Here is a 72,089-nt window from a genome sequence, read left to right on the forward strand (position 1 = left end):
TATTGATTTCCCGTACAAATTTCCACGCCACTTTTCACACCTTCAAAATATGATTTTGGTTATAAGATCTATCCTATGTCCTGTTCCGGGACGCAAACTATTTCTATACCAAATTTCAACGAAATCGGTTCAGCGGTTAAGCGTCAAGAAGAGTTTCAAAAAAACCGGCCAAGTGCGAGTCGGACTCGCGTATTAAGGGTTCCGTACATTAAGTCCGACTCGCGCTTGACTGCACATTTCTAATAGGTTTTCCTGTCATCTATAGGTAAAGAACTATTTTGTGTATTCAGACGGACATACATACAGACGCACGAGTGATCCTATAAGGGTTCCGTTTTTTCCTTTTGAGGTACGGAACCCTAAAAAGATTTATTTTTATTTTGTGGAATGGTGTCAATGTGATATCTTAAATGGATTCAGCACCCCAGATTTATACGAAAACGATACCAAACACGGCCTAGCACCTTCACTGATATAGATATATCAAGATAAAATTGAGAGCCCTAAATAAACTTTCAAGAGCGGATATCTCAAAAACTATTCAACATATCGAAAAAAATGACTGAATAAACTTGTAACAAATTAAATTAATGAGATGTATGAACAAATGAAACACACACACGTCCGGTCACTTAGATATTTATTACGAGACTAAACTGCCTACAGAGGGCGCATCTGAATGCACCGCGATATGAGGATATGACAACTACCGTTAGGTTAAGTAGGTACATACATTACATCACTCTCTTCTTAAAACATTATTTAAACATTTAAAACTACTTAGGAACACCATACCTTCTCCTTTCCTAGTACTCGGTAAGTTTACAAACTAACACAAAAAAAAATGCAACAACAACATTGTTATTGTGCACGAGAACAGTAAGTAAACCAATCAATATCTTTAGGTGAATCTTAAATCTAAGGTATCTGTATACAAGGAAAACTTAACTACTATGAATATATACCTACTTATAGATAGTTTAAAGGTTCGATAACACCGTCATTCATAAATTTGTGTGTATGTATGTAATAGTATGTATGTGTCTACAATAATAATTCAGTTACTAAGTGATATTAACATACTAAATCTTGTTTATTTGAGATGGGGTCATTAGAAGCTGTAATAGACTATTGTTTAAACTATTATTGGAAATTCTTTTTTTTTTTATGAATAAGGGAGTTATCGGATGTTCAAGTAGGTATACATGTAAGTATATTACGATAATTTACAGTATTAAAGTCTAAATATAAATCGCAACTACGTAATTGTTTAGGCACTTGATTTACCTAGGTATTTCTGACAATACATACTTAGTATTTTCGTCATGAATGATAACACTTATGTGTAATTATAATCCATACAGTTATAGAAATACACATGAGAAAATTAGCTTAAACTAGGTATTTATTTAACAATACGATCACAACGGTAACATCTTATCACCTAATCTTTCACGTGCAATGCTTAAGTACATTTGTTTGTAAAAATTTAATTTGGCACTAGTGGTACTCAACCGTATACTAAACGTAACATGGCACAAAATATAGTGAATAGTAAAAAAAAATTAAAAAAAAGTAATACTAATTAAAATTTATATTTTGGTGGGTTTATTAGTCTACATTCTCTGACATGTCTAGGTAACTGGGGCGGTTTAGATGGTGGGGTGGAAGTTGCTGTAGGCGACAAAAAGAGATCTTCGCTACAGTCTGACCTTGGCGAGGCCTGCGGCGTTACGGAATGCGCGTCAGACGCTCGGCTCGGACCCGGACTCGCTCCGCTCGAAGCGGATGGCCGACCTTGATGACTGCGCTGCGGCGTACCTGTGGCTAACGGGGCATCGGCACGGTCAGGAATAGCGTCTTCAGTATATGCCACCGGTTCGGGCCGAGGTACCTGCAAAGCTGATGAGTCACCTGGGCAGGTTAATATACTTGATCGCCGCCTTAACTGATCAACGTGCCTATGTACCTCCCTATTTAAGTTATCGCACACTGTGTAGTCCGTAGTCCCGGTCCTCTGAGTAATACGACCAGGAAGCCATTTTGTATCACCCTGATATTGCCTTATCCATACTTTATCACCTGATTGGAGAAAACGATTGGGGCTTAATCGAATGTCCGCTTGTTTTCTCTGTGCCTTACGGACCCTATCTTCACAATCTGGACGCAGTACATCTAATTGTGTACGAACCTGCCTACCCATCATAAGCGTAGCTGGGCTTTCGCCTGTCGTGCAGTGTGGTGTATTGCGGTAATGTAATAAGAAATTACTGATAGCTAAATTAACATTGTGTTTCTGTCGCACGGCTTTCTTTATAACCCGTTTAATAATTCGAACCGCATTTTCTGCTGCCCCATTAGAAGCAGGATGATATGGAGCGGAGTGTACATGTTCAATACGGTTTTGTGTTAAAAAGTCGCGAATTGTGTACTCGTAAACGGAGGGCCGTTATCCGAAACTATTTGTCTAGGGAAACCCCATCGAGCGTTAACTTCACACAACTTTTCAATGGTGTTATTAGCCGAGGTACTATTTACTGGAAATACCTCGAGCCACTTTGTTCGAGCGTCAATCATAACCAAATAAGTTATTCCATAAAGAGGTCCTAAAAAGTCTAAATGAACGCGCGTCCACGGGCGCGAAGGCCAGGGCCACGGGCACGGCGCATGGCGCGCGGGCGCCTCCGCCTCGGCGGCGCACACGCCGCACTCGCGACACGTGCGCTCCATCGCCTCATCTATGCCCGGCCACCACACGTAGCTCCGGGCAAAAGCTTTCGTCTTTACGATTCCCATATGACTCTCATGTAACACGCTTAAAACCCTATCTCGGCAACCCTCTGGTATTACCACCCGATGGCCCCACATTACGCATCCTAACTCTTCGTACAATTCTAGCCTACGGTTAAAGTACGGTTGTAAATTTCGGATTTCTACGTCAGTCGGCCAACTGGATCGTATATACCCTAACACTCTGCTCAAAGTCGGGTCGCGTTGTGTTTCTTTTTTAACATCATGATAATCTAATAACAATTCGTTTTGAGCGAAATGTAAATACGTTTGCTCGGGCGGCGGGCCGTCTAGCGAGTCAGCATTTTTGATCGGCACGGGCAAGCGCGACAAGCCATCTGCGCCATTTGCATCGGTGCGTATGTACTCTATATCATAAGTATATGCGGAAAGTTTAATCGCCCACCGTTGCAATCGGCTAGCTACCATCGCGGGAATACCCTGCTTGGAACCAAAAATACTAACGAGCGGTTTGTGATCCGTTCGTAATGTAAAGTGTCTGCCATAAAGGAATTGATGTAATTTCTGTAAACTGAATACGATTGCTAACGCCTCTTTGTCTATTTGAGAGTAATTACGTTCCGCCTCATTTAAAGAACGCGAGACATAAGCGACTGGTCGTTCGCGCGCACCGCCCGCGTCCGCGCTGTCCCCGGGCTGTGTCAGCACGCCGGAGATGCCGCGGCTGCTCGCATCAGTGGTCAACGTCAGCTGTTTGTTAGGATCGTAATGACTTAACACTTCCGCGCTCACTAACAATTTCTTAATACTTTTAAATGATTTTTCGCAACGTTCATTCCAATTCCATACAGCTCCTTTTCTAAGTAAATCATACAAAGGGGATAAAATGGTACTCAAATGCGGTACAAATCGAGCATAAAAATTAACTACCCCTAGAAATGACCTTAAATCTGTCACATTGAGAGGTCGAGGTATCTTAAGGATACCTTCTATCTTGGTGGGATCTACTTTAATTCCGTCTTTTGAAATTACATATCCCAAGTACTGTACCTCTTCCAATAAGAAAGAACATTTACTTTTCTTTAATTTCATTCCATGATCGTGAAGCCGTTTCAAAACTTTTTCTAATGTCACTAAATGCGAATTTATGTCCGCGGAACCAATAATTATATCATCGAGAAATACTTCTACTTGAGGTAGATCTTTCAACAAATTGGACATTATTCGCTGGAATATACCAGGGCTGGAAGACAATCCGTAAACTAGTCTATTATATCTGAATAATCCCTTATGTGTGTTGATGACGGTATACTTTTTAGAGTCGTCCAACTCCACCTGATTATAAGCCTGTGTCAAGTCAATTTTTGAAAATACGCGGGCACCATTGAGTCTCATTAAAAAATCATCTATCTTAGGAAGCGGATACCTATCAATCAGTAAGGCGGGGTTCAAGGTCACTTTGTAATCTGCACAGATTCGCAAACCCCCATCAGCTTTACGTACCGGTACCAGCGGCGTGGCCCACTCCGACGTGTCGACCGGCTCAATGACGCCGCAGCGCAGCATCTCGTCCAGCTCCGCCTCGACCCGGTCTCGGAGCGCGTACGGCAGCGGCCGCGCGCGGCAAAACACCGGCGTAGCCCCTTCACGCACTCGGAGTGTCGCTTTTCCACCACTAAACCGCCCGAGTCCTCCGCTAAACAGCTCCTTATATCTGTCGAGTAAAGTACATAAATCATTGTTAAGGGGCTCGTTAAAGTTGAATAAACACTCTTTATAAATCCTAGGAACCCGAATCTGTAATTCTGCTAGCCATTGTCTGCCTAGTATTGGGTTAGCGCCACCCTCAACAACAAAAAGTTCTAAGTTTTTCAACCGGTTTTTAAATCTAACCACGGGTCTTATGACCCCTAAGGGTCTAACACGGCGTCCATCATAAACCTTTAACACTAAAGGAAACTGTTCCAATGGTCTGTATTTAAAATACTTATTATAAGTATCACTACTTATACACGACACAGGGCTCCCTGTGTCGATCTCCATAGACATGACTTCCTCATCTACACATAACGATAGGCTTACCGATTTATAATCGTTTAGGCAAAGATGATACAGGTCTGCTTCTTCGACGTCGGACCCCGACGTACCCTCCTCTTCATACTGAGTCTCGTCATCCTCTGCCAGCACATTAATTAACTTTCATTTTGTATAAGTGGCCATGTCGCTGAGATGCATAGTTTCCGAGATAAGGTAAGTACCCCTATTAACGAGGGGGTTAAGCAAGTTTTCCAAAAAGAGCCAAAAATTAAGCATAAACCGGCGGTGTATGGACAAAGACATATTTTTTTATGTTAGTTTGTTAGTTAAAGTTTATATTATTTTCGTTTTTGGCCTTGTTTTAGAAAATTATAAAGGAAAAAATAATTATCAAAACCAAAATGTCGAAATCGCGTATTACCGTGGTAATGGACCACTGTTACCCAAATAACGCGGATGTGGGTTCCTTTTTACGAGGGTGGATAACCCGTCGCATTTTTAGTTCCATAATTATGATAAATATTATTTAATTGACAATAATGGATAAAAAAATGGTATATTCAATACCTACGCTTTTCATATTATAAGACTTATTTAATTAATGAATTTAAAATAAAAATAGTTGGTTCCTTTAAGGCTAAAAACATCGGGGAGCAAGTGTGATGCTGTCGAAATTCTTGTTTAATTTATTACCTATCTACGTTAAATAAATAGGTACTTAGGCAAGTTGCGCCAAAACGTTCAAGCTATCACAATTATATTCTACACAATATACAAGATCTGTGTAAGTTAATGTTAATGTTGTATGTTTGTGTGTCTATTTTATTATTAAAATAACGTAAAATATATTTTTCTACTCCAGCACTTCTAATTGTCGATTAAATGACTGCCAGTGATATCTAAACTAAACCAACTAAATTTGAGGCGCGGTGCGTAGGGGGCCGTGTCCTTTGTCTATATGATCACAAATATCATAATAGCCAAGTGTTGTATTAAAAAAAAGTGCTACCTTCTAGGCAAAGATCTAAAAACCAATATTTACTTTGACTTTATATATCATTTTATGTTTGCTGCCATAGAAAAAAATATTAGGTAATTAGGTCTGAAAATTCTCGGGCCTGTCTTCGGCCCTTGAATTTTAAGAACCATTATTAGGGAGCGTTCAAGTATTACGTAACGCAATTTTTGTACTTTTTTGACCCCCCTCCCCCCCATGTAACGCGCCGTAACGTTTTTCTGTACACCCTCCCCCCCCCCCCCTCTAGTAAAACGTTACGTAACCACCAAGTGACCATTTTTTTTACCTAAAGGCCTCAATTATGTGGCGTAAAGTACCGGAAAGTCGCTAAAATACCTTTGTTATTGTTTTAATCGCGTTAATATTATTAATTAACATTTGAAATGTCTAAAATTTTGAGAAAAATCACGTTTTAAAAAATGCGTGAGAGAATCTCTCTACGCGACCGTTCTGAAGGGTTAAAAACAATGTTACGTAACGCGTAGTTCAAACCCCCCCCCCGCTCCCGCCCCTGTAACGCATCGTAATGTTTTACAAGATCCCCCTCCCCCCCAAATTCGTTACGTAATACTTGAACGCTCCCTTATTTACCTGGTATACAAAAGACTATCAAAAGTATTAGGTATTTTAAAAACTTTAATTTCGAAGCCATGAAAGTTTTGGGTGGGTCTGTATTAGGTTCTCATACAGCTTATTACCGAGTGATGTATTTTCTAACCATCGTTAAACGGTTCAATTCAAATAATTTTAAAACTCATTTACGACTAATCAAAATAAATAGTTATCTTGTATTTTTTTAATACGATCAATATGGATGATTTCAAATATTACAAAACAATGGTTAAAATAAACTTTATAACCATACTTCTGTTTTTATATCAATACTTGAACGAGTTTCTCATATAAGGGTTTCTAAGAAAACGTCTGAGATGGTGTCTAAAATTGTAATCAAAATTAAGAGTTTTTGCATAGTTTTCATAACACGTTAATAGCTCTTTAGCTTTGTAGGTGGTTAAATATTTCAATAACATCAAAAGTCAAGGAAATGTGCATTTATATATGAATACATAGATTTATAAGGCATAGATTCCTAGTTCGTACACCCCCAGTGAAGCCATTTCAAGTGCGACGTCACGTCACACTCGCATCATCGTATTCGAACGGCCCTCGCAGTACTCAAAGTCAAATCGGTGTGTGTACACCTCCCGTTTAAAAATCAAAAACTACAGGAAAGATGGTTGTTTGTACAGTGAATGGGTGTCACAACACATCATATAATAAATACAAACCGCTTAATATTACATTTCACGCGTAAGTATCGAGTTTAATGTGATATTTTTACATAATCGTAAATACAAAAATCCAAATTTTCGTCAGCCGCCATTTCTTCTAAATGTTGCCAGTGTAGTGAATATTTTTTCCTCCAAATGGGACATGACGTCTACATTCTAAAATAAATACGCTCCATTAAATTTCATTGTATAATTATAGAAAATTATAATTAAGTTAATTATTTAGGTAAGTATTTACTTTTTTCTTATTTTTATTTTGTGTCATGTTCGTTTCAGTTTTCTGACTGATCTACTTCTGTCTGCGAGATGGAAGGAAAAAAATAGACTAAATCGGAATGACGCAATATGGAAACATTGGAAACGGACTAAACACAGTCGAATATGCTCTGTCCTATTTAAATTTATTCTTATTATTTTATGCACATTTGTTAAATAAATAAAAATAGTAAAAACTTATCAGCTATTTATTTAATCCTTATTTCACAAAGTACAGAAATGCAACAAATCCCAAAATAAACAAAAAGCTTTTGCTACAAAATCGAATCTACACACTTCCAAATTATTAATAACCAAGTGTGATGTTGTTAAAATTCCCCTACTTTGAGAGAAGTAAATGAATACTGGCAACATATTTTGTATATATGTGTGTGTTTGCTGAGCGTAAAACACGAGCGTTCCACGCACACATCGATCGTGTTTCGGCTTCACTTTTGGCAGGTTAGCCGTATGGAGACTATCCGTCTATGCGTTATTAGTTTAAGTATGACTATAAAATCGCACGAATCTATAATACAGTTTCCGTTATTACCGAGGTATACCTCGAAATTAGGTGTCACACAAAGAAAATGGAACCTAACACCGAGGTTTTTAATTTCCTAGTTTTTTCCTATTGACGAGCAAATATCGCAAATAAAGTATTTGGGAAACATAAAGATAATAACTAAGAATCAATCTCAAGTCTTAGTCTGTCCATAATATTTACCATTATTACGCTAATCACTAAATAGAATACGCGTTTACTTACTTAAGGTGTTGCGTGTTAGTATGGAGCAACCAAATCTTGCGCTTCTGATGCGCTAGTTTCCGATTTTCGACTTTTTTGCGTGATATTTTCCTAGTAGTGTTATACTTATTCGACAGTCAAAAGATAAGGCTTTATCTCTGTGTTCTTAGATTCAAAGAAAGTTAATAAGCTTTCTTATTAAACGCTATTTTGTACATACCGCGGTAATGAATGCCAATTTTAATGGGGTCGTTAATAGGGGTACTTACCTTATAATCGAAAAACCGGAAAATGGGACCTTCAAAGCCCCCTCTCTCCCCCCGCTCAAGGGCTACGGCCGGGGACTTTTGATATGTTCACCTCCTAACTTGTCAAACCGAGTTACGGAGTCAAAAATTGTGTTCCGAGCATTTCCCTCTACAACTTTTGGAGCATTCGTTGCCTGACCTAAGTAGCTTATTGAATTTCTTTAAAAACTTTTCTGTAAAAGGTTGACGGGTGTTGGGTGTTTATATGGTTTCGGTCGATTATTATCATTTGCATTGCCCATGATGACTTACTAGAATTACGAGCACACGAGACACTAATAGTAGTTTGACAAACCTTGGTTTTCAAGAGGTATTTTATATTGACATTTGCTGTCACAAATTTGCTGTCAGATTTAGTCGCAAACCGCACGCAAAGTGCACACAAATGTGTCGACACCTTGTTACGGAAAAGTGTAGACACGGCGACGACACTTTGTTTCGAAACAATTCTAGACACATTGTGTGGACTCTGTTACGACACATCTGACATTTAGTTACCACTTTGTGATTCTGCGACTGGAATGGTTATATGGGATGGATGCCTGTGACGTCAGCAACAGTGATGTTTTACAATTGTCGCACCTGTCACCGTGGTGAAATTGGAGCCAGGAGACATTTTTACACAGATAAACTAAGCAAAGCTTGTATTATGGGTGCTAGGCGACGATATATATACTTATATACATAGAAAACACACATGTCTCTCGTGTGGCGACTCACGAAAATTGTGTTGAACAACAATTTACAACCAATATTATAATAGAAGCAGAAGGAGTTGAAAATAGAGTTCCGGTTTATCCAGTTATAATATTGGCTGAAAATTGTTGAGCATTAGACTTTTCGGTCGCCGCAACATCTATTGTCAAGTAGTAGTACTGATAATTCCGCTACTCGATGCAAGATGTTCACTACGAAAATAATAGTCGTTTTGGTACTACTACTAAAACTGATGTATTTTTTTCTCTATGGTACAGTCAACATCAATGGATGAATAAACGCTCCAAAAGTATCTGTCATTTTCGAATTATATTCCCAATTAAATAGAGATATCTCCACTTCTGTCACAGTCTAATTGTTCTACATACAAGGACTCATATATTTTGGTAAAGCTATTAGATAATACATTTGACGCGTAGGCCCCCTACGCGTCAAATGTATTATATTATCCAAGATTACAACCGTTGATAGAAAACGCCAATCAAAACTTATGTCAACCCCATATGAGGGTCGTATTAAAACAACCGGATCTCAAAATGAGACTTCTGCATGAGGACGGGATCGCAAAACGACCACAATTGCAGAAAGCCTATATCTCAAAATGACATGGTAGCAAAACGACTACCATGCAAAAGATCTTCGTCTCAGAATGGTTTAGTAGGTAGGTAGGTAGGTAGGTTAGGTAGCTTCAGATGCCCGAAGGGCAAACCGCCCTTCGTGCGCGAGTCCGCCTGGCCGGTTTTTAGGGTTCCGTACCCAAAGGGTAAAACGGGACCCTATTACTAAGACTCCGCTGTCCGTCCGTCCGTCCGTCCGTCCGTCCGTCCGTCCGTCCTTCCGTCTGTCACCAGGCTGTATCTCACGAACCGTGATTGCTAGACAGTTGAAATTTTCACAGATGATATATTTCTGTTGCCGCTATAACAACAAATACTAAAAACAGAATAAAATAAAGATTTAAGTGGGGCTCCCATACAACAAACGTGATTTTTGACCGAAGTTAAGTAACGTCGGGCGGGGTCAGTACTTGGATGGGTGACCGTTTTTTTGCCGTTTTTTTTTTTAAATTAAATAGAGGCACTCTTCAAATATTATCGATCTCAAGCTAACTGAAGTGGCATTCAAAAAGTAAGATGGGGGGAGGTAGACCTGTAAATGTAGACCAGACCATAACTCGTCAATTATATATAATATATTTAACATTTTTGCAATACAAATAAATAAGTACTTACATAGCTTTTCACTTAATGAATGCACGTGACGAAAATACCAATTTATAAATTATCGATATTATCTGATTTAATGAACGCGATATCGTTCTAGATTGTATTATTACGGTAATCCTCGATAGATGCAAAAGTAGACAGGGGGTCATCTGCCCTATCGTAAAAAGTCCGACTAAATTAACTCTGCAAGAAAAGAGTAACTCTTCTGGTTAATTTAGCACATGTGCGTCCACCGTCATACAAGTTTGTTCCTAGGCCACGCCCCCTGGCAGTGAATGCGTTAAATATTATAAAACGGGGGTTTTATTATGTGCAGACATCGTAAATTTTATTGCATTTTCGGTGCAGCGGAGTGGTGTTAACGGAATTGGTCTAGATAATTCCAACTGAAATTGTAAATTAAGGTTAATATTAACGTAATTAACGCTAATTAATCATTAGGATTGAAATTGTTTATACCAATTCCGTTAACACTCCGCTGCACCGAAAATGCTATAAAATTTACGATGTCTGGTTATGGGGGTCAGGAGATGGTAACCATGGCGACGAATGACAAGAAAAACTTGATTCACTCTCATACGGGCGACCGGTCTGGCCTAGTGGGTAGTGACCCTGCCTATGAAGCCGATGGTCCGAATCCTGGTTAGGGCATTTATTTGTATGATGATACAGACATTTGTTCCTGAGTCATGGTCGTTTTCTATGTATTTAAGTACTTATATACATATTATATATATCGTTGTCTAAGTACCCACAACACAAGCCTTGTTGAGCTTATCGTGGGGCTTAGTCAATTTGTGAAAAATGTCCTATAATATTTATATTTATTTTATACCGTATCTATAGATGAATTTAATCATTTAGCGAATCAATCAGCTTAATTAATTATTGTCACTGTGGCGACGTTTCTGACCGGCTAGAGTCATGTTTCGGGCTGTGGTATTGTTTCTATTTTTTAGTTTAGCTTACGCTAAACATGAAATTTACGATGGGTGAGTTTAGTTTAAGCGAATTTAAAGGGGCCCACAGATTACCAGTTCGCCGGACGATATCAGTTTGTCAGTAGTTCGGAATACCAGCATAGGTATATACGTCCCACAGCTGGGCGTCTCACTCTGATTATCTTTAAAGGTGTCATTCGGATAGCAACTGCAGCCGCATTACTGTCGCTGCATTACTGCTGGTACCTACTTGCGTTAACGCGGTTGCTGTCACTGTCAGTGGCGTTGACCGTCGAAGTATTTAGCAGATGGCGCCAGCATAGCTTGCCCTGTCAATCCCTAGAATTGTTTTTTTTAATGGAATTTTATGCCCTGGATGCCAGCCCTTTCAGAATAAGGGGCAAGCTATGATGGCGCCATCTATGCAAACCTTTGACAGTGGCCAACCCCTTTAATTACCGTAAAACGGGGTGAGTAGGTTTCGCGGGGAGAGGTGGGTTATGAATGGGGAGAGAAGGTTTGAGACGGGTGAGAAGGGATTTTAAAGCTACTGCTACAAAAATAATGTATTCCAATTCAAAATGGAGCTATAGTAATACGCATAATAAAAAAAAAATCGATCCAACAATCTTCCAAAATCACCTTTGCATGAAAACCCCTCTCACCCCAAATACGAGGCACTACGGGGTGAGGTGCGGTTTCCTCTTACCGTCAAAGTTATGAAATGGAACTGCCCAAAATAAAATAAAAACTAAAATACAAACGTCCGGAACACTTAGGGCCACTTGCACCACCCCACTAACCCGGAGTTAACCGGTTACACCGTTAACCCAGTGTCAAATTGTACTGGGAACCATGGTAACTCCAGGTTTAACCTGTTAACCCCGGGTTAGTGAATGGTGCAAGTGGTCCTTATTAATAAATTATTATATACACCATTCAGTTTTCATACGTAAAAATAAAATGTTATCGAGGTTTGAATTTCAGTTTTGACTCCATCAACACATCATAAATAACGTTGTCTTGCTTACAGCCATCAAATTTTCAAAGTCACCGTAAAAGATCATAACCATGTCCTGCTGCTTAAAGACCTGGAGGAGAACTTCGGGCTGGACATATGGTCGGAAGCCACCCTGGACCATCCAGGTGTGGTCATGGTGTCAGGAGCCAGGACCAAGATGTTCCAGGACCTGATGGCGGATGAGGGGATACAGGCTGAGCTGGAAGTGGAAAATGTGAAGGCGTACGTTTTTTCTTCCATACTTATATATATAATATTATAAAAGGAAGTCTGTCTGTCTGTTACCTCTTCACGCTTAAACCGCTGAACCGATTTAGATGAAATTTGGTATAGAGATTGTTTGAGTCCCGAGGAAGGACATAGGATAGTTTTTATCCCAGAAATCATCCCTTAAGGGGGTGGAATTTTGTATGGGGACTTAACAACAACAGCATAAAAAACTTTGTCAATAAGTAGGAACTGTCCCGCCCGCGCGGTGTAGCACCGGCGCTGGTGCACGATTTAGTTGAAATGGTAGGTATAGAGATAGTTTGAGTCCCGGGGAAGGACAAAGGGTAGTTTTCATTCAAGACATCACCCTTTAAGGGGGTGAAAAGGGGGTTGAAGTTGTGTTTATCCTTTTGAAACTATCCGTCTTCTTGTCTTAATATCCTTCTTAATAGCCTTCAAAATATCTCGTCTTGAGTCAAAGAGAGGTTTACTCGGGTAATTCCGAATGTCGAAAACTGTCGGATAATTCCGAAAGAGACTTTTATTATGATGGAATTAAGGGTGATTTTCATCTGAATTTCGGAATTATCCGACATTCGGTAATACCCGAATACACCTTACCTATTTTTTTTTAGTATAACCTCCTAGTCCCAGAAGCTTAAGTTTTGTTTTTGAATTTGGAACCTTGTCTTATTTAATAAGAGTTAAAATTAAATTTTTAATTAAAGCCTTTATAAGGGCCTCTGGGACTAAGGAGGATAGAGTATTCAAACCACACCGTAAAAATATTGTTTAATTTGCTCTGCTTTGTCTACTACTTACTGATATTAGGATAAATTACCTATAGATGCTCAAGCAAATCTTGTCAGTAAAAAAAGGCGCGAAATTCAAATTTTCTATGGGACGATATCCCTTCGCGCCTACATTTTACAAATTTGCCGCCTTTTTCTACTGACAAGACAAGTATAGTTAATATTTTAACAAAGATAATATCGACAGGTGACAACCAAAACTCACTAATTACTAAAAAATAATGAATCTAAAATCGACCTTATTTTGGTACTAATACGGTTCACTGGTACAAATGGCTATGAACTTTTGGTGGTACTTAATTAATGAGTTTTGGTTGTCACCTGACATTGAGCCTACATTGTTTGATAATATTTTTTGTATACACAGTTTGTTGGATTTGGAAGACAAATTATTCGGAAATGCGCCAATCAAGAACCGCACTTCTACTAAAGCATCGGCTTTGCCTTTGAATAACGTCTACAGATATGAAGAGGTAATACCGTCAACCGGGGTGAATAGGGATGGCTGGGGTGAATAGGGATTTTTTTTTATTAATAGTATTAATTATTAATACTCACAAATTGTATCATACAAAATCTACTATGATTTTCAATCGAATTATACAGTTTGTGTGGGTATTTTATTCACCCCAGCCATCCCTATTTACCCCGGTTGACGGTACCTATTAAAACAATTTCGTTAAAAAGATAGTCATAGACAAAACTGTATGAACAGCCAGTTAAAAATTGGAAAAATTGGAGCTTTTAATTTGAAACATGTTGTAGCGTAGGTACTAAAAAAAGAATTTTTGAAATTCAACCCAATTTGGAGTAAAATATGGCTTTTCTACGCAAAGTCACGGACGGAGACTAGTTATACTAGATTTTTTATGGCCTTAGTTAAATACCTAACAATAAGTATGTACCTTTAATTTTCAGATTGACGCCTATTTGGAAGAATTGGCAAGAGCATACCCAAACATTGTTACTTTGGTAAACGCTGGCAAAAGTTTCGAAGGCAGAGACATCAAGTATATAAAGATATCTACCACTAACTTCCAGGTTGGTAGGTCGGCTAGTACTACTTCTAAAATATCTTTTCTTAGGTGGATATACCTAGATAGATGCTGCTAGCGTAACGCGTATGCAGGTGGCTATGAAACAGTCGTATATAATACCTACATAAAGTATCAAATAAGTATAATTATATACAGAGGTATCGTTACCGGGATGTTTGATCAGCTATAATAAATAATCAATAAGCTGTCATGTAGGTAGCAAAAGACGCAAACAGATTTATTGTTTGAAAGAGTCATTACAATGGCATAGTCATGTACAAAGCACGGGTATAGTCTCAAACATTAGCATACAATTTAATTCTTACAATAAAGCCCAATTCAAGATTCCCCTTTGCCAGGCGTGGCTCATTTCGCAATTTCGTCGCGTCGCTACAAGTACATGCGGTCCACACCAATTTTGGTGTTTAGCCATAGTAGTTGTCGCGCACCGCTACGGAACGGCGCTTGCGCCACCTTACGGTCATATCTGTCGTAATAGATGCGTTTTGTTAGAGAGTGAACTTTCTGTACCTAGTACTATTATTTATTCTGTGCCTTTCCCTCCAAAGTGTTGGCGTTAACGTAAGGAGGCATTTGCACAATTCTAATTCTATTTAACTCCTTTTACCCAGGATACCAGCAAACCAGTAGTGTACATGGAGTCTTTACTACACGCCCGTGAATGGATCACGCAGTCAGCCACTCTGTACGCGATACAGAAGCTCGTCATTGACGTTACCGAGCAAGACTTGCTGCAGAATATCGACTGGATTATCCTGCCTATTGCCAACCCTGACGGGTTCGAGTTCACGCATACTGATGTAAAATATTTTTGATTATAGTTGAGACATGACTAATTTAGGTTTTAAGGTGTTTAAACTGTCTAAACAGAGCTCTAAGTTTTATCTCTTCGGTACCCGAAACTGCGCCGGGCCGGTTTTAGGTGATAAAAGTAACAGACAGAAATTAGGCTGCTCATTAGCTTTTGGAATGATCCGACTGCCATTAGCAGAATACAGAAAAGATGCCTTTATAATGGCTGCCCCCCGCTAGGGTGTTTCATTTTTCCGAATTTTCGATTTTCATCTGACTTTGCTCGAATTCTTGTTCTAACTGATAAAAAAATATTATACGTTAAAAAAAATTAAAATCGGTCAACATTTAGAGGTTGCACAACATCAACAAAGATTTTTCAAATAACCAACGACTCTACATCGGACGGTAGAAAATGGTTTAAGCGGCTACCATCAAAGCGGAGAGTAGTGTGATACTGAACCTTTTACATATAAATAAATTTTAAAATTAGTAGTAAACTTGGATTTTGGTTATTCGATAAATGTTCTAATTAAGATTTTTCAGTTTTTCCACCAGTTTCCAAAGGAAAAGTGCTTTTATCGTGTTTTAGACGCAAAATTCAGTTTTCTCATTCGATTTTAGTATCAGTTCATTATATTTTGTCATTTTAGAACATAGTTCATTTTCACGCAATGTATGGGGTTCTCACTCTACCTTTTCAACTTGTGCAACCTCTAAACGTTATTCGATTCTTTTGAAAATTGAAATAGATAGTTTTTAGTGTGGGGAGACTCCATTGGTGAGCAAAGTCAGGAAAAATATTACAACTTTTTTTTCTCCATACAAAAGTGAATCACCCTACCCCCCGCCCATCCAGTTTGATTGAAAAACAGTATTTATTTTAAATTTTATTTGTATTATTTATGATGTATTGAACTGTTAGCGTATAGCTAATTACCTTACGTTGATCTTATCCTCATAATACCTATATATTTAATTAAAATATAATTTTAGCAACGTTTATGGAGAAAGAACCGTGCCCTCGGCTACATGATCGGGGACTTGTGCGTCGGAGTCGATCTCAACCGCAACTTCGACGTTTTCTGGTCCGAAGCTTCCAGCAACATCGTCTGCATGGACACCTTCCACGGGAGAGCTCCTTTCTCAGAACCAGAAACAGCTATCATCAGGAACATCGTTGACGAGCATAAAGACCGATTGGAACTGTTTCTCGACATCCACAGTTTTGGCAGCATGATCTTGTATGGCTACGGAAATGGTGTTCTTCCAGCCAATGGTCTAAACCTTCATCTTGTCGCCGTCCGCATGGCCCAAGAGATAGACGCTGTCAAAATGAGTTGGAACAACAACTATATCGTCGGTAACGTCGCTTTGGTTTTGTACGAAGCATCAGGGTCTGCTATGGACTATGCGAAGGTTGTGGGAGTACCGTTAGCGTATACATTTGAACTGCCTGGTCACAGATTTGGCTTTGGAACTGGTGCGGGATTCTTTGTGGATCCTGATTTTATTGAGCAGGCTGGATTTGAGACCTGGGAAGGTATTAAGGCAGGAGCCAGAAGCGCAGTGGCGAGCTACAGAACGAAGCTTGATGCAAAATAAATTGTTTGTTGTTGAAGGCGTTTAATATGCAAACTGTTGTTTTATTTAATGTAACTATTCGTCCAGATTAAATTCTTTTATCTAATGCCCGGGCCACACTAACGGGAAACGCCGCTTATTATCGCGATAATCCCAGTGTGACCGTATGAAAAATTTCTATAACTATTATGGCGATAATCAACGGGGTTTCCCGGCGTTTCTCGTTAGTGTGGCCCCGGCATTGTAAAATGCTTACCGTCAAAAACAAAACTAAAGCTTAACCTATTTGAGAACAATATGATATTCGTTATTTTTATTACCAATTATATTATTATATATAACATCACCACCAATTGCTTTTAGAAAGGATATAATGATTTTAGTAAATACAAATAGATATAATATCAATTTTATTTTTATATCTCGCAATATACGAGTATAGGTACTGTACGTACGGGTCGCACCGAGATCGAAATTAAATTCTGAACTAATAGTTATGTTATAATTTTATTGACGTTTTTGATATCTTATCTTTACAGAGATATACCTAAATAAAAATTTACCCTTGCTAACTTTTATGTCATTACTGTCATTAGTGATCCATTTATTGGTGGTATTTGTTAGTAATGTTGTTGACAAATAATAACCATATTAATTAGAAATAAGTTTCCAAGACACTATCAATCACTACTATCATGTTTATCATAAATATTTGATTGTTTATCTGCAAATATTATAAAGTATTTAAACATTATCAATAATCTTGCCCCCCAGATAGCTACCTGTGTCAAGAAAATCAAACTTAATAGTTTCTTTCTTGGTTACCGTTATTGCGGCCGTGTTATCGTTTTTGTAAAATGTTATTTTTATCTTTGTTATGTTTGGTGCCTCTAGTAGTTGCTAAAAATGAATTGTACATGGGGTAAGTAAGACAGCTTAATTTTTTTGTGAATTGGTTGAATTGTCAAAATTTTACTTAATATGCATAATATGTGTGTCGTAATATGCATGAAACAATTTATAAGAAAAAACTATGTTGGTTCATAAGTATTCTCATATGAGGAAGGAAGACCAAGTTACCAAACTGCCTGTTATGAACACGTACTTGAGGACACACGTAAAATACGAGAAAAATATCATTAATATATAATATTATTACAAGTTGCAAAGTTATTTAACAACTAAGACCATTCTCTCATAATTTTGCTCAGATGGGTTTCACGCCATCGTGCGCTAGATATAGTTCGTTTTTAGCATTAGAAAGAACTTGTAAGAAGGTAAGCGATCATGACATGTCTTTTAATTGAAAAACGCTTTTTAAAAATCAATAACTATTACTTATGAAAGCAGAGGAATATAAAAGATCGTATTAGATTTATAATTGTTACATATTTGCAGTGACTTATTTTTAAAATGTGTTTTTCAATTAAAAGACACATCAAGATTGTTTACCTTATTTCTAATGTTAAATAAAAACTTTTACAAAAAAAAAGAAAACCGACTTCAAAAAGGATAAAATAAAATATAATCCGTTTTTAAGTATATGCGTTACTAACTGATATGTTTGAAGTCCTTGGAAGGACCTTGGAAGTACCTCCTTTCGAACAAAAAAATAATTACTCAAATCGGCCCACGGGTCTCGGAGTAATCGATGAACATACATAAAAAAAAAACATAGCCACAACCGAATACAGAACCTCCTCCTTCTATGAAATGGAAGTCGGTTAAAAAAACGAACTTTAGGTAGTAAAATGAAAAGGTTTGTAGGAAAGCCTGATTCTCTCATGCACAAACTCATTAATGAATAGGGTAGTTAATTTTGTTTGGAATTTATTTTAAATTTTAACAATAGATTGTAACTCACTATGTAACCAATGGATCTTAGTAATTTGAATAAAGAAATTACATTATTACTATCTATTTTGCAGGTACAAAGTTTACAATGTAAAACTCACGTCACAACAGCAGCAGGAAAATTTACACCTGTTAAAAGCAGATATAATAGACTACTGGATAAAGCCAAACTTCAAGTATGGCGTCACAGGTTTAGCCATGCTGCCTCCCTCACATTTCAGCTGGTTTGAAGAAAGGCTTGATGAGCTGCAAGTTGACAAGGCAATTGCTATTGAAGATGTATACGAGTAAGTTAATGAACTATTCGCCTTCTTATAAAATGTAAATGCTACTGAAAATTAGAATAGGTACATCGCCCAGTAGGTACATAATTCATTAATATCTTCTTTCTATACTAAAACAAGTTCAATATAAAAATAGCTAGAATAATTAAATATAAATTAATCACTGTATAGTAGAAGACGTTGTAATACATATCGACTCATGGTAAACATATATTTTTATATTTATAGATATTTATCGGCCAAGGAATCAAGTGTCACAAAGAAGGCACCAAGTAACGCCTATAATAACGAATACCGATCAGATGACGAGGGAGATGATAACGATAGAACTGAAGAAAATAACGTCACTGACGAAGACGGTAACAGTGGCAATGAAACTGAGGAAAGTAACGTCACTGACGAAGACGGTAATGGTAGTAATGAAACTGAGGAAATTAATGTCACTGATGAAGATGAAAATGGTGGCAATGAAACTGAGGAAACTAATGTGACAGATGAAGATGAAAATGGTGGCAATGAAACTGAGGAAACTAATGTGACAGATGAAGATGAAAATGGTGGCAATGAAACTGAGGAGAATAATGTTACTGATGAAGATGAAAATGGTGGCAATGAAACTGAGGAAACTAATGTCACCGATGAAGACGAGGACGGTAGCAATGACACCGAAGAAACTAATGTAACTGACGAAGATGATAGAACTGAAGAGATTGACGTAACCGAGGAAAGTGAAGAGGATGATATCACTTTTGGCTTTGACGATTATTATCGATACAACACAGTTAGTATCTTACCATACTTAATGAACTGCAGCCCTGTCCTGCCCAATGTTTGTTTATGAATCCGTTAGGTTTCAATTACGCGGTATTTGGATTAAATTATAGCCATTATAAGTATGAGCGTTATGTTTCACGTAAATTGCCACTAATGACAGTAGTTACGGTAACATTAACTCAATACTATTATTATGCCCTAATTGTTTTTGTTATTTGAACTTCTTTGTCCATTTGTTAGACTATACTAGGTTATATCAAGTTTATGACACTAAAATGGTGTTACAATTCTAACCCAGTTTCCTTGTTTTCAGATACTGAACTACATCTACAATATACGAGATGCCTATGAAGATTCTCAGACCACTTCTATTGAAGTTGTAGAATTTGGATCAACTGATCTTAACAGACCTTTGGTATATCTAAAATTAACTAGAACCGGTGGCGAAGAAAACAAGCCCATTATTGTTATCGAGGGAGGAATAAATCCAAGGGAATGGATCACTATACCCTCTGCTTTGAAGATTGTAGAAGAACTGTTAGAAAGTAACCAAGCGAGATATTTAGATAATTTTGACTGGATTGTTGTACCTGTAGTAAATCCTGATGGATATGAATACACACATACTGACGTAAGTAGTAGGTATATAGAAAATTTTCTCCAAGGTCAAGCTTCTTAGATACTGGCGGACTAGAACTAGTCTTTATTTGCTTTAGTCTGCTATCAAATTCTCATTGAATATATTTGTATATTGTGTAAATAAACTCTTAACACTTATGATTTTACAGCTTCGTCTTTGGGAGAAGAACCTCAGCACGAAAAGCAATTTGGGCTTCATCTGTCCTGGCGTCAATATCAACAGAAATTTCAATATCGACTGGTCCAGAGCCGATTCTAGTTCCAGTGCTTGCAGCCACCTTTATGCTGGTACTGAAGCAAACTCTGAAATCGAAACCCAATTAATTCAAAGTGTCGTAGATACTTACAGAGATCGGATCAGAATGTACATTTCTCTACAGAATGGTGGAGGATATATCTCTTATCCTTGGCAGTATGAATTCGCTGCAAGTGGTACATTCAGACAAAACCATTTGCTTGCCATGGAGATGGTTGCAGCAATGCAAGATGAATATCATCTGGATATAGCATCAGTAGCTTACGGAGATAGAGCGTCTGGTACGAGTTCAGATTATGCTAGAATTAATGATGTGCTGAATGCTTTTAATATTGATATTGTTAGACGAGGAACTGATGGAGTTATTGTGCCGGAAAATGAAATTGTTGACATTGTTGAAGATGTTTGGCGTGCTGTGGCTGTCGCAGCTGATAATTTGATAAACTAGAATTAAAAAATATAATCAAATAGTTTCATTCGTTTTTCTACGGATGGTCAAGATGGTATATTTAACTAATTATTTAGGTAAGGAGTGGTACGGAAAAAAAGTAGCAGCACATTATGTGGATTTTTCATTTTATTTTGTAATAATTTGTAAGCAGTTTATTTCTATAGTGATTTGGAGATACTATTCTTTACAATTAAATACACTCGTATTTAATACAAAAGGGTGAATTAGAGTTTTCGCGTTTTATATTACATCTCTCATGCCACTTTTCGAACAGTGTCTTTTGAAGGAAATTATAAGGTATTTCTCATACACATCGTTTTTTCTAAAAGTTTGATAAGCGAATTAATACATTATCAAATTTTTTTTCGTTCTATATAAAGCTTTTTTTATTTGACTTCACTTTGTGGTAGTTTCATGGATTTTCTACTTTTGCATATTTGCCATTTTTACAGAGATTTGTCTTCCATAGAAAAACCTCTGTCATAGGTTAGAATGGAGAGACTTCCTAACTACCCAAGATAAATTCCAGTTTATTGGAATAGCTTATTCGTTAGATGATGTTCTTAAAAGCATAAAAAAGTTATGAAAGTGGAACTTCATTTGTGGCGTTGTAGAAAACGGTCAACAAATATTATCAATTTGTACTGTTCAAAAAGTTACAACGTACATTGCAATAAAAATAAGAAAACACAAACAATTTCATATTTATCGATATTATTTTATGTTATATTTTTATTTTATAGTATAATTAACTAAATTACAAAAAAAACTGCCTTATAATTAGCAAAAAAAGTATACCATATAATTCACTGCTACTTTTTTACTGGACCACTCCTTATAGTACCTAGATAACAAAATATCTGTTAATACTCGTAGTTATTCGTCAATGCGCAGTCTCTTACCGGAATGACTGGTTTATTCTAGGTTAGACCAAAACCTTCAGGCCAAATCCGAAATAAATTATAATTTCTGCCTTTGACTGAAGTAGGTATTTTTAGTGAAACCTAGAAGCAGTCATCTTATGAGCCTACAAATGATAGACTTAATTGGCATCACTCTAATGAAGTTAATTTAGATATAGCTGTCAGTCATTTAGTTGACTAGTTAAATCAAATGTTATAAATATTATAATCTTCACAAGACACCAACATCCAGACTGAATATACACAGCAACATATATTGTGGAAACATTGTCTTGTATTTGTAGTTAACGTTTATTAATAACTTACTCACATAATTTAATAATAAAACTTGTAAATAGAATAAAAGTGTAGAGAGTGAGTGTAGAACTCCTAGGTAGTGAATAGAATCAGGCGTTACTTTGCGGAAATCCATATAAACAACAAATAAACAGGTGTAATGATCCCTCCGCAAAATTCCGTTATTCTAATATGGCCTGCCTGATTTCTAAGATCAAGTTCGCCATACATTTACTATAGCGTACCTAAGTACTTGATCTTAGCAAAACGGTCCAGACTATACCGTAAAATGGGGTGAGTAGGGTCAAAACTGAAATTCAAACCTCGATAACATTTTATTTTTACGTATGAAAACTGAATGGTGTATGTAATAAGTGTTCCCGACGTTTGTATTTTAGTTTTTATTTTATTTTGGGTAGTTCCATTTCATAACTTTGACGATAAAGAGGAAAACCCACCTCACCCCGTAGTGCCTCGTATTTCGGGTGAGAGGGGTTTTCATACAAAGGTGATTTTGGAAGATTGTTGGATCGATTTTTTTTATTATGCGTATTACTATAGCTCCATTTTAAATTGGAATACATTATTTTTGTAGCAGTAGCCTTAAAATCCCTTCTCACCCCCCTCTCAAACCTTCTCTCCCCATTCATAACCCACCTCACCCCGCGAAACCTACTCACCCCGTTTTACGGTACTTAGTCAAAATGCGCTCCAAAAACATTTCCGGTCACAATCACAACTCAGTGCTTATTGAAATAAAACTGATTTGAAGTAGAAATGTCTCACCAAATTGGAAACTGATCCCTCACGGAGAAGGGAAAATCTCATTTTAAACTCTGCAATAACGACCCTCTTTCAAAATTTAATACGTTTCGATAAGATTTGTTGCAGGGTCTCTTCGACTGCTTCAGATGGAAATTCTATTATTGAGAAATGGGAATATTAGATAGATACCATTAAGCTTTATTAAATTTAATTCTTTGCGAAGAATTGTATTGTGGTGTGGAATTCGATAATTTTTGTATTAACTATGTTCCATTTTTGTGTGACATTGAGGTTCGATGGATAACTGTAGGTGCCTCGAATTCTAGATAAAAGATATTCAATTTTTTTTTAAATCTTATCTTTGTTGTAGGCAGTTTTTGGGTACGACAAGAGATATTAATGTGAATAAGAAATAGTATACGAGTTAGATACTAGCTAGGCTGCTGTTGAAGAAACCTGTTGTGGACGTAAGTATATTTTGTTAAATTTGTACCTACAGGCTATTTTTTAGTTACAAACATTTTCTATTACTAAAATAGAGGCAAAATCCACAAATCAGACTTAGTCAAGCAAATAACAACTGCAACACGGTTCGTCTAAATTATCTAAATATGCGCAGTAGGTACTGTTCATGGTATAATAATATACTCCGCCTGGTACTCCATTCCCGTCTTTTCTAGGTCACCTAACTGACACGGGCCTACGTCATCATGCGACAGCGCTAAAGTCCATTCCAATAGAACTTGCAAAGTATGTAAACAAACCGCCATATTGAAATTGTCTCTGAATGATGAATTTGCTAGTGATGGGCAAGAGTCTTACTTAGTCCTTTACTTAAGGCCGTAACACACTATTGCACTGCATCACGAACTTGGTGCGTCGCATCCATAATCCACTCATTTTTTCGTTGCCGGCAATAATAAGCAATATCAGAATCCGTGTAAGGTAGCAATAAGTCGTCGTTCCAAGATAAATAAATAATATCCAGATCACATTAATGCAAAACAAAATCCGTAAATCAGGCCAAGTCGTTAGAAAATTCAATAACAAAGAAGTAAGATACGCGTACATGCCAAGAAAAACAGTGAACGAGTAAAATAATATTGAAACCGTCAATCATTCAACAGTCATTATTTTGTCAAATGTAGGGTAGATTTTTATTTATGAACAGTCCAAAACAACCAGTTATAATTTTCCGTAGTTTAAAAATGGTGCGAAAGAATGGAAAAGGTTATTTAAAAAAAAGGAATTAAAACGATTAATCTGAGTTTACATATTTATTGAAATTTAAAATTGTCAAACTACCGCGTAGTGTATATAACCGCGTTGGCAGGTACAGACCGTGAGTCGCGTAGTGTGTAGCGGCTTTACGAGTATATCACCAACTTTAGTCACAACACTACCCATCATAGACAATTGTAGAATATAAAAGAAACAAAAACGTCATTACATCAGGGCCTAATAACCTAACTTATGAAACCATTTTAAACTTTTAATGAAATATCCAAGATACAGTTATATATTGTTGTATTTTACGGTAACGACCGCTTTAATAGTGTATAGTGTATGTGTTTCAATGGTGTTTGATGAGATTATGTGAAAATTCAAGGAGAAACAGTGACAAAACAAAGTTACGTGCTTTGTTGACAAAGTTAGCAAGTTCTATTGGAATGGACTTTATATGATAATATGCGATAGCGCTATATATAGCGGCCATGTTGTTGTGACGTAGGCCCGTGTCACTCTGGGAATGGAAGACCATGTTTTATTAGACTATGGTACTGTTGTCGATATTGCCACTATTTTAGTAATAATTATTTAAATGTATTTAATAAATAGTAACTTATTCGAGAGATGATTCACGTGGAATTTAGCTTGGTTGGTTAACTTTACAGGTTTTCCTTTATAAAGTGAATTATATATCTATTTAAATTCGTTATATTAATAATAGCGGTAAGCACGTAAAACGAATAGAGTTAAGTAATAGAAACAACAAACATTGAACAGACATTCTGTACAGAATAGTTCTCTTTTAGAACAATGTTGGCACAGTTGCAGGACAAGGAGAAATTTCCGATTAACCTGGCGCTGTTCTCAACGCTGGACGAGCATGGGCCTCAAGCCAACTAGTTTTATACATAGTGGAAATTATACATATATTAGGTGGACTGACTACACTTTATTCATATTTTATTAAGGTTTTACTCCACCTAGGAGGTATAGGGTAATTGCGTCAGTTTACCGTCCAGTGTCAGTTTCCGTTCACTTGACGGTTTCATTTTTAATTTGCTTCTTCCAATTTTTTTTATGTAGATAGGTACATTGTTTACATATTAAGGATTGCAAGAAGTCCAAATTTGTGGAGCAATGAAGGTTTATAACTATTCAAATTTCGTCAAGTGGACGAAAACTAGAGCCGCACGAATACTAGCGCAATGACCCTACTACGGGATGACGACGAGAAACTCTTGTAGGAAATATAAACAGTTAGAGATACTTTAAGACAAGTCATTTAATCAAAATTCAATGATACCTAAGACTAAGAATAAACTTATGCATAGGTAAATAAAATTAACTTAAAAATACTTACTTACTTAAAGTGGAAGGACTTTCCTCACACGGTTCCTCTTTTCCCACCTGACCTTATGCATAGAATTTGATTGTAGATTATTATAACTACATTACTGATGTTACATATCGGGGGCTTAATGCCAACATCGAAGATCGTCTATCTCCTTCTCTATTGCTCTAGCCTTAACGAGGGACTGAGGTAAGGTGCAGGGGGTAATTTAAACTAATCGAAATATTTTCCATGTTTTACATTATTAACTATATAGAATTATAGACTCACACACAATACACACAAAACATCTTTATCGCTATCTGGACATACATTTTTTTTAAATCTACGTATTTTAAAAGGAACCTATCAAACGGGACATGTCGGCTCCGTTGGGCCTCTACATTATATGAGTTTCAATAAATGTTATACTACTTAAATGTTATACGTGCTTTGATCTGGACATACATATATGGCACTCTTGTTAATAATGTAAAACATGGAAGATATTTCGATTAGTTTAAATTACCCCGCAGCCTAAATTACACCTTACACAGTTTTTTTTGTTAATTCCAGTTTTCGAAAGTTGCGGTTAGCCTCCTGTACGGATATGATGTCTACGTGACAGCGTGATAAAACGGTGTCCGTCACTTTCTACCCCATGGTGTTAAAAAGTGACAGTTATTTTATCACGTGGATAAAGCCATCCATAACACGCCGGCTGGTGTACACAGACCAAAGCTCGGTAAACCTTAAGAATAGTATCCTTGACTTTCTGCGCACGTATTTTGACTTTGAAAAAAGAAACGCAACGGTCACGGCATTTGAAATAGGTTCGGTGTCGATAGAATCGATAGTTGCTTCTCTATTTGTAGTTTTAGAGGAAGAGAGAAAACGAATTTTGGTCGGTGATACGGTTTTTAAACTTTCAATGAGATCGTGTAGGCTACATACACGTACCTAGTGCTGGGATTTACCTAGACTATGGTTACATAAAAGTTCGAATCGGACCAATATCTTTATGTTGAATGAATCTTTTAAAGCTAGAATTCTACCTAGATAAAAAACGCGTCATAAAATATGTATCGGGCAGTATGCCAAATATCCTCGAAGGCTCAATCTTCATTTATTATCAATGTACAGTCGCCATCAGATATATCGGAGCGGCCGAGGTGCTCAAAATATCTGAACACGCACTCCAACACCTTGACAATAGACGCGTGTTCAGATATTTGTGAGCACCTTGTAGCGTTAGTAGCATTACTTTTATGGCGTTGCTTTTTCAAACAAATGAACCTGAATACCTTACAGATGTATAGGTAATGCATAATCGTTTTCTATCGTATTTTCTCGGAAATGTTCGTATTTGTCATGCTACTTCAGTCAACCTCAGTACTTTTTGTACCGAGACTGACTGAAATAGCAAGACACGTTCGTACGTTTTCGTGAAAATACGATGAAAAATAATTATGCGCTACATCTGTACTGCAAATTCTTCTTTCTTTTGTGTGAAGTTATAGTGCACTGCACGCACCGTATTTGTAGTTTCAACCAGGGCTCGGAACCAGTTTTTTTTTTCAATCCCGAAATAGCCCAATATTTTGAATTATTTTATGCTCTTTAATTAGGACTGAATCATGTTAGTTAACAACTTCTATGTCTTTCCCATCACGGAACAATGGTGTTCCGGACCTTTGGGAGGCGTGCGCGGAGCCGAAGCCAACACGTAGAGGCCCTTTTGACATTTTAATGAAATAGGTACACCGAGCGGATGCTGCCCTTACCCGTGTCATGGGACGCACGCAGAGGCAGCACCCGCCAGGGTGTAAGGGCTATTAAGAGTTGATGGAATCTAAAATGAACTAGGTTATTGGGTGAAAGCGATGGACTAAGTACTGAGCTATGGGGTAAAAAACCGGATGCCTGCCTAATAAAACGGTATGCAATTTTATTTCCGGCAGACGGTGACTCGCCCTCACAAGATGGGCCCCCACAAAAAGCGACATCTAGGATGGCTCAAGGGCAACACAACTTCTTATTATTAGATTATCCCAGTAAAAATTAAATAATAAACCAAAGAACGAAAAAGAACGTAATAATACCGGTAATTTTTGTATGAAGAAAAAACCGGTTCCGAGCCTTGGTTTCAACAGTACTTAGTGTCATTTTTACCGACTTTCCCCTTCCCTTTTGTCCAGCGTACACCGCACGTCCGGTTCTGGGCAATATGCACTTCTCCCCCTCCCCCCTTAAACGCGGAGGCATTTGCTGGATTCCCATTTATTATTACCTGGGAGAAAACAATTCTCTGTTTGTACCTACTTTCTGTCGATTTTGTAGTTGGGTTATTTTTCGAATGGACATTAATGGATTTTTTAAGTAGGCTAGAATTTTTAGTGTAGGAAGAATCAATCAATCTTTGGGTAATATGGCTCCATCGATACTGTCGATGATTTCGCCAACGTCAAAGTGGATCCCACGTGGGATCGAATTAATATTATTTGTAATAAATAAACTTCAGCTCAGTGTTGGCCGAAAGTTAATGCGAATTGAAAATGTTGGCCATTAACCATTATAAATTGAACCTTAAACCGTAACGGACGATTACAGTTTACGATTCAATTTATAATGGTTAATGGCCAGCGTTTTCAATTTGGATTAACTTTCGGCCAACACTGCTTCAGCCAGTGTACGGTTGATAAAATTATGGCCTCTGGGGCTCTAGCCAGCCACGGTTAGAGGTAGAAATACCAAATGCTCGTAGAGCACGACGTTGTTCGGTAGTTGGGTTTTGAGGTTCTTGTAAGGCGATAGCTGGACGTTACAAGGACCCGCGTGGGCTACCCGGCGGTGACGCCAGAATGGTGGTTAAACGCGTTTCATGATTAATTTTTCATTATCTGCACATTTCCACATTAATTTACTACATAATACGCTATCAATATTACACTTTAAACAACATTAATGAGCAAAAACAAAGAAATGAATCACGAGGCGATGTTACCAATATGGCGGTCGACGAATAACCCCTCAAACCTCAAAGTGTAGGAAGAAAACTTTTTCACTCGAAGGGCAGGCTGACACATGTCAAAAAGTAATTACAGGGTTGTGACAATGCAAATTAGAAACGATATTTTACGATTCTCGATTAAATCTGCAAAGGCCATATAATCCATTCTATTGGTGATGAATTATATTTTTAAATAAACACAATTGGTCGTGACTAAAACGATTTGATAATACGAGCAATCGCAAAATGTCACAAGATATTTCGTACACACTCGTTAGTTCGGGGTTCGAAATCGCCACATCTGGCTTTGAAGCTGAATATGCCTTACCGCTCGACAGTCAGCACTCGTTCCTCTATCTAGGGAACGTGCATAAACTGTAGGCGGCAGCACAGGAGTCTGTATATTGGCGCGAAGTGTAAATGTCAAGTTTATGCTTCCAATGTAGCCCACAAGATGGATGAATCTACTATGCTCAAGAAAACGTATTCAGGCCACAAGATGGCAGACCCTCCAACGCGCACGGATATCATAGCTCTCTAGAGGATTCAGGTAAGCTGTAGATCCAATTCGATCCCCAATTAAATACCGCCCCACGATGTTAACTACTACATAAACTTTATTCCAAAGGCATAAGATCCACCAATGGTCAGCAAGTTTGAACAACGGCATTAGCTGAACGAGCAATTAGCCGATCGGGGATTAAAGCGGCTAAAGGGGGCTAAAAGATTCCGATACCGGCTTGCTGCAACGATGCACCTAAATTCATCGGAAAGTTCTTCGGGATCCACATTAGCATTTGGGGCCAAGAAAACGGAACGTAGGGGTGGCGGGTGTCGATAACTTGCTATCGATAAATACTTTTTCACCACACCAGCTCGGAAAGGCTTACTTTGCACTTCAAAAACTGGTAGCAAAGTTGCATTTTATTCACATGTGAGGCAAAGTAATCAAATGCAAATTTTGAGTTGTTTTCTTATGTTTGCTGGTAGAATTGACTTTTAAATGATGATTTTGGATGATAAATATTTCATTGGGTAATCATTTGGATTTGATTTGGTTTGATTTTGTTTGATATTTTACATTTCATATTTGCTTGAAAAATTTTGTGTCTCACTCGGGGGCAAATATTGTTTAACCCTCGTGCTTTGAAACCCTCGCAACGCTCAAGAATCCATTTTTCGAACCACTCGCTACGCTCGTGGTTCAATTTTGGAATCTTTCGCTTGCTCGAGCGGTTAAACAACAACTTTGCCCCCGAGTGAAACAAATAACTATTAGGTACTAATAATTAAGAATAAATAAGTTCGCGATTGTACTACAACATTATATGTACAGTCGCCATCAGATATATCGGAGCGGCCAAGGTGTTCACAATATCTGAACACGCGCTCTAACGCCCTGACAATAGAGGCCTGTTCCGATATTTGTGAGCACCTTGGCCGCTCCGATATATCTGATGGCGACTGTACCTAATATCTGCTGTAACCAATATTATTTCAGATAATTAAGTGTTTATAACCTTCACCTTTAATTTAATATAGTACATATTACTCGTATGTTTGCATGATCATATAGAAATATAGAATCTTAACACTGGCGTTATTGTGATAGATTAGCTAGTCACATTAGTGTAGACTTGTAGAGCATTAGTTCATAGATAAATTTTATATTTCCTAATAGTGTTTATTACATACTTAGTTTTATTGCTTACTTTATGTTAATAATATAAAAATACTACGGTGAAAAGCAAGGGAGAGTACCTACAGACTGTGAAATACAGGCAATTTCTGGTTTACTTAAATCGAAAGAAAAGACGGTGCTTTTTGTAGTACTTGCAGAAATTAATTTTAAATTGAAAATCTCTTACACAAAGACACTGAACTATTGAAAAGGCTCGCAAGATTATGTATCAGTATTTTTAAATAATACAACTCGGAGGATTTCTAGACGAGGAAAATAAACCGACATAAATACAATACCTACAATCAAAATACTCTTAATTGCATATAGGGGAGTGTGCTCAGAGCATAAAAAGGTCAACCACGGCGTTGCATGAACAAGAGATTTTCTATGGCAGGAATGGTCCTTAGGACCCAAGGATGGGTTTAAGAAGTGGAGCCACCGAGATTTTTGATGCAGGTTTGCGGGGGTTTTTAAGCGTCTGCGACGTTTGAGGTTAATAATTCTTTAAGTTTAGGTTCAAGTCAAGTTTAGTATCATTTTCAACTAAATCAAAGATGTAGACATAGATTTCATCCAAATCGGTTCAGCGTTTATTGATTTCCCATAGGTCCTACCTAATACATAATCCTATACCTTACCTTTAATTTTTAAGGGATTTTCTTTGGAATAAAAACTATCCTATGTTCTTCCCCGGGACTCAAACTATCTCTATACCAAATTTTATCTAAATCGGTTCAGCGGTTATTGAATCCCCATACAAATTTCCACGTCCCTTTTTACACCCTTTAGGTATTATTTTTGAGATTAAAAGTATCCTATGTTCTTCCTTGGGGCTCAAACCATATCTATACCAAATTTCAACTAAATTGGTTCAGCAGTTTAAGCATGAAGAGGAATAAAGAAAAAGTACTTTTTTCATATTTTATGTGTTTTTACTTCGGAATAGTGCCGGAATGATATCATAAAACGCCGTCGTTTAGGGCTTCCACCCTCGACTAATATAAGAAAACAGAAACACAAGCAGAGGTAAAGGACAAGGTGACTTATCTATAGGTAACTCACCTTGTCTATAGATAAGTCACCTTGTCCTTTACCTCTAATACCTTTTAACGAGCAATTCTTGTTTATTTATATATTTCGGGGATCTCAGAAACGGCTCTAACGATTTCGATGAAATTTGCTATATGAGGGTTTTCGGGGGCGATAAATCGATCTACCTAGGTACCTATATTATCTCTGGGAAAACGCGCATTTTTCAGTTTTTATATGTTTCCCGAGAAAAGCTCGGTCTCCCAGATATTCATTTATTATCTCGGAAAAAACAAAATTTGAAGAATTTAATATCCTAATATTATAATTCGATAACAAAATGCACGTAAACAAATTTTTATCTGAAATTGATTCACCAGCTTATAATCAAAACCGCTTATCAAATAAAAATAGATGAGCCGAAATTAACAAATCAGTTCAAAACTGGTAGCCAATAGATGAAGGCCAAAATGAATAAAATCCTATTGGTGTTGTGTTTGGCCTTCTGTTCTGTTTTGGCCAAGAACGAAATTTATGATGGGTGAGTAAACAAAGATAGATATCAATTTTGAAAAAATAAACATTTAAGAGTCCTTCTAAAACCCAAGCTAAGTTTGCAAAGATTTTGTACATAACAACGGTCACTACTACGTAGAACATCTGGAATTTGATTGATGGTACACCCACACTCTGTCACTTGCGAATTTGGTGTAGACTTAACTTGGTCTGACTCTAAAGTATTTTTATCTGGCGTAATATTTAAGTATACATATATAAATATGATTGATGTATCCTTTTTTGCAGTAACGTATCTGTTCTATTTTAAAATATCACTAACAGAACCTTAAAATTAATATTTTGACCTTTATCTGACTTTTGTATAATCAATTAATCTTTTGTTAAAGTAGGTACCCAAAAGAAAGGACCCAAATGTTGTAAAGAAGCCTCCAATAAGTATGTGAGGACCATTTTGCTCACAGAGACAAACAAAAACTTTTGCCTCTCATTATTTGTATCAGAGCGACTATTTTGAATACTGAAGACGCTGGTTCGATTCCATGCTCCACCTTTGTCACTTCTACTTAAGTACCTATATGACATTTATATTAATTTATAACATGTGTTGACACCCTCGCGCCGTCCCACCTTCCGGGCACCAGCAGAGATCCTGTCATGCCGCGTCCATGGCAGAAGACCTCAAACGCCGCAAATATGCCACCCTTGGCAGTAGTTATATTTTTGAGGCGTTTGGGATCGAAACGCTGGGGCCGTGGGGGCCAAGCGCGCGCCGTATATACAGGGCCTTAGCGGAGCGCCTTATAGATGCCGCAGGGGACCAGAGGGCTGGCCTGTATTTTGCTCAACGCGTTAGTATTGCCATACAACGTGGCAATGCGGCCCGCCTTCTGGGCACACTGCCCATCGGCAGTGACTTGGGGGACGTTTTTTATTTATAGGCGTTTTATTTTAAGTTTATTTAGTTTAGAGATAGTTTGTATTATTTTTTTTAAGCTAATTTAATGTTTTATATTTATAGTGTTGTAATAAATCTTTCTCTCTCTATTGAAAAAAGTACATATATGAATATGACCATATTATGACCTCTGATGTCGACTGTTTTCACCAATTCAACATTTATAACATACATTTTCCAGCCATGCCCTCTACCAAATCGATCTTCAAACAGCAGAGCAAGGATCTTTCTTTGCCGAGTTGGAGCATCGTCTGAACCTGGACGTCTGGGCCCATGGTGGCCTGGGTGACCCTGCGACCGTCCTGGTACCGAAGGCAGCTCGGTCTCTGCTGCAGGATGGCTTGGGAGCTGCTGGAATTGGCTACAGACTTGCGGTAGAAAATGTCAAAGAGTAAGTAACTTGTCGCTTGTTATCTTCAAGAGATCGATCTCCAAACCGAAGAGCAAGGATCTTTCCTTGCCGAGTTGGAGCATCGTCTGAACCTGGACGTCTGGGCCCATGGTGGCCAGGGTATCTCTGCGACCGTCCTGGTACCGAAGGCAGCTCGGTCTCTGCTGCAGGATGCCTTGGAAGCTGCTGGAATTGGCTACAGACTTGCGGTAGAAAATGTTAAAGAGTAAGTAACTTTATAAGAGTAGTATGTATAAGAAATTGTATGAAGATGTGGTTATTGACTGTGTATTAAAACAGGTAAAAAACAAAGTAATTATATCTGTCATCTAAATATACCTAATGATGATTATGACGACCACGATTATAAAAAATAGGTATAATTAATCCGAGTAAATCGGTAATTTATCAGTTTAAATTTGACGATTCATTTTATGATAAGATAATAAAGGTCACATTCCCATAATATTTATCTGTTGTATGCATATTCTTGGTATGAAATAATATACCTACCTACTGCCATAAAAAATGGGTACAGAGACTTTACATAAGGCTACAAATATAATGACCACCAAAAAATACTTTGGTACCCTAAATAAAAAAATCATGCTTACCAAAAAAAAATACTGAACACCAAAAAAATAAGGCCTAAAAATACAAAAGTACCACCATTTTAATTACGACTGCACTTCAAATTGTATTCAAATACCAAATATATTGAATGATCACCAAAAATCATTAATGATCACCAAATCTTGAAGACCAAATTAATGCGATATTTTCACCTAAATAAACCACTATGATTACCAAAAAATGTATACATATTACCAAATAAAGTAAACTGATGCCAAAATTACTAGCCCCTCCCGCTCAACCCCCCGTACCCCGCACCGCATACCTACCTTACCTAATCTACTTTTCTAGTAGCATTTCGGTATGCTACTAGAAAAGTAAGTCAAACTGCTATCAGTTAAGTGGGTTAGGTTAGCACTGCGATGCCACCCTTACAGAAACGAAATGGTACTAGAAAAGTAGGTTAGGTTAGGTTTGAACTGCGACCTTTACAGAAACGAAATGCTACTATACAAGTGGGTTAGGTTAGGTTAGAACTGCGATCCTCACAGAACCGAAATGCTACTAAAAAATTGGGTTAGGTTAGGTTTGAACTGCGCCCCATACAGAACCAAACTGCTATCAGAAAAGTGGGTTAGGTTAGGTTTGAACTGCAACCCTTACAGAAACCAAATGCTACTAGAAAAATGGGTTAGGTTAGGTTTGAACTGCGACCCTTACAGAAAAGAAATGCTACTAGAAAAGTGGGTTAGATTAGGTTTGAACTGCGACCCTTACAGAAAAGAAATGCTACTAGAAAAGTGGGATAGGTTAGGTTTGAACTGAGACTCTAACAGAAAAGAAATGCTACTAGAAAAGTGGGGTAGGTTAGGTTTGAACTGCGACCCTTGCAGAAAAGAAATGCTACTAGAAAAGTGGGTTAGGTTAGGTTTGAACTGCGACCCATACAGAAACGAAATGCTACTAGAAAAGTGGGTTAGGTTAGGTTTGAACTGCGAACCTTGCAGAAAAGAACTGCTACTAGAAAAGTGGGTTAGGTTAGGTTTGAACTGCGACCCTTGCAGAAAAGAAATGCTACTAGAAAAGTGGGTTAGGTTAGGTTTGAACTGCGACTCTTACAGAAACGAAATGCTACTAGAAAAGTGGGTTAGGTTAGGTTAGAACTGCGACTGTTACAGAAATAAAATACTACTAGAATAAGGTGACGAAGCGGATTAATTAATTTAATAGGATAACGATAATTATATTAAATATTTGCATATTTTTAATTAAAATGTGGTTACAATTTTGGTGGTCATTTACTATTTTTGGGTTTACAATGATTATTTTGGAGTCATTTGCTTTAATATGATATCAAGATTTAAAAATTTGGTTATAATTTTACATTAAAATGGAGTTCTAATTTTGGTGGTCATTTACTATTTTTGGGTTTACAATGATTATTTTGGTGTCATTTTCTTTAATAGGATAGCAAGATGTAAAAATTTGGTTATCATTTCACATTAAAATGGGGTTTGAAATTTGGTAATCATTTAGTATTTTTGGGTTAATACTGATTAGTTTGGTGTCATTTCCTTTAAAAGGATAGTAAAGTGTAGTAAAATTGGTAATCATTTTACATTAAAATGGTGTTATAATTTTGGTGATCATTCATTATTTTAGGGTGGTAAAATATATTTTTTTGGTATTAAATTTTACTAAATCTGGTGATCAGTTAAATAGCAGCCTTTACATAAATGTATCTACACAAATGGCATCCCACACCAGCACCTGTCCCATTTTACATGGGATTAGTCGTGAGTTGAATTGGTAGTAGGTAGATATGTTACTCAAACACAAAAAAACTTTATTATTTACCTACTATTTAAATAACAATAAACTTAAATCTCGCACACACACACGCGCGCATTATGCGCGCACACAGACACACACATACGCACGCACGCACGCACGCACGCACCCTTTTTCATTCCTTTTTTCTTTCTTTGAATTTCATAATTTCCTTATTTCCTATTAGATAAGTTTTTCTTAACCTTTAGCCTACGAATTACGAATTCGGCTGCCACGTCACAGGCATAGCCTAGTGTGGGGCCACAGGATATTGATATTTGTTAACAAGGTTTTTTCTTTCAAATAAATATTATTCTTATTCGTATTCTAATTCACGATCATATCATTACATTCACATTTTAGTTAAATGATGAATTATAGAGTAAAATAACATTATTTCAAACCTTTAACACACTTACAGGGAATTGGACTTGGAAGAGAAACTATTGTCTGAAGCGGCAGCCAAAAGCAACAGGACTAGTAGATTTGGCCTACCCTTTGACACAATCCATAGATATGCTGCTGTAAGTATTAAACACTTTATTAAACGCAGTAGTGATAGTAACATAAATAAAGAGGAATTGTTGTGCAATTACAGTAATTTAACAAAGACAGTTAAAAAATAACAAAATCTTGCCATTATTAACCGAGAAATCAAGATGTGAAGCAGAAATGTCTTTTTAGCCAAATAACGACCTTTTAAGGTAGTAGGTACTTTCATTTATGTACTTAATATGTTTTTATTTTAGGTTGACGCTTACCTAGTCGAGCTTGCAAGTAGGTATCCTAATCTCGTAACAGTGGTGTCTGCAGGAAGAAGCTTTGAAGGTCGTGATATCAAATATTTGAAGATCTCCACCACAAACTTCCAGGTAAATTGTTTTTATTTTTCTTCTTCAGTCGGTCCCTCAATGCTGAGGATCGTGACATGTCCTTCTGTTGAAGACCCTCCATAGACTTCTATTTATCTAATAGGACAAAGGTATGGCGCCATCGCTCGAAAAGATGGCACCATAACTTTGGCCTATACTCGAGTAGATGGCGACACTTTTTGACATTTAACAAATTTAACACATATCAGTGAAAGAATAAGGATCAAAGTCAAATGGCGTTCTAAAAGTTTTAATCATCTGTGGAAAGATGGCAGTAAATGTACTGACTACATACTTTGACAATATTTCTCTAGTCTAAATTCTCTTTGAGTGTGAGTACAAAATTTAATTTAACAATACGCCTCTATTTAAATTTTCTTTGCTATTAATTACAGGACAGGAGCAAACCCATAGTCTATATGCAATCTCTGCTCCATGCTCGTGAATGGGTCACACTGCCTGCCACTCTATACGCCATAGAGAAACTGGTGATTGACGTTCAGGAGCAGGATCTTTTGCAAAACATTGACTGGATTATCCTGCCAATCGCCAATCCTGATGGATATGAGTTCACCCACACAAGCGTTAGTAATTGTCTTATTATTCCAAAAACATTTATTTTCGTGAAATATACATAGACACAAGAAGCGCTGGTGGCCTAGTAGCGGCAAGAGCGTGCTACTTGCAATCCGGAGGTCGTGGGTTCAAACCCCGGCTCGTTCCAATGAGTTTTTCGTGAAGGAAATATCTTGAGGAAACCGGACTAATCCCAATAAGGCCTAGTTTACCCTCTGGGTTGGAAGATCAGATGGCACTCGCTTTCGTAAAAACTAGTGCCTACGTCAATTCCTGGGATTAGTTGTCAAGCGGACCCCAGGATCCCATGGGCCGTGGCAAAATGCTGGGACAACGCGAGGAGGATGATGATACATGGAAGTCAAATCGGTAGCTCTTATTAGTTCTAGATGACCTGTACGCAAGATCACACTGATTAAATGAAAGTCTTCATTTACTGCCGATGATATTCAAGTACAATTTTGTGTTCTAGAGTCGTTATTGGCGCAAGAACCGTGCAACAGGCTACATGATCGGAAACTGGTGCTCCGGTGTCGATCTGAACCGGAACTTCGGCTTCCAATGGTCCGAAGCATCCAGTGCCTCCGTATGCTCGGAAACTTTCCACGGCAGCAGCGCCTTCTCCGAACCTGAGGCGGCCATCATCAGGGATATTACCTTGGCTTATGGCGACAGGATTGAGCTGTTCTTAGACATCCATAGTTTTGGAAGCTGGATGCTGTATGGCTACGGCGATGGTCAATTGCCCCCGAATGGACTAATCATTCATATGGTTGGCGTTAGGATGGCTCAAGCTATTGACGCCGTCAAATGGCCATCGAACAGAAACTACGTAGTTGGGAACAGTGCTTTACTCCTATATCCCGCTTCTGGGACTACTTCAGATTATGCCCAGTCTCTTGGCATTCCTCTAGCTTATACCTATGAGCTGCCAGCGTATAGGAATAATTACAGTACGCTGAACGGGTTTCTGGTTGACCCTGATTTTATAGAGCAGGCTGGATTTGAGACGTGGCAGGGTATCAAGGAAGGAGCCAGATACGCGGCCGACAGTTATAGGGCGAGGAATAAGAAATAATCTATGTTATAATAAATGATGAAATCATTATTTTATTTATTTATTCCTCTGCACATACAACAACAATGCAGTCCTATTTATTAACTAACCTTATTTACAACTTCGTGATACATTTACTACTATTTTACTATAAATCTCCAAAGAGAAAACAAAGAAAAAGATAATCCAGAGAGGTCTACATCAGGGAGAGACAGATAGATAGTTTTGAAACTGTTTTTAGGGTTCCGTACCCTGGTACAATGCCTCAGTGGCCTATTTTAGATTTAAGCTAGTTACTAATTTCGTTTAGTAGTACCACTTTATATATATTGTATGTAAATAAATGATTTCTAAAGTTATAAGATGACAAATGTAAAAGAGCTAGCTTAAGCCTATTTACAGAATAAACGTTTTGATTTTGATTTTTGATTTAAGGGTATTAAAAACGGGACCCTATTAGGTACTAAGACACCACTGTCCGTCATGAACCGTGATAGCTAGACAGTTGAAATTTTCATAGATGATGTATTTCTGTTGCCGCTATAACAACAAATACTAAAAAGTACGGAACCCTAGGTGGGCGAGTCCGACTCGCACTTGTCAGGTTTTATTTTAATACCTAACTAATCCGTTTGGCGTATAAATCATAAATCAAACTTCCAAGTTTGGATATATTTTGCAGCCGCGTTCTTGAAAAGATTTCCATAACAATAATTGGTTACATAGGTACCTAACTAAGTAGTAGTATTAAAATGACAGCCTTAGAACGGTTGTTTGTTTACCTTAAAATCTCACGGCCTGAATTCGAATCCTGTAAAACACAGGTAAGAAAAGACCATATTTTCCCATCTCGCCGAAATAAAATTTATACCAGCCTTAGTTTACTCAAAGAACGCGAGTGTTAAGGTAGGTACCTCACGATAAATTCTTGTAACTCGAACCCAAATTATCTGAAAAGCATTAAGAACGAAATTGGTGTATCGATCAGACATTTTTGTAGATAATAATTTGTTGTTACGGCTTTGAATGTGATATCGCAAATATTGTGGATTTAAGGTGATTTGGTGAAAAATACGAGGTTTGAACCGACTGCAAAGTAGGAACGCCTATTGGTTTAAGGAATATATAATTTTTATTCGGTATAACATCCGTCTATGGACAGTACAGGCACAAACTATGTTGTATTTTTCTATTTTTTTAAGACAAAATAATTTATTTACATACAAGATATATACAGTGTAGTTTATTTAGTAGTACACTAAACGAAATGAATAACTATTAGCTTAAATCTAAAATAGGCCCCTGCGGCATTGTACCAGGGATGCTGGCGGCATTTCCTCGCTGTATCGCAATGCTGATACTTTTTCTATTTTTGATTTCTAGGTCTGCAGCTATACAGTCCTGGCCTAGAATTTGCAGAGGTCTCCCTGCAATATACTAAGTTATTAAGTTTTATATATTAAGTTTATTATGTGTAATCAATTGTGTATTTGTTTACTAAAGTCATCTTAAGGTCGATGTGCAATAAAGACATTTTCATCTTTATCTTAAGCTACGTTATCAAATGTTATCTGCCAAATATCGCCGTCTTAATGTACCGTTCGGTTTAGGCCATACCAGCATTACTGCAGCAGTACTGCAGCGCGACATTACTCTGGACTGCGTCGCTGCAGGAAACGTCAAAAAAACATTTTATAGAGATGGAAACAATATAATTATATTCAGGTCAGCTACAGGTTTCGTTACAAAAAAATAAGTACAGCGGTAAAATCTGCAACAGGCTTGGAGATAGGTACCTGCATATATTACTTCTGGCCGAAGGGTGTCGTGTTTCGGAGCCCCGGCTTCGCACGGCTGAACCTAAACAATTTATACACGTAAACCTTCTTCAAGAATCACTTTATTGATAGGTGTAAACCGCATGAAAGTCCATTTAGTAGTTTTTGTGTTTATCGCGAACATACATACACACAAACAGATAGGCGCGGCGGGGGACTTTGTTTTATAAGGTGTAGTGATGATTTGATTTGACATTTAGTCGGCAGCATTAGGGTACAGTCACCAGCAATAGTATGTTACTCTTCAAAGGTCGCAAAAATATGTGACACGCTTTTATGGCTCTACAAATAAGATCGTGTCAGATATTTTTGCGGCCTTTGTTGTGTAACATATTATTGCAGGTGACTGTACTAAAGCACAATTGCAGCGCAACATTATAGCCAATGTCGGAAATGTCAAAATCGATGTTGCTGTCCGGATTTTTGACATTTGGGGCATCAATGCAGTCTGCTATACTAGACATACCTAATATAACACAGATATGCTCGGGTCGGCACGATAACGACCTAAGATTGTAAACTTATCTATATCTTTCGGGTTATTTCGGAAAATTTTAAAATATATAGGTACATTAGATGTTGATTCTGTTTTGTAGACATTAGGTACAAACCCTGAGGTTACTGCTAGCTGTAGTTCTCTTGTTTGTTTTGGTACTTATATACCAACTTGCCAAGCACGAGAAATATGAGGTATGTTAAACGTCAATTCTAAATCTCGAAAAATAATTGACGATTTTCTGTGATATTACTGATATTACTTCTTTTTAAAATAGTTAGTACCGATAGCCGCACTGAAAGCCGCAGAGTCCCTGTACCACCTAAGTGATTTCTGGTTCTCTTATCCACAAAATCTTCTATTGTGAACGGGGATAAACAGAGCATGGTCTGATATGCTTTTGGCCGGATTTATCTTAAATTAGCTGTCATTGATTGGAATGTTTAATGATCGATGGACTGATTAAATACAAATCAATATATTAGTCAATCCATATGTGTCATTAATTAAAAGATAGCGATGCAAAGATCATGACGAATAGCCAGTTATCAACTACTTACACTTGCGTATTTTCCTGATTATAATCTGTATAAAGATATCGGAATTGATTTAAGACGCTATGTCGTTGATTAGATAGATATAATCCTAGCAACGTCATTCAATAATATTTGGAAACATTGGTTACCTACGTATTTCCTGTGGGATTGCCATTTGCGCATTTTATGAAACTTTTGCTACTAGTAGAACTAATGGTACCTTGCGAGACACAGGGCCACACTCATAATAGTCCGCTTGCAGTCTCTGGTCCTGTCGGGCGGCCTGCCGTCCTAGGCATTGGCTAGGCATTAGTGTACAGTCGTTATTGAACGACTAATACGACTATACACTAAAGCGACTGTTGCCTGCCGGCAATGGCTTGCTGCCACCTCTGCGACTACACACCAGCAGTTGAGAGTCCGCCGTTTCCCACCGTAGCTCCCTCCCCTTCCGCCTTCGCAGACCTTAACATCTACCTGTCCGATCTCTACCTTATATTAAACTAGCGACCCGCGCCGGCTTCGCACGGATTTAACCAAAACCTTAACAAATTATACACCTAAACCTTCCTCAAAAATCACTCTATTGACAAGTAAAAACCGCATGAAAATCCGTTCAGTAGTTTTAGAGTTTATCGTGCATACACACAAACAGACAGACGCGGCGGGGGACTTTGTTTTATAAGGATGTACTGATAATTCAAAGGATGAAAAACAACAAGTAGCGAAACTCCCGCGAGCGAAGTCGCAGCCGCAATAACTAGTAAAATGTTATCAAATGAAAAAAGGATCCTACTCTACGTGCCTACGTGCAAAAGAGAGAGGAGTCGGTGAGGTGATCGCCGAATAGGTGGAGATTGGAAGATAACGACCTAAGATTGTAAACTTATCCATATCTTTCGACTTATCTTTCGAACTTTGCCAGTATATAGACCGCGATTCTCTTTTGTACACAGTCGACACAATGAGGTTACTGGCCGTGGTTCTGTTGTTCGCTTTGGCATATGCCAAGCACGAGAAATATGAGGGGTAAGTTAACTTCTGTATAGGTACTGATAAAAATATACCTATACCGTGTATAATTCTTTAGCTGACCCTGTCATATAATTAACACAAAACCGGGTCAATTATAAATTAAATTCTTTTTTTGTACCAGGCGGTATTTTTTTTAAATTTCTTTGTAGAGTCTGTGCGGACAGATAGCCGTCGTGGAATGTATTGGACCCTATACAAACTACGACCCTTCTCTTTCCGCACAGACTCTAAGCGTGTTTCAATGTCCAATGAGGAGGCATCCAAAAAGAAAAACCTCAAAGAAGAAATTCGAAAATTATTAAGTATATAAAATTATAATCTAACAAAAAAGCCAACTACATAGATCATTTCGGAATCCTAATACCTTTCCATCACAGATGGAAGTCCTACTACGTGGGACCAGCGTCCGCTGAACAGCTGAAGGCCCTCGGACCGTTCCTCGACCAGTACTCCGTCGATGTCCTGAGTCACCCCATCGTCCAACGCGAGGGCGTTGTTCTGGTGGCTCCGAAACATCAGGCCGGCTTCACCAAGGCTTTAGAAGACTTGGCTATCGACTACAAGGTGCATGCTGAGAATGTTAAAGCGTAAGTAGATTTAGGAATGTTTTCATATTTTTTTTAGTTAACCTAGTTTAGTGTCCCACTGCTGGGGTAAGGCCTCCCCTCCTTCCCTCCAGTCAACCCTGTCGTTTGTACTTTCCCGCCAATCCACATAAAATGCGTTCAAGTCGTCCCGCAATCTCCTTTTCGGTCTGCCTGAACCCGGCCTGCACCATCGATGGTGTTCCGTGGTAACCATTTTGGTCCACCTTTCAGGGTGCATGCGGCAGACAAGTCCCGCCCAGTCCCACATATAAAGCGTTTTAATAAAGTAGGGTGATACTGTTGATATGGTGGTAGGTGTCAAGAATTACCTTAGGTATCCAATGGCGCTTGGCCAAACCACTGCATCTTGAGTCGGGTCCGACCTACAATAAGAGAGTAATATTATCCTTCCTACAGTTTCAGGGGACGTAGCCACGACAATCGTTTTTCAACAAACGCCAATCGAAAAGTAAGAATGCTATCGCGATAATAGATGCGCCGAGAACCCACGTCATCATATCCATACGTTATTTAAGTTTCTATTGGCGTTATTTTTAAAGAATTTTCACTTGGCTATCCCCCAGTTTTTGTAACGAATACACGACAACACTTCGTTTGCGCGTGTAACTGGCGCGTACATAATTTTCACCTAAAATCGGGATAATCAAACTAGACAATGGCTTTTCCACCTTTACTGATATCACCGACCTTATCAATTATGAGGATGTCAATACGACAATCTCTTTAAATAAGTACCAACACCATTTAACTGAATGCACGTCTAAATACTTAGGAGGTGACAGATATCAATCTGCCGTCCTACTTATATGTACCTACCTCCTTAACCTTCTAGAGTCTGTGCCCAAAGAGAAGAGTCGTAGAATGTATTGGTTCCCTATATTCCATGACTCTTCTGTTTCCGCACAGACTCTACCTACTTGTAATATTATAAACATCAAAGTCTGTTGTTGTTGTCTGTTGTTGTTGTTGTTGTTGTTGTTGTTGTTGTTGTTGTTGTTGTTGTTGTTGTTGTTGTTGTTGTTGTTGTTGTTGTTGTTGTTGTTGTTGTTTATATATGTATAAATGGTTGTATGTTTGTTCTTTGCTTCTTCACGCTAAAATAGCTGAACTGGTTCAACTCATAGCTTATAACCCATATTTCGATATAGAATACTTTGTATCCCCAAAATCATCACTTAGGGCGAAATAGGGGCCAAAAAATACGTGATATTATTGATTGGTAATACGTGACATTTTCAATTCATCTATACAAGATAATACCGACGTCAAATGTTTACCTACTTGCACGTATGTTATCGATGTTTTTAATTATCTTTTCGCTTTTATTAATGACGTTGGTTAGATTATAATATAAAACTAATCAACTTACTGATTAATTTATTGTTTTGTTTTGCATACCTACTATATATAATTTACCTACAGTATGTTGAACTGAGTGTCTAGAATCTGCTTCTACCTTAGAGTGGTTAAAAGCTTACACCTAGATCAGTAATAGTGACTCTAAGCCTAAGCAAACATCACAGTAGTAAGTTTTCAAAGAATTAGGCGTACCTACTAAGTATCTACTGTATGTGTTTGCGATTGAAGCCACAACTTTTTAAATGCCTTGCAATCTAGTTTGCATCATTCAATTACATTTATTATTTTTGCAGTGCCTTGGACCACGACGATACACTGATTGCGGCTAAGAAGGCACGCGACTTCATGAGGAATGGCGGAAAAAATCTACCTTATGACAACTATCAGTCTTTAGAAGCGGTATGTTCAAAATATAAATAATAACCTATTTATAAGTACGTCTAAATAATAATGAAGATATAAAAAACAAACCGATATCAAGTAAATACGAGATGAACTTTAGGCACTCAACTTAGAAGACGGGGTTTACGTATTAAAAGTTAGATTATCTCAGGATAAATCTAGAATAACTATTTTATTTTTAATGGCATACCATGATGCAAATCAATCAGTCTTATATAAGTATAGTACCTATCCAATAAACCTTGTCGTTGTCAACCACACTTATAACTTCAAATATTCTGATTTTTAATCTATAACTGTTCAGTACCTAAGAGAAATTCTCGTTGAAGGTTTTTTCATCGGTATTTTTCCAACTTCAAGTTTTTAAACAATCATTTAATATATGTTAGCTTTGTAACGACGATGATGCCTGGTTTTCCTCATTAAAAGAAAAACGCATGAGACGCCACGAGCAGGCCTCCAACCCCCGCCCACCAGGGGGAGCATACACCTGCTGCGTGTGTGGCCGAGGGATCCTCTCTCGTATAGGGCTTTACAGCTACGAACGCAAGTGTCGTAACCAGGATGCTGCTTAAAACATCTGACACAGATGATAAAGGCCTATTATTATTGTTAAAATACCTACTTATTCAATTTTTTTCAGATCGACGCTTACGTCATCGACATTGCAGCTCGATTCCCTGATACCGTCACCTTGGTCCACCCCGCAAATTCCTTCGAAGGCCGCCCCATCTACTACCTGAAGATTTCCACCACAAACTTCCAAGATGAGAGAAAACCCGTGATCTTCATTGATGGCGGTATTCATGCGAGGGAGTGGGTCTCCCCACCTTCGGTTACCTGGATGATTCATAAGTTGACTGAAGACGTGACTGAGCCTGACCTTCTGGAGAACTTTGACTGGATCATCCTGCCTGTGGTCAATCCTGACGGATATGCTTACACCTTCTCATCGGTAAGTGTAACTTAAATTAGTTCTTCATTTCGTTTGCTTGATTTTTAGTGTTCTGTGCAAAACCTTGTTCACGGAACACTTATGGGATCACTTCGGTCTTGTTTACTTTGACCTTAGTACGCAGTCTTCGACGATCATCATGCATAAGCGTAGTTCTGGTCTGTAGTCAAATTATATTTACTTTCAAAAATGAGACCCTTAATGGTGATGACTGTCATTTACAGGACCGTTTCTGGCGCAAAACTCGCTCAACTGACAGCCACGCCTGGAGCTTCTTATGTCCTGGAGTAGACGGCAACCGCAACTATGACTTCTTCTGGGGCACCGTTGGCACCAGCGCTTCACCTTGCGGAGACACATACGGCGGGAGCCAAGCCTTCTCCGAGATCGAAACCAGAGTAGTCAGAGACCTGCTTCATGAATACCTTCACCGCATGGCTTTATACTTGACCATGCATAGTTATGGTAGCATGATCCTCTACGGATGGGGTCATGATGGATCTCTATCTCCTAACGCTTTAGCTCTTCATACTGTTGGTGTCAATATGGCTACCGCTATCGATGGCCGTAAACTGCCTAACTTCCCTAACTATATCGTCGGCAACGCAGTCTTGGTGCTGTGGTATGGCGCGTCTGGTGCCTCTGAGGACTATGCGCATCTGATCGGTGTCCCGTTGTCTTACACTTATGAGTTGCCAGGTCTCCAGGGTGGTTTCGAAGGGTTCCACCTGGATCCTATCTACATCGAGCAGGTCGCCCGCGAGACGTGGGAGGGTATTATCGTGGGAGCCAGGAGAGCAGGAGAGTTGTTTAGATGAAGGATTTTTTATTAAATATTTTTATGCTATTGAGACTTGTATTTTTTTAATAAAGATTTTTTTTTAGTTTGTTTTTGTCCTTTTGTGTCTTTGGCAGAAAGTATATATAATATATTAAAATGATTTAGACAAAGCACTAAACAACCAAAAGATTTTAAGGATTTAAAAACTAAGCAACGTGATGGAAAAACAAATTACTTGGGTGGAGTCTGGGTTGAGTAAGGTAAACGTACTAGTGCTCGACATGCTAATGCCCAATAGATGACACCTTGCCGTCAACTCTATTGACAATAACTTAAGTTTCAAGATGACACGTACTGGGACCGCGTCGAGCACCAGTACGTTTACCTTATTCGATAGCACAGATGGTTAAAATCAAATCAATTTTTTGTGTATTTTTCGTTTTATTTAAGATTTTTGTTTAATAGCGGGTTTCTAAAAGTCTGTAAGTTGTGCATTAGATGTATGTATGTGTTTAAAATATTCATACAAATATTGATATAAACTGGTCTTATGATTCATATGGTTAATTTTTATATATTTTGAATCTCACGTAGCCAATTGTTCAGCCAATAATTGCTGACGTAGACATTGTTTTGGGAATTAAATTTTTATTGGCATAACATACCTTAAAAATAAGCTAAATATAGACCAAAAAATTAATTAACACTAACAAACATAAATTAAACATTGTCGATAGTTTAAAACTATCGACGTGTTGATACCTTTGGCAGAAACCGATCCCATCCCTCGGCATTCTCGCAAACGCGAATAGAATACTCAGAATTGGAAATTGATCCCGCACTGAAAAGTTTCCGGTGATGAGGAAAATTCCAATTAAATCCATGCACCCGACCTAAGAATATGGAAATCCGTTAAGAAACCAAACTTTAGTAATTAAAGGACGAGGTTTATTTATTGTCCCGGCTGCTTTGTTTAGTTTTCCCACAGAGAATATATAGTATAGAGGGCTATTGCCATAGTAAATTTTGTAGTCACAGTAAATTTCCTGGCATCTATCGACACACCATTAAAACTAAAAATGAAAATGTAAAAACTATCAATGACTTTGACTCATGTTCTTTCACTGATATGAGTGATATGTGTTAAAATTGTTAAATATCAAGCGGCGCGTCACGTCATCAACGCCTTCTAGCCGAGTATAGGCCAAAGATGTGGTGCCATCTATTCGAGAATGACTTTTTCTTGATTTCATTTTCCTTAGATTTGGTTTTCCGGACTTCTCGGGTAGATAAACTATGTATTAATTAAGCTTTTAGGAAATGGCCTTGTTAGTTTCAGAGATAGGTACATTACTTACACATTTTTTTTGACATTTTTTCATTATGACGCGTTTTTGAACTTTTTGATCACGATAATTAATGCAATGGATTAAGGTGAAATGTCGGTAGTATTCGGCGACTCGGAGGGTAATTTCAGAAGTGATGATGCAACACCTAATATTACCCAGCCAGTGTTGAGTAGATCTGTACGGGTAAACGCAGAATACAGATTAATGTTGGTTACATTTTCGGACTTTACCCAAAAGGCTTGGGTAATACTAGTTATACCAGGGTAAACTTGAGTTTAATTAACGTAACAGAATCGTGAAGAATCAAATAATTGGTAACGTCATTATATTCAATTTTTATTTATACAATCACTGAACGCTGATATTTTGATTTCAAATTATTCTAAAAGAAAATCTTTACTTTCTGATTGCGGAGTTTCCAAATTGAATAAAAATGGAATCCTCATCGACGAGACGCTGTCTCTCAACGCGAGGTATGCCTAAGCCGGCTTGTGGTATTTTCGATTCCATTTTTTATAACCTCTAAAATAATGTTTAAACCTAAATCATTTAATCTAAAAGACGTGGTTTATTAGTTTTTGCATTTGTGTATTGTATTAGTGGCAAGAAGTCTGTCTTGTTTTGTTTTAACGTTTTTATTTATCATGCAAATTTCTCAAATGAATAAAAGGTAAAGGAAGAGCGCCGCCACCCAATAGTAGGAACGTCTGTAGGGGTGGCACAGCTATTCTCGTAAATAAAAATTTACAGGTCAAGCAAATACAGTTTGAGTCGAAATTACCCTCAGATTATTATTTTGAGTGTTGTGGAATCGAAATTATTGGATTAGATGTGCTAGTCGTTGTTATTTATAGAATTCCAGTACAAACGAAATCCCATGTTGGAATTTTTATCCACAAGCTCAATATATTGCTATTCCAATTAACATCTAAATATAAGAAAAATAAAATTGTCATCTGCGGAGACTGGAATATTGATGTTATAAAAGATAGTCAGTTTGCAAAAGATTTAAAAAGTACACTGCAAAATTATAATTTTACAATGCACATAAGTTCCCCCACCAGGATAAATACATGTATTGATCAGATAGCCAGTAACGTAGATAAAGTTAAAGCATATACACATCAGTTATGTTTATCTGATCATGACATGGCTCAGACAATTACTTTTAGTGTCAAACGGAAAAATAAATGTCTGACTTGGTTCGAATACAAAAGAGATTTTAATAAAGGTAATATTGCAAAATTCATACAGTGTATCTCAGCGCTATCATTCTCTGAGGTACTGTCCTCAAGCGTTCTTACGGAAGCATTTACACTGTTTTATGAATTAGTGTGCTTATTTTATGACCTATGCTTCGCGGTCATAAAGGTCAAGATGAATAATCGATATAAGAAATCAAAATGGTTAACAAAAGGAATACGTAAGTCCTGTTATACAAAGCGAAAATTGTATTTGAATTATAGATTAGTAAAAACAAACAAACCATACAATAGGACTCAACTCAAAAATTATAACCATGTACTAAAACAATGTATTATTAAGTCACAAAAAATCAATAACAAAATCATAATGTCACTTAAAAATAGTATGATGGTATGATGATATTACAACCTATATTCTTAAGTTGATTGCATCATGGATATGTCAACCTGTAACTCATATTATAAACCTTTCGTTTGATCACGCGGTTTTTCCCGAACAGTTGAAGCTGTCCGTGGTGAAGCCCTTATTTAAAAAAGGAGACCGTAAAGACCCCAATAACTATAGGCCCATAACAATTGTTCCAGTTATTTCGAAAATAATTGAGAAAGCAATGTGTGAAAGGTTAACGGGATTTTTAGAAAAAACGGTCTATTGCAGGCAGAGTAGTATGGTTTTAGTAGAGGACATTCAACTGAATTGGCTTGCTTTGATTTAGTTAAATATGTATCTGAAAGCCTGAATAGCAAAATACCAGTATTATTAATTGACCGAAGCGTAGCGAAGGTCTACGTTTTGACTCGAGCATTTTGCTTTCGTATGTCCGGATGTTCTCCTCTACAGGTCGCAATTCTTAACCGATTCTCGTGAAATTTTGTGACCGAATTGTATGACTAAATTTTTTTTTTTTGTCAATCCGGTTTTTGGAATTTTTTAAAAATGGCGGAGTCGTGATACCTGGCGCCTAAACAAATAGTCGTATCGATATAATAAGAGTTTTTTCTTTTTGAGACATGTTTACAGAGTTAATAGCAAAAAATGCAGAAAAAAATTATCGCTGGTTTAGGCGGTATTTAGATATTTAGTTTTGTATTTCCGGATGTTCTCCTCTACAGGTCGCAATTCTTAACCGATTCTCATGAAATTTTGTGACCAGATTCTATAACTAAATAAAAAAAATTTGTCAATCCGGTTTTTGGAATTTATTAAAAATGGCGGAGTCGTGATACCTGTCGCCTAAACAAATAGTCGTATCGATATCATAAGAGTTTTTTCTTTTTGATATATGTTTAATAGATTAAATGGCCAAAAATTCAGAAAATTTGTATCGCTGGTTTCGGCGGTATTTAGATATTTAGTTTTTACTACAGAATGAGTAGCTAAATTTCGTCAGCTTTAGTAAGAACTATCATGGCGCATTTTGCAAACGTTCGCTTTTTTGTTTGCATAGGGAGGTCCCTGGTTCCATCCCCAGTAATTGTATGCTGCTACATAACTTTTTGTATTTTTTTATACTTAAATTTTGTATCAATTGTTGTTTTTTATTTTATTTTTTTAGTTTGAAAAAATGAAAGAAATCGTATTTTTTATTTATCAAGCTCGGGCTAAGCGTATTTGTTTATTTTTTGCAAGAGATGATGGCTTTTTGCGCTTTAAAGAAAATTTGATTCTTGAATATACGGCGCCATACCTTTGGCCTATGCTCGTCTAGATGGCGACACCATTTTATATTTAACAATTTTTACTCATATCAGTAAAAGAACATGGGTCAAAATCATATAGCGTTCTAAAAATAAAAAAAAAATCATTTATCCATACATTTATTGATTTTTTTTTCATTACCATTTTAATCCTGTATCGAAAGATGGCAGTAAATTTACTGTGACTACAAAATTTTGTATGACAATAACCCTCTACTACATATAGGGACCGTGCGCGTTGGAGGGTCTGCCATCTTGTGGCCTGAATCGGAAACATGTACATTGCCAAAACAAGTTCTACCATCTACCGTTCTTGTAGGTACGTTTCCTTATGCATAGTAGGTTCTGTCATCTTGTGGGCAACATCGGAAGCATAAACGTCACATTTACGCCTCACGCCAAAAATCTGACGGCTCCTATGCTACCCCCTATAGTTCACGCACGCCCCCTATAGGGACCGTGCGCGTTGGAGGGCCTGCCATCTTGTGGCCTGAATCGGAAACATATGTGCACATGTACATTGCCAAAGCAAGTGCTACCATCTACCGTTCTCGTAAGTACGTTTCCTTGTGCATAGTAGGTTCTGCCATCTCGTGGGCTACATCGGACTATATAAACTACACATCTACGCTTCGCGCCAAAGATCTGACGGCTCCTGTGCTGCCCCCTATAGTTCATGCACGTCCCCTATACACTCTATTCTCTTTATATTAGATATTTAAATTATTACTCGAGAATAAGTAACCAAATTTCGCCAGCTTATCTAAATGCTATCATAGCGCAGTTGGAAAGACGCTTACAAGCAAGGATATGGGATAGGTACCCGGTTCGATCCCCAGTAAATGCAACTTTTTTTATTTATTTTTTGCACTTAAACATAGTATTGCTGATTGATCAAGCGAGCGCGAAGCGCGAGGTAAGCGTATTCGTTTGAACATTTTTTTAGCGGTTTAAGTTCAAGGGCATGGCTGTTCCAGGAGTCAATTTCCACTTACGTTAGCATGGGCGGTCACCATCCATAAATCGCAGGGGTTAACATTGCCTAGGGTAGTGGTCGACCTTGGGCTCAGGGAACTAGCTGTAGGTTGCTCGTACGTTGCGCTTTCCCAGGCTCAAAGTCTAACTAACATTATCCTAGAGCCTTTTAATTTGGATCGCCTCGCTAAAATGGCCCATAATTTCCGCAATTCATTTTTTCTTCGAGGCAATTACTCCGTTCTCATTTTTTCCCAGTGGAATTTCTTCGCTTTATTTTATTTTTCGTGGACATTTTTTCATAAACGAAATTTTCCCTTTCTCAATTTATTCCCTTTTCTTTTTAATCCCAGTAGTTAAAATAACCAGTAGGTTTTTTTTTTACTGACTAAATGTTCTCTATCTCCATATTTTCTCTTTTTTTTAATGCTAGTGGTAAAAATAACCAGGTTTTTTTCAAATAGAGGTAGGTTAGGGTTATTTTTTTTTGATGACCCTAAAAACGAAACTGCTCCCAGAGATAGGTAGGTTAGGGTTATTTTTTTTGATGACCCTAAAAACGAAACTGCTCCCAGAGATAGGTAGGTTAGGGTTATTTTTTTTTGATGACCCTAAAAACGAATCTGCTCCCAGAGATAGGTAGGTTAGAGTTATTGGCTGACAGCGTTTGGTTTTGTGAGAGTGTGATATTTGTTGTATGTGAAATACCTACAAGTAACAAATATAATTACTACACTATTAACATACAGTAACAAGAAAATATTATTCTAGATATTTAAAAGAACGAAAATTATAAGGAAAAGATTAATTTAAAAATATTAAAAATAGGCGATTGCGGAAAAAAACCATTGGGAAAATATGGGAACGGAGTAATTGCCACCGAGAATGAATGATTTCGGGAAATTATGGGCAACGCAAAATATGAGAACGGAGTAATTGCCTCGAAGAAAAAATGATTTCCGGAAATTATGGGCCACACTCGCGCACGAAGCTTCTTAGTTGCAGTTTACAGGTTAATTCAAAGGTAATGTTGGTTTCCTATCATAAGTAGAGTTAGACCAAGAAAAGTCTGCAGAGATTTTGACACTGGCACAAATAACATTGGCACTGCGTGTGCTGTCAAAATCTCTGCAGACTTTTCTTGGTCTAACTCTATCCACTTTTCTATACAATTAGTATGGCGACGTGGATACTTAAGGGGCATCGACCGTACACTGACATCGGGGTGATATTTTTATCATGTTATTTAGTAGTCATCGTGCGTCTCGCTTGCGCCAATACATGTACGGACAAGAACGAGTGAAATGCACGATAACTAAATGACATCAGTTAGATGTCTTTCTGATATCAGTGTAAGTTTGAATTGGCCTGTTAGCCAAAAATTGTTTCGTATGTCCAGTCGCCATCAGATATATCGGAGCGGCCAAGGTGTTCACAATATCTGAACACGCGCTCTAACGCCCTGACAATAGACGCGTGTTCCGATATTTGTGAGCACCTTGGCCGCTCCGATATATCTGATGGCGACTGTCCATATGTTCTACTCTACAGGTCGCATATCTAAACCAATTCCCGAATTTTGTAAGCAATTGATAGTTAAGTTTTTATGGTCAAATTAGATTCTCTAAATTCTTCTAAACAACGGAACCATACATTTATTCAGTTTTAAGCTCTGCTCGCGAGGTCTACAGCTCACAGAGCCACTAGTATTTTTAGACTTAAGTAAGGCGTTTGACTGTGTTGAACATAGCAAACTCCTTACAAAACTTGAATGTTATGGGATTAGAGGAGTTGCACTTGATTGGATAAAAAGCTACTTGTCACAAAGGAAACAATGTACTTACCGAAGTAGTTAGAATAGAAAAAGTAGGTAAGAGTTTTGTTAAAGCCAAATATCGTTCAGATTTTCGTGAGGTACAACTAGGTATTCCTCAAGGGAGCAACTTAGGTCCCCTATTATTTTTGGTATACGTCAATGATCTACCTCGGGCTATCTCGCATAAATGTATATTTTTTGCAGATGACACAACTTTACTCATAAGGGGTGAGAAAGTTGATACATATGAGATTATCGTAAATAATGCATTAGCTGACATTAACAATTGGACATGTACAAATAATTTAAATATCAATTTGGCAAAGACATTTTTTATTCAATTCTACTCATATAATAGTAATCCAATTCAATGAAATATCAATTACAATAATTTATCTATATCAAAATGTGAAAATAATAATTTTTTAGGATTATTCATTGACCAGCATCTAAACTGGAAGGAACATGTAAATGCGGTGTGTAGTAGATTAGATCGGTTCGTCTTTGCATTAAGAAAATTAAGAAATACTGTTAATTTTGAGGCAGCTGTCACAGCCTATCACGGCGTGGTATCGTCAGTGCTAAATTATGGGTTATTACTATGGGGAAATTCGGTAGATGTCGAAAGAGCATTTTTATTGCAGAAAAATTGTGTCCGTGCAATATTGAGAGCCTGGGTAACTGATAGCTGCCGACCATTATTTCAGAAATTAAAAATATTACCGCTATCATGTACCGTAAACCGGGGTTACTTTGATTTGCGGGTCGACTTTGATAACGACTTCCCTCCGCTACTAAAGTGCTTGTTTTGACGAGTTGGAAAATAACTTCGCAGTATTTTTTTCTTTATTGGCAACACTGATAGTTGCTTCATCGCCCAGTAACCGGATGTGAGTGTAATATTATTATTTCGTCTTGAAAAAAGATATTAATGGCGGATACGCATTTCTTTCTGGTTTTATTGGTTGAAAAACTTTAACTGTATTTGTGTCAATAATTAAATACATGTAATTTTATAGTGTCTTAAGTTAATCAGTGTTTATTCGTGAGTTTATAAAAAAATACCTGAATTCGACAACCTACACATGTGCACATAGCCGGGGAATCCATGAGTCGGGGTGTCTTTGATCACTTATACGTGGTGAAATTGATCAAAATATTAAAGTAACACCATGAATTGTTTTGGCAACCTACGATTTTTTTATGTATCTTTTTCAATAATAAATATGTATCGTCTGAGTCAGTGGAAGAGGTAGAGAATTATAAATTTGTATGTAAATGTTGATCTCCGGAACTGCTCATCTGATTTTAAACATTCTTTTACCCGTTTCTATTGTATGGTATTAAGTTTCTGGGTGGAAATTGGCTATATTTAATACTGCGTCTTTGCTTTAGGTGTTTTATTATACGTGCGTAAGGCCACCAGCCCACCAGGGTATTAATTAATTCTACTATTAATAAATATGCATTGTTTTTTTTATAGAAACAATGCCAGAGATTACAAAAAAATATCGGGTAACGAGACTACAAAAAATACCAAGAAGAACAACTCAATGAGCACGCCACACCTAGTGGCGGGCACAAGATCTATTCGTGCCGCGTCGAAAGCATACAATTTTTTTTATAGAACATACAATAAGTATAAAGGCAACATATCAAAAACCCGAGTGCACATACCAAATTTACTGAAACCTTAAAGCTTGCAATTCAAAAATCAGTTGCTAAGTGAGATAATAAGTTAAAATCCTACGTTATTTATAGTAGATAATGTAATAAGCGCTTCAAGTTATTAATTTGTATCATTTGGTATGTTATCAAAGTAACCCCACACCTTAAAAATATAAATAACTTAAAAAATACTTAACCGATTTTTATTTTTTTATTTTTTACGGGCTTTTTAGCGGGTCTACTTTAGATTGTCAGCAAAAAAATTAGTGGTTTCAAAGTAACCCCATTCTCAATATAACTTTGATCGCGTTGTTTTTATTTATTTATGAAAAAAATATAAGTCCTCATTTTTTTTTATTTGGCAGGCGGAAAGAAGAGAAAAAACCGATTATTATATTTTTATTTCATATTTTTACGTATATTAGGATCGTCAAAAAATGGTGCCAAACTCTAAAACTGATCAAAGTAACCCCGGTTTACGGTATGTATATTACAAAAGCATGTTTACTTGTAAAAAACCGTCCCGATTTGTTTAAAATGAGATCTGAATTCTTCTCAAGTCAGAGAACTCAATATCAAAATCTTCTACAGCAACCTCGATGCAACTCAGATATATATAAGAAGAATGCTTACAATATGTGCATAGTTCTATACAACAACTTGCCCAATAGTATAAAGCTACTAAACGCTATGGAATACAAGAAAAAAGTAACTTGTTTTCTGTTAGAGCACTGTTTCTATAGCGTGAAGGAATATCTAGAATATAATTTGCATTAAGAATGAAACGTTGAGAAAAGTATTTAATATAAACTAATTTTATTATTAATTAATTAATTATTTATTATGACATTTAATATTTGAATTTTAATCAATTGCAGTAATTACCTAGTAGATTCATTTTTTGTAAAATTTGCATGTCGTTGTGTGCGACTGAGTACTGTATACCACATAACAAAACACCACCCCTGTATTTTAGAATTAAGTATTCTTGCAAATAAAAAATCTTTATCTTTATCATTACCCAATCTATTATAATATAATCTGTGACGAGTGTGACCCAACAGGCATTTTTGCTTACCGGGTGGCTCCATTGCCTTACGTTATAAACAAAGAGAAAATATTTTTTGAATTTAAATTTTTTTACTACCTATTACACCTATCCGATATCGGATGTGAAAACGCTCTAACTTTGCTTTGCTAGCCTGCCATAATTCTTGCCAGAACGTTGGGGCCATCTAAACATTTTCCTTCGCAATACTGCAGTGTACTCTCAATTTAATGAGTGCAACCCATTCCGCTGATTGGGGCCTTATGATCACAGATTCATATCTCAAAGGGTTTCGGAGTAAAAGCGGCTTTAAGCCGAAATAAACTGGAATAAGCCGGTTTTCGGTGTTTCTTTAAGTTAAAATTCGGTGGAAAGCTGGAATTTTCTAAACAGATATTCTCTACCAGATTTTATATTTCCGAAAGGAAATAGAACTGTCCAGTCGATCAATTCCTTTTTCTAGGGCACAAAACTGCAAAGAGTTTTCCAACAGTAGGTATCCGTAATATTTGTCAGACGGCGATAAACCACTCAAGTAACGATATTTGAAAAATATAACATTAAAACTTTCGTGTTTAGAATAGAAAATATTTTATTCCAAGATTATCGCGAATTTATTCTGTCACCTTTATTTCCGACGTTTCGACGTTCTTGATAAACCCGGTATAAATATATTATGATGTTCTAATTTGAGAAAAATACTCAAATAGACTCGCTTCTCGCCGATCATCGTCAGTCAGACACTAACAGAATCTGCCCAAACGTCACGGCTAAAATTTTTCAATTATTTTCCGACAGAAGAATCGCAACAATTTTAGGGTTCCGTACCCAAAGGATGAAAACGGGGCCGTATTACTAAGACTCCGCTGTCCATCTGTCTGTCTGTCCGTCTGTCTGTCACCAGCCTGTATCTCATGAACCGTGATAGCTAGGCCGTTGAAATTTTCACACATGATATATTTCTGTTGCCGCTATAACAACAAATACTAAAAACAGAATATAATAAATATTTAAGTGGGGCTCTCATACAACAAACGTGATTTTTTTTCCGTATTTCGCGTATATGGCACCCTTCGTGCGCGAGGCCGACTCGCACTTGGCCGTTTTTTTCTCTGTGCCAAACAAAATATTCCAGAAAGGAAATGGAGCTGTCCTGTCAATCGATTCCTTCCGTTTGGAATGGAATCCCGCGGGCCACGCTGCGTTTGTAGAGCACACGGGAAACAAAGGGGATTATGTTTTAAGCCGGACTTTGTTTAATCTGTTGTGTTCGGTCCGAAAACCAGCGCCGGGCATTTCCGCCCAGCCGGCCTAGCCAAGGTGAGAATCGCTATCGCTTCGACAACGAAACGCTTTATGTCTCTCTATCACTCTTCCTAAGTGCGACAGTGACAGTTGCGTTTCGACCGCTACGGGAGCGTTAGCGATTGGCTGGTTGGCTACGCGGCCAGCTCACACTGGGACGAGGACCCTTTGCAATAGTTATTTACGATACAAGTGCGGAAAAGAGGAAATTCGAAGGGAGTGTTTTAAATCGACACGAGTTGCGAATTACCTTTTCGCACGTGTATCGTACAACGTTTTACAGTACATATGGCCCTTTAAACTTTTGACATACGCACGAAAAGTGCTATTTTACGCACTAGTGCGGGAAAATAGGACCATATGTACTGTAAAATACATTATCATAATTTCTCTGCACGGAGCGCGCACGCACGTGTCAAGTGGGTGGCATTGTACCTAGGTAAAATCTGTCGTACGCGTGCGCGACAGTTAGCGTCTCTCATAATAATATAGTTTTTCGTTAAACCGCTTCGTGCAACCGCGCCACAAAACTATTATAGTAAACTACACTCGATAAGGTATTTTTCTATGACGTCTGTCAAATTTGTAATGACAGATAAATGTACGAAAATTCGTAAATATATTCATAGGAGTGAATACTCCTGGGAGCTTATAGGTTATCTATATAAATAGCAAAGTAATAGTTACAAAATATGACGGCACATGCAATATTACCAAGTTGCCAACCAAGTATTAACAAAGTTGCCAGAATGCTAATTCTATTAAACTACGTAGAAGTGTCAGAATTTAAATAAAAGGACACTTATATACAGTTAAGTTGAAACGTGTGAAATTGCACTTTGCAAATGCGCGAATAAATGCAGTTTTATGTAAGAGCTCTGAGACTCGAATGAGAAATTTTAATGAAACCTTCCCATCTTCGACGCCGCACTCTTAAATTTACTGGAAGTACCTTTGATACTAAATCTACGTTTTTAGTTAGGAATATATCGGGATGATTTGATTAATCCACAGTCATTTAGTTTTTTAATTCTTTAAACATTTGAGAGTAGTAGTTCAAAAGTTTCAAAACATGAAAATCGGTTGAAGCCAGAACGATAGGGGACGGATCAAGGTAGTTTTTTATTTGGTTGGTTAACTATTAAATGTTATAAGTATCTGAAAATGTAAAAAAAAAACATTGTTTACCTACTTTATTTTGGCTACTTACCTATAGAAATACACTTTAGACACATCACGCGGCGAGCAACATATGTGCCTGATGTCAGCAGTTGACTACGACACTCTGCGAAGAGTATAACGACTAAGATTACTTATCACAATCGAGATTTATTTCTCGAGTTCTCGAGGCATTGAGTTTTTTTTTCCCGTCTCGACAAAGGACAAATTTCTCGAGATTTCTCGCCTCGAGAATTCTCGAGTAGAAACCCTAGTTTTTACTCACTTATTTGTAACTATTATAGGCCTTCATTCTCAAGCACAGAGACCGTTACGATTCGTTACGACTAGTTTTTAGTCTAGTATCGCAGTGGTAATAGGTATAAATAAAAATTCTGGGAGACCGAGCTTTGCACGGAAAACATATGAAAACTTAAAAATGTGCGTTTTCCCAGAGATAAGACCTAGCTAGATTGATTTTTCGCCTCTGAAAACCCCAATATAGCAAATTTCATCGAAATTGTAAGAGCCGTTTCCGAGGTCCACGATATATACACGCTGAAATTTTTATCGTTTTGTTCCCGAAGCGTAGTGGTTAGGTATCGATTACACAGCCAAATAAAATTGTCAAAAAAAATCTAGCTCTTAGTTTCAAAATTGCCAAATAAATAAAAAATAATACAGAACTCGAAGCCGTGAGAATAAATAGTAACACAGAAAAATGCCGCCTCAAACCGTCGCCGCCGCCGCGATTTCATTCGTGCTGATTTTCTAAGGAGCTATCCCTCCCGCACGCCGCACGTCCCGCCGTCACCTGCGCAGTTCACCCCTGCACGGCCCCGTCGCCCACGAAACACCAGTCGCGATGCAATTAGTCACCAATAGGCTACTTGACTCATTTTTAAAATTCATCTCAAATTATCAACTAATTATCAGATTAGAGGAAAAAAAATATCACCTTATTTTTCCTCGACCTAAAAAACCGCAAAAAAATTTTTAAAACTTTACTTTTCGTAATCGCCCAAAAACGATGACCGCCATGTTAATTCATAAATTAGCTGTCGTGTGAGTCATCAGACTTGAAAAACGGTTGAGGTTTTGTCCAGGGTTGGTGTCACAGATAGAGCTAGATGGAGGTAATTGAGCAGGACTTGTAAAAAGTAATGCTTACCTTTTTAATCTCAAGAAGTACGCCCATAAGGTAACGAGATGACACCAATCAACTTGATGTCATCGGTCTAATAGTTGATAAGTCAATGTTTGGTGTCAATGTCAAATGTTATTGTTACAAGCGAATGCTAACGAATTTCACTCGTATAAGATTCTGTGTGTAAAAAAATGGATCGTAATTATGAGTATTCCAACGTGGAATACGTTGCCATGCTGGATGCCTACGTACGTTCTGGTTTCAACATGAACCAAGCCCGGATACTGTATGCGCAGCCTGAAAATTTGAACCATTTACGTGCGCAGGGGATTGCCGAACCACAAATTCCGGCCCCTAATACGTTTTTGGCTGTCAGGCAGCGGCTCCTGAACCATGGCCAACTCCGTACCTACTCCTGCACACGCGCAGGCACGCGGTCGACCACACTACGCGGCGGAGCTCGAGGAAGACATAATTGAATACTTCGAGCGGCACCCTATGAGAAGCACACGTATGGCCGCTCGGAGATTTGCTGTCAGTCAGTATTATGTCTGGAAGATATTAAACTCCGAAGGGCTGCACCCGTTTCACTTTCGCAAAGTGCATGCTTTGTACGAGAACGACGGGCCTGCTAGGATAGCGTTTTGTCAGTGGATTTTAGAGCATCAAAACGTAAACGTATTGTGGACGGACGAATCTACGTTTACACGTGTGGGGCTCTACAATCAACACAATGAATACTTTTGGGCGTTTAATAATCCGCACTGCATTCGTGAATCGTGCCATCAAGTGAGATTCAGTGTTAACGTATGGGCTGGGATAATTAACGATTCAATCATCGGACCCTATTTCATTGAAGGTAATTTGAATGGCCTCAATTATTTGGAAATGCTGAGGGAGGTGATTCCAAATCTAATGGAGGATGTGCCCATCGCTTATTTACGCGATATTTTTTATCAGCACGATGGATGCCCGGCCCATTATCGGCTGGAAGTGCGGAGGCACCTGGACGAAGAGTTTGGAGACCATTGGATTGGGCGCGGCGGACCAGTGGCCTGGCCTCCACGTAGTCCGGATTTAACGCCAATGGATTTTTTTTTGTGGTCGCAAGTGAAAAGACTGGTTTTTACCGAGGAAGCTCAAACTCGCGATGAACTGAGACAAAAAATAATTCGTGCTTTCGAGACTGTGAAACGTGACAGAGACACTTTACGTAAGCTTAAAGACAATTTAGTAAGACGTGCACACATTTGCATTCAGCGTAATGGACAACATTTTGAACAATTATTGCGTTACCGTGAAGTGTGATTTGTGTACATAGCTAAAAACTAAGGGTACTCACCGACCGAATCCAAGAAGGTACTTGATTATTAAAATTATTGTAAATACGCGTTGATTTCAATCTTTTAAATACGCCATAATACCTTATACCTACCTAGCCGATTCTAATTGTATTATTTTATTAAAACGTTAAAATACCGATACAACAGGGTAAGTAGGTTAGGTTATGATGGTCCTAAGCCCATAAAAGTATGAAGGAAAGATTGAAAGCAAGTCTAACAGTAACCCTTAATCTTACGTACATACCACCAAAGACATATGTAACTTCGTATAAGACGAATAAAGTCTAAGGAAAAAACGTGCCTCGGAATTGAAGCAAAAGTCATTCTCGAATAGATGGCGCACACATCTTTAGCCTATCCTCGGCTAGATGGCGTGACGACACCGTTTCATATTTAACAATTTTAACACATAGATATTAGTGAATGAACATGGATCAAAATGATATAAAAATAATAAAATCATTTATCCATATATATACATTTTTTGATAACTTTATACGTTTTCATTTTGAGTTTTAGTCGTGTGTCGATAGATGGCAGTAAATTTACAGTGACTACATAATTTACAATGACAGGACCCCTCTATACTATCTATTCTTTTTGATACCACTAAACATTCGTACGGCGGCGCCACAATTAGGTACATAGCCGGTTCCTAGCGCAGGCGGCAACGCGGTGGTTATGACTTTTTCGACGTGACGTCAGCGGTGTTACTACGTGTTTTACTCATTTCGTGAAACTGATTTTTCACTTGCTTATTTTTTTCATTTGAAGAGCTAGATTTTTTTTGACAATTTTATTTGACTGTATAATCGATACCTAACCTCTATGCTTCGGGAACAAAACGATAAAAATTTCAGCGTGTATAGGTATATATATGATGTATTTTCCAGAGACATAATTCCGTGTAGATATCCCCCGTGGCAGCAGGTAATTAACTGGGGTGATTTTAATGGAAATTAGCAAACGCAGCGCCGTAGATAATATTGACACTGGAGCCGTTGCCAGCTTGCAATTAGCTGTGAAAATAACTATATATCGATTGTTCAGGCGCGGAACGCAATGCGCGCCATTGAGTCACAAACGATGCTATCTAAACACGGAATACCGAAATATCGAAAATAAAAAAAATCTCATTAAATATTGGTGTAGTAGGAGGCAAAGTTTCGTTAACCTCGTGGAATCTTGAGCGTCGTGACTGTCGTGAGGGTTTCAAGGCACGAGGGTCAAACAAAGTTTGATACACATTACACAGTGAAACACAAAAAAAAATACCACAAGCAAATCCAAATGAACGCTATTTAATATTTAACATTATGATGATTTTCATTAAAAGTCAAATCTATCAGTCAACTTGAGGAAACAGCCCAATATTTTCATCTAATTACTTTGCCACTCGTTAGGATAAAATGCAACTTTCTCATCAGTTTTTAAAGAATAAAGAGAGCCTTTACGAGCTGTATGAGGAAAAAATATTTGAACATTGCAATATAAACCCGGCTATAGTCAAGTTCATAAATATGTATAGATTTTTCCACCTTAATTGCAATGGATTAAGGTGAAGAAATATATACATATTTATGTACTTGACTGTACTACGTTAATAAAAAGTTTAAAGTACCTATCTAAGTATCTTCAAACTCCGACTTATTGAAAAAACTTCCAACTAATATACCTGAACATTCGAGAATCTTAAATCCAATTTTCCGATACGCAACGGCCCGATCCGAGTTTTATAATGAGTTCGATTCCCGGTCTGGACTGAGTTATGGGTTGAAACTAAAAAACTTAATAACAATCGGGATGAGGTCTTCAAATAGACTTATGGACATAGAGCGGATAATACCCCTTCATTGAACTTAGTTTCAGGAAAAAACCGGTCGGTAAAACGTTATTAAAAAACCCGCGAACGCATATTTTCATCACAATTGCTCGTTAAAGGTGTTATTACAGGTAGGCACTGCGGTCCGTAAAACCTAAATTTCGACCTAGGGCTTTTCATCTGCCTAATTTCGTATTGTACAATACAATTTATTTCCTTTTTGTTCACTAGCAAAATTTTAAACTTTCAGATATATTGAGGAAAAATGTTAAAACCCGCGCGATCGCGAAATCTTCCTTCCTTTCCTTCTAATCTTATGTTTCTTACTAATTTCCTGGCTTTAAGCTCCCACTTAATCAAACTAAGAAATGTTGTAACTACTCTATAGGTATCCCAAGTGCCAGATGTCATATTTACATTTAAACTTTTAAAATTTCATTTTTTTATGAAGCCGTCCACTGGGGGAGTTTTACCTTCTCAATAATCGAACCGACTAGCGAGTTGAGAAGAAAAACTGGATTATTGGACCGATTTTAATAAAACTTTTGCTGGACTATACTGACTAGGGAAGGGAAAACAGTTTATAGGCTGGCCATGGGCAGGCGTGGCTCACTCCGCGATTTCGTCGCTTTGCTACAGGTAGGTAGCTAAAAGTACATCCGTTCCACACCAATTTTGGTGGCTAGCCATAAGCCGCGCGTGGCGCTGTCGCCACCTAGCGGCCATATCTGTCCTGATCGTAACAGACGCGTTTTGTTAGTGAGTCTTCTGTACCTAGTACTATTATTTATTTTGTGCCTAGGGTGATTGTCGAGATTTTTTGGGCATAATTAAAACTGGTAGCCGAATGGATATAAATAATAAAATAGATAAATAAATATTTGGGATCAATCTTACACAGATCAATCTAGCCCCAAACCAAGCAAAGCTTGTACTTGTCACGATATACATACGTGTATATTTGTAGAGCCATAAGAGTGTCTCACATATTTTTGAGGCCTTCGTTCTGTAACATAATGATTGCAGGTAACTGTACAACGTTTTACAGTAACTACAGGCACGGAAAGTTTTTTCCTGAGTCATAGCTGTTTTCTATGTATAGACTATGTATATGTATTTATCCATATTATGGATAAATTCATATATCTACTGGGTGTGGCCTGTAACATGAGCAAAAAATTAAACTGTAGGCTGTACTCCTCATACTGACCAAAATTTGTTCAGCGACTTTTAAAAATAACTTGTGTTTTGATTTTTAATACACTTTAAAGTTTATTCTAAGACGCAATGTATTGCGAATTTTGTTATGTTTAAGGCGTGGACAAGTAACGTCAATCACAATGATATGGCGTGGCGATGGCGTCCATTGAAGATAATATTGATTTTGTATGAAAAATAGGGAGTCTAAATACATAATTTTTAAAAATTGTTGAACAAAAGTGTCACCGTTTGAGGAGTACAATCTATGTTTTAATTCTTTGCTCGTGTTACAGGCCACACCCGGTATACTTAGAAAAAACTTTCCGTGCCTGTAGTTACTGTAAAACGTTGTACAGTCACCTGCAATCATTATGTTACACAACGAAGGCCTCAAAAATATGTGACACGCTCTTATGGCTCTACAAATAAGATCGTGTCAGATATTTTTGCGGCCTTCGCTGTGTAGGTTATTTTGCGCATGACTGGTAGATAAAAATATATTCATTCCGAATTTAATCGACCAGTCTCTTTCCCATCCCTACCAAAAGTATCAAAGTATAATTTGTTGATGCTATTCAAGTTATTGCTAAGTGAGAAAGTTATATTGAAAGTGTTGTATTTCCCGGTCTGTATTTAGTGACGTTTATCCAATAGGCTCGCCGGGTTTAGTTCTGGAAAATTACGCGAAAAACAAGGTTATATGTGAAGCAGGCAGAAACTTTTAAATTGTTTTTATAGTGATTGTACTTGCATAGACTCTGTTACTCTTTTGATTTTTTTTCTTTTCTCTCTTTTTGTTCCATTGATAATTTTAGATTTTTATGTTTATTTACTAATATGCGAGTACACGCGAGATGCATTCGAGTAGAAAGTACCTAAGTTACGAGTACGTACGTCGTACGCATATAGCGTTTATGTCAGTGCCAAAGTGATGGTAGCCACAGTCATTTGCATTAGGGGTTCTGATACTAAACACGACGTAAGTAAATGGCCAATTTTCGATTGCATTTTAATTAAACTGAATTTAAATTGACTACAGTTAAATAATTGCTTTAGCGAAGCCTAAAACATAGTTAATCTTATTCTTTAAAAATATATTAAACGATTTATTAAAAACTATAATCTTGCCCTTCCGTCACGACATTTACTTTTTGCTAACATTGAGCTGTACTTCCATAATAATACGGTTCTTGTTACAATGAAAGAGACGGATACCCGCTTGATGAAGCTAGTCCATATTGCATACATTAAGGCCCGCTCAGAAACCGAAGTTTTACAATTTAAAATGTTTTATTCATGCAAATCCTCTTTTAACCCTGAGTAAAGTGAGTAAAGTGCCGTTTAGTCCTTGCAATTTGCGTTGTCAATGTTGAAACTTTAAGACGAAACGGGAGCTGAGCTAAAAGTCAATTTTGAGATTTCAAGCTGAATATACCCGTCGCTCTGACGGGGCGTGAGAGACTGTATTTGTGTGTGTAATGCACGCACACAGATGCGTACGCTTGCACCCGCGCGCGCCTCATTGCCGACAATTTGCAATGTTATTTTTCGTGCGTTACTGCCACGAGGCGTTCACTTATTACTTACTGTGTTGCGATTGAATTTTTTGACCCGGCTTACGTTTACGGAACTCGATAATCTTTCTACTACTGTGACTTGGCTTTGTTTACTTGACTTTGCTGATCAGCTTATTGTTTTGGACTCCGTGAGTTGTGGTTACCTATTGGACCGCACGCAATTCATCTACCTTTATTCAAGTAATTAAGCGTAATTAGCCGAAACCTTTATAAGAGTGTAATTCATAAGAAGTACATAAGATATAATTTATGTACTGGTTTGCTGTTAGCTTTTAATTGTATCACTTTACATATATGTTACTCAAATAACTAACACGGTTACACTGTTGTAAGAACATTATTTTTCAGGTAGGCCTTATTATACCTACTATATAGGCCTTATTACCTCCTAGTACCTTAGTAGTAGTAGTACTACTACGGAAATTGATTCAAAGACTCAAGACTGACTTAAGTGGCAGTAGGGTGTAGGGTTTTTTCTAGGCTTAATGAGTTCGCTGAAGCTTATTTTTTATACTTAGCGCACAGAACCACTAGTTTAACAGTATCAGCTCTAACCACATGTCACCATTTTGTCCTTTACGTAACAAACTCAGGGGCCCAGAATATCCGATGTACCTATCAAATCAAGGTTCTGTACCAAATAAGGCCCGGTTATTATAGTTCGTTATTTTTTAGCATTAGAAAGAAGGTAAACAATCATGACGTGTCTTTTTATTAATAATTATTGAAAAACGCTTTCAAAAATTAGTTTATATTACTTATGAAAGCAAAAGAATATAAAAAAGTATATGATTAATACATACATACATACATACAATCACGCCTATTTCCCGGAGGGGTAGGCAGAGACCACGGATTTCCACTTGCTACGATCCTGACATACCACTTTCGCTTCCTTCACATTCATAACATTCCTCATACACGCTCGCCGGTTTAGGGTGCTCTTGCTCATTAATATGATTAATATGATTTATAATTCTAACATATTTGCTATGACTTATTTTTCAATGGTAATTTTTAATAAGACATGTCAAAATCTGTTACCTTAATGCAAAAAAAACGAACTTTAAGCGTGCTAACTTTCAAAATTTCATTTTTTATAAGATAGTATAAGTAGATGGGCAAAAATTTTGCGTCCATGTCCACCAGTGAGTAAGTGATTGAGATACCTAAACATTTAACTTTATAATGTAAAATGATATAATTTACTAACCTACTCGTTTAATTTCAGGTAGGTTGAATAAGGAACCAAGTAACCATGGGGAGGAGCAGTATTTACTAACATTTTTTTTTTGGGTCTTCAGAGTGTATCGTTTCCTTTTTTTTGCACATATTACACTTAAATATATATTGTCTGTGTAAACCCTTACGTCTTTCAATGACAAAGGCAAGATCAGCAAATGTACAATTTGTATGATCGTGCCTGATATTTGAGATCACAGAAAATAAATATTTTAAATCCACTATTCTGCGACCTTCTAAAATTTTGTTTTATCATGATTCATGATCAAAAAGCTCGGATTCAATAGTCATATCAAACGTCGATTATGCAGTTGATGATGAGCTTGCATTTTCTACCATTGGTGCTGCAAATGCATCAACCGGTGGCGATAAACTTTGCCCTCTTGTAAAACAAATTACTATTGTGATTGTGTCCAGCAAAAGGCCAAAATTCGGTTTACTTTCCTGTTTAAAATATTACTAATTTATTCATATTTCAGATTAGGTACATAGGTAACTGTCTGAATGTTACAATGCCAGCTGGCAAATTCTATCACATTTGTTTGTTTGGTAGTCATGGTAACATTCACTTACATTGATATCCTTATTAAGATCTGTATCTTATTATCCAGACCTTAAAATATTGCCACCGTTGCCCTTTAAAAAAATACTGTTTAAATAATTGGCTACTCAAACAATGCTTCTATAGTATAAATAATGACTACACAAAAATGGGTAGTATTGTATATAATATAATGCACGAAATAAGGCCCGATTCTTAAGCGGGTTTAAATTTTGAGGCCATGTCCGCTAATACTATAGACAAAATATCAAGTTTAATAAACACAAAAAAAAAAACATTGATGGGCCTTATTTTATAATTTAGGCCTTACTTTGTAATTTAAAGTAGAGTTAGGCCAAGAAAAATCTATAGCGATTTTGATAGAACACGCAGTGCAAGTATTATTTCAAACGTCGCTTCTATGAAATTATGACATATAAATAACACTTGCACTGCGTGTGCTATCAAAATTGCTGTAGACTTTTCTTGGTCTGACTCTAAAATATTCTTTATTACACCACAAACATAAAAACAAATTTAAAAAAAACCGGCGAAGTGCAAGTCGGACTCGCACACGAAGGGTTCCGTACCATTATTTATAAAAACGGTCACCCATCCAAGTACTGACCCCGCCCGACGTTGCTTAACTTCGGTCAAAAATCACGTTTGTTGTATGGGAGGCCCCACTAAAATTTTTATTTTATCCTGTTTTTAGTATTTGTTGTTATAGCGGCAACAGAAATAAATCATCTGTGAAAATTTCAACTAGACAGTTGAAATTTTCACAGATGATTTATTTATTTTCACAGATTCACTCTAATGCTAAACAAACGAAGAATAAGAACTAACAGCGATAAGACCGCCTGTTGCTACCTTTATCTACATTGTAAATCGGTTTTAGGGTTCCGTACCCAAAGGGTAAAACACGGGACCCTATTACTAAGATTCCGCTGTCCGTCCGTCCGTCTGTATCTCTGTATCTCACGAACCGTGATAGCTAGACAGTTGAAATTTTCACAGATGATGTATTTCTGTTGCCTGCTGCTGTAAATACTAAAAACAGAATAAAATAAAGATTTAAATGGGGCTCCCATACAACAAACGTGATTTTTGACCAAAGTTAAGCAACGTCGGGAGTGGTCAGTACTTGGATGGGTGACCGTTTTTTTTTGCTTTTTTTTTTTTTGCATTATGGTACGGAACCCTTCGTGCGCGAGTCCGACTCGCACTTGCCCGGTTTTTTAAGCATGCAATCGTATAATTATTTATTAGCTTTTTTTGTAATAGTTATGTACTTAGTGGTTAATATTAGTATTTACTATTTTTTTTTTCAATAATGCTTAAAAACGAAGTATAGACATGACAACCAAATATTAACGCCATTGTAGGGCAGGATATACAGAACATGAATCATTTGTACTGTCACGCTCCGTGATTGTTGAGCCATTTAGGGTTCTAGCTAAATTGGACATTCCATAGAGCACGAGTAAGTATGGAACAACCAATTCAGCTAGGACCCTAAATTGCTCGACAATTACGAAGCGTGCTTGTAGGTACCTAAAAATTTTGTTAACCCATTTTAACCATGCAATAAAATATTTTTGATTTTGATTTCTAATTTGAAATATTAGAATCAAAAAGTTCATAATAGATTGTATATCATAACTACAAAAATGTGTTCCCTACTCTCAACCCAAAACCCCTTGTATCTTAGGATCTAGATATTTTCACACAAGACGGTTTATCGATAACTTCTTACATCACTAGATTATCGACATTAAATGTCGACTATTGCCCATCATTTTTCTGGCTGTGTACGTATTTAGAAACTTGACTCCGCCCCTAAAATTAGTGCGATAGGGACAACTGCAGCTGAGGCGAAAAATCCTGCGTAAAAATGACAAAAATCGAGGTTTCGTAGTCCTCTTTTTCCTCCCCCAAAACTTAACCAATCGTAACCAAATTTGGAAATCTAAATGATTATGAAATTATCTGTGTCGGACCGTTTTGCTTTTTTGGCTAATTGATATCAGTTTTTAATACCACGCCTCTCATTGCGGCATAGTCTATTAGGCCATTTTGGCCGTTTTTGAAGGGCTCTAGCGCCTTAAAAAACAAAAATATCAAAAAAAGCAAAACGGTCCGACACAGATATTGACAATATTAATCTGTGTTGAAAAAATCATTGCTCTAGCTTCAAAAACCACGGAGGAAAACGAGGACTACGTTTGTATGGAGGAATGACCACTCCTGTTGGCTCTTAAGTGACGGTTTTCTGGTACATTCAAGTGTATTTAAAAATATGGATGCACTCATCATACTCACAAATATATCCCATAGTTCTAATGTCAGCGAAGTTGTATCTGAGCGTTTTCCAAAAAAGTGTAGATTTCATTCATGTCTTCAAAATATTGACTTCTTGGGCTCATTTTACTCAGAATCATTTGTACATTCACGCGTCATACATGAAACAATGTGTCCCAAAATTTTGTATGATTTTTTTTTCAGTGTTTCACGTTCATACAAATAAAAAAAAATCATACAAAAATGTGACGATCTGGAAAGGAAATCTTTGGACACAGTTTTTTCATGTATGAGGCGTGAATGTACAAATGAGTCTGAGTAAAATGAGCCCAAGAAGTAAATATTTTGAAGACATGGATGAAATGTACCTACACTTTTTTTGGAAAACGCTCATCTATGCACCCATATTTTTACACTTGACTACTATTCGGTCTTTCTCAGTCAGTAAAATGGGAGACACATACATGCCAATAAGATTGAAGAGCCTTATGAAAACTGTAAGGCTAGTCAAGAGTTGCGAAACGATTACGACGTCGAACTCTTAGTTTTTAATACATAATTCGATTTGTTCTTTTTAAGTAGTCATTCTACTATGTACATTATAAACTGAAATAGATGTCATGTAATTATACTAAAAAAACCATAGTCTAGAAGTCCAGGGGGCGATTTTAGGCACTCAATTTCGTCACTCGCTCTGGAAAACCGCGAAACAAATTGGAAATCTAGTGGTATTGACCACTCGTTATAAGTTCTAATAGAAGAATTTAAATGCCTAGTAGTGGAGATAGTATTAAAAGGACCCACACGAAATGGAGCGATCGAAATTTATAATTCGGCCTCCAGGGTGTTAGCCGCGCAAGTTGAAGACGCCGGTTCCAATCCAGTGCCGAAGGTTGAAAAAATATGCCAAAACTAAGACATACATTAGGTACCTAGTGGATGGCACTTTAGATGCTGATGCGCTAAGGAACTACTTTCATTAGAAACGAAATCTTCGTTCTTTCTTCTCTATTCCGAACATAAATCTACCACCGTGAAATATAGGCAATTTATCTTGACCGTTTCTTTGCCTTGCACAATGTAATGAATATCTCAGAAATCGCGAGCTCACACGATTCGCTCGAATACCTACTAAAAAGGGATTTTCTGTGGATAAATGCGGATACATTTGTACAAAAATCAGTGGTGTAAAGTTTGTTGGCTTGACAAATATGTAATCAATCGAGTAAGTGGACAGTATTTTTATGCGAATTATATAAGGTGTTAAATTGAAAAGCGGCAGTGACTGAAAATCAGATATAAAAAATATAACTTTTAGACTTAAGTAAGAACTTTTAGAGGAAACTGTTTTTAAAGATAATCGAATTTAAACTTACACACGTTAGTAACACCGTGACATTATAAAATGCTAAATGCATTATGAAATGCGTGCATTATAGTATTATTGATAATAAAAAAAAATGACATCTAGTCAGGCTTAACCTCGTTAAATATGAAAAAAAAAACTGGAAGTATTTACGAGAATGCGAAGCGAGGGATGTGCTTGTTAAGAACCAATAGAACCACTTCATTTCTTATTCCTCGCTCAGCGTGCAGTGATTCTATTGGTTCTTAAAAACACATCCGTCCAAAAGAAACTGTCAAAAAAAAAATTTCTGCAAATAGGCCTCAAGGGCTCTTTTACAAGTCAATACACAGTTACATTGTCCTTTTGTAAAATCAAAACGATGCTTAGAGCGGCTGTACGAACGTATTCATTGTTTTGAAGTGAAAACTTCTTTAGCGGCTCTGAGCACTTTTTGTGATGGGGAAAAAATGTTAAACTCGCGAGAGCGTAAGACGTAAGACGTGACGTCACGTGTGACGGACACTGTTACAAAGTCGTTGAGTTTTTCTTTTTGAATTTAAATGCCATCTAGTGAGTTTCCCTGAAACTGGTACTAATAGTCACAGTGACTCTAGTTCTCACAGTGATGTGCTTAGGGGTTTCAATTAATGCGACGAAATAACGCTAGATGGCGTTAACATCAATTATACATGTCTGCAGAGACATTCATTGAGTTTTCACTTCTGCCGGCACTCCCGGAGTGCAACCCGTTGTTTTTTTACTCAACTATATGTATGTTCTAAAAATTATATTACTCAACATTAAAATCAAAATGAAATTTTCTTTTAAACACGAGCAGTACCTAACACATCTTTTTTCAGTTTAAAAGATCAAAGAATCAAAGCGTTTGCAATCCAGTTAAATAGTTAGTACTCGACTTGCACTGCAAGTTGGCTTGCCACTTGACCGATTTTTCCCGTTCAAACTAGTGTTGCACCACTTAGAACCGGTTTTTCAAAACTTTTTCCACCTATAGAGCTTTATTTATTTTGGTGTGCGAAAATAAATTTAATTCGTAAATAGTTTAGGAAACTAGCCTTGCATATTCTATTCGGTAGAATTACTAGCCCCTAACTAGCTAGACCTGCTTATGTTTTGGTTGCAGAGAGACCAAGTCGCCGACGACTATTAGTCGGGTGGCTAAATCAGCGATAAGACCGCCTATTTACATTGTAAATCTGTTATTGAATTTTTCTTTTGTAGTGTGGTGTATTTACAATTTCTTTACTTACTTAAATAAAATAAA

General features: G+C 37.3%; 4 protein-coding genes across 4 annotated transcripts; all 4 read left to right on the forward strand.

The window, feature by feature from the left end:
- The first annotated feature begins 11,264 nt into the window (after positions 1 to 11,264).
- Positions 11,265 to 16,838, forward strand: LOC134795018 (carboxypeptidase B-like). The gene is made up of 6 exons (XM_063766868.1): positions 11,265 to 11,344; positions 12,327 to 12,536; positions 13,704 to 13,809; positions 14,255 to 14,377; positions 15,006 to 15,194; positions 16,183 to 16,838. The coding sequence occupies exons 1-6, from the start codon at positions 11,277 to 11,279 to the stop codon at positions 16,789 to 16,791; spliced, it is 1,305 nt and encodes a 434-aa protein (XP_063622938.1). The 5' UTR covers positions 11,265 to 11,276; the 3' UTR covers positions 16,792 to 16,838.
- Positions 16,839 to 17,572: 734 nt separating this feature from the next.
- Positions 17,573 to 21,029, forward strand: LOC134795020 (carboxypeptidase B-like). The gene is made up of 6 exons (XM_063766869.1): positions 17,573 to 17,692; positions 18,699 to 18,911; positions 19,137 to 19,180; positions 19,505 to 19,689; positions 19,996 to 20,313; positions 20,471 to 21,029. The coding sequence occupies exons 1-6, from the start codon at positions 17,628 to 17,630 to the stop codon at positions 21,023 to 21,025; spliced, it is 1,380 nt and encodes a 459-aa protein (XP_063622939.1). The 5' UTR covers positions 17,573 to 17,627; the 3' UTR covers positions 21,026 to 21,029.
- Positions 21,030 to 31,712: 10,683 nt separating this feature from the next.
- Positions 31,713 to 38,074, forward strand: LOC134794763 (carboxypeptidase B-like). Its single transcript, XM_063766546.1, has 6 exons — positions 31,713 to 31,816; positions 32,931 to 33,140; positions 35,965 to 36,067; positions 36,293 to 36,415; positions 36,811 to 36,999; positions 37,464 to 38,074. Exons 1-6 carry the CDS (start codon positions 31,734 to 31,736, stop codon positions 38,067 to 38,069), a joined length of 1,314 nt encoding a protein of 437 aa, XP_063622616.1. The 5' UTR covers positions 31,713 to 31,733; the 3' UTR covers positions 38,070 to 38,074.
- A 3,755-nt stretch (positions 38,075 to 41,829) lies between these two features.
- On the forward strand, positions 41,830 to 46,126 carry LOC134795021 (carboxypeptidase B-like). Its single transcript, XM_063766870.1, has 5 exons — positions 41,830 to 41,947; positions 42,331 to 42,540; positions 44,214 to 44,319; positions 44,966 to 45,277; positions 45,502 to 46,126. Exons 1-5 carry the CDS (start codon positions 41,883 to 41,885, stop codon positions 46,093 to 46,095), a joined length of 1,287 nt encoding a protein of 428 aa, XP_063622940.1. The 5' UTR covers positions 41,830 to 41,882; the 3' UTR covers positions 46,096 to 46,126.
- The last annotated feature ends 25,963 nt before the right edge of the window (positions 46,127 to 72,089 follow it).

This window comes from Cydia splendana, chromosome 11 (assembly GCF_910591565.1).
Source record: "Cydia splendana chromosome 11, ilCydSple1.2, whole genome shotgun sequence".
In the NCBI taxonomy this organism is placed as follows: Eukaryota; Metazoa; Arthropoda; class Insecta; order Lepidoptera; family Tortricidae; genus Cydia; species Cydia splendana.

Coding starts and splice junctions, on each gene's coding strand:
- LOC134795018 (XM_063766868.1), top strand. CDS start 11,277: ATGTTTCGGGCTGTGGTATTGTTTCTATTTTTTAGTTTAGCTTACGCT. Junction 11,345..12,326: donor AAACATGAAATTTACGATGG/GTGAGTTTAGTT, acceptor TCTTGCTTACAG/CCATCAAATTTTCAAAGTCA. Junction 12,537..13,703: donor GAAGTGGAAAATGTGAAGGC/GTACGTTTTTTC, acceptor TTGTATACACAG/TTTGTTGGATTTGGAAGACA.
- LOC134795020 (XM_063766869.1), top strand. CDS start 17,628: ATGTTATTTTTATCTTTGTTATGTTTGGTGCCTCTAGTAGTTGCTAAA. Junction 19,690..19,995: donor ATTATTATCGATACAACACA/GTTAGTATCTTA, acceptor CCTTGTTTTCAG/ATACTGAACTACATCTACAA. Junction 20,314..20,470: donor ATGAATACACACATACTGAC/GTAAGTAGTAGG, acceptor ATGATTTTACAG/CTTCGTCTTTGGGAGAAGAA.
- LOC134794763 (XM_063766546.1), top strand. CDS start 31,734: ATGAAGGCCAAAATGAATAAAATCCTATTGGTGTTGTGTTTGGCCTTC. Junction 33,141..35,964: donor GCGGTAGAAAATGTCAAAGA/GTAAGTAACTTG, acceptor ACACACTTACAG/GGAATTGGACTTGGAAGAGA. Junction 36,068..36,292: donor CAATCCATAGATATGCTGCT/GTAAGTATTAAA, acceptor TTTTTATTTTAG/GTTGACGCTTACCTAGTCGA.
- LOC134795021 (XM_063766870.1), top strand. CDS start 41,883: ATGAGGTTACTGGCCGTGGTTCTGTTGTTCGCTTTGGCATATGCCAAG. Junction 41,948..42,330: donor AAGCACGAGAAATATGAGGG/GTAAGTTAACTT, acceptor TTTCCATCACAG/ATGGAAGTCCTACTACGTGG. Junction 42,541..44,213: donor CATGCTGAGAATGTTAAAGC/GTAAGTAGATTT, acceptor TTATTTTTGCAG/TGCCTTGGACCACGACGATA.